This window comes from Calonectris borealis, chromosome 9, assembly GCF_964195595.1.
Source record: "Calonectris borealis chromosome 9, bCalBor7.hap1.2, whole genome shotgun sequence".
Taxonomy (NCBI): domain Eukaryota; kingdom Metazoa; phylum Chordata; class Aves; order Procellariiformes; family Procellariidae; genus Calonectris; species Calonectris borealis.
The window spans coordinates 25,447,541-25,519,629 of NC_134320.1; the positions used below are offsets into that span (position 1 = coordinate 25,447,541).

The 72,089-nt window shown below is 37.5% G+C and overlaps 1 protein-coding gene across 2 annotated transcripts; it reads left to right on the top strand.

Annotated features, from left to right (window-relative positions):
* Window positions 1–21,183: 21,183 nt before the first annotated feature.
* On the top strand, window positions 21,184–47,017 carry ZBBX (zinc finger B-box domain containing). 2 transcript variants are annotated; one of them, XM_075157439.1, is made up of 22 exons: window positions 21,184–21,280; window positions 21,799–21,872; window positions 22,573–22,716; window positions 24,312–24,381; window positions 25,128–25,215; window positions 25,799–25,912; window positions 27,454–27,547; window positions 29,664–29,712; window positions 29,863–29,960; window positions 35,421–35,588; window positions 36,061–36,235; window positions 37,121–37,241; window positions 37,776–37,912; window positions 38,148–38,251; window positions 38,585–38,691; window positions 39,651–39,682; window positions 40,988–41,232; window positions 42,104–42,263; window positions 42,808–42,963; window positions 43,929–44,153; window positions 45,710–45,845; window positions 46,808–47,013. In XM_075157439.1, the coding sequence occupies exons 5-22, from the start codon at window positions 25,148–25,150 to the stop codon at window positions 46,881–46,883; spliced, it is 2,265 nt and encodes a 754-aa protein (XP_075013540.1). In that variant the 5' UTR covers window positions 21,184–21,280; window positions 21,799–21,872; window positions 22,573–22,716; window positions 24,312–24,381; window positions 25,128–25,147; the 3' UTR covers window positions 46,884–47,013. The 2 variants fall into 2 exon arrangements, with proteins under 2 accessions (XP_075013540.1, XP_075013541.1); XM_075157440.1 differs by lacking the exon at window positions 35,421–35,588 and having other exon boundaries at window positions 21,186–21,280; window positions 46,808–47,017.
* Window positions 47,018–72,089: the final 25,072 nt, after the last annotated feature.

Genomic DNA, 72,089 nt, shown 5'->3' on the forward strand with positions numbered 1-72,089 from the left:
TTAAAACTGAGACTAATCAAATCCAGATCTCATTTACACCAAATAGTTTGGGTCCAGTCAAGCTATTTGTCAGTTATTTACCCTCTCCCAAATTTAAGGTTTTCTCTGAGTTTCATGTTCTAACCCTAAAAAGAGGAATGCAAGTGAGAGGCCAGAGAAGAATCTGATGTTTGCAGCAAGCATGTGCATCCCCAAGGTTTGATATTCATTAATTCCGATTAAGTAAGTACTGACCCCGAACTTGATCTCACATTTCTACCAGACATCCCTTTGTATCTGTGAAGCCATATGCAAATGACAATTAGCAGCTGAGCTGGATGCTTGGTTGGATTAGGTGGTGCCTAACCATTAATCATGGCAATCATGGCTCTTTTTCCCTTGGACTTAAAAATGAAAAAAATATTTCGTGTTTCTTTGGATATGAAAAAAACCCCAATATTCTGACATTGTTTTACTCTAATCTCCTTTTTGAATCTGAAGGGCAAGAAACCTCTATAGACAACCTAATTTCCTACATTTTCTAGCTTAACACCTGTTCTGGATAAATTTGGGGAAAGTAATTGACTATTCAATTGCTTGCCTAAACTGACGGAAATGTTTTAAGAGGTACTTTTTCTAAAAACTCAAGCCCTAATTCTTTCTCTGCCGGGAGCTTTGCTATTCATTAAGGAGCAAGGTCAGATTATAGGAAGAAAATCACGAGCTGGTTTCCAAACAGCATCTGCTCAGGAAATACGGCTCTGTGCAATATATGGTTGAGTGTTTGTCTTATAATTTCTATTGGAAAAATATTTTCTCACTATTAAGTGGACTTCATTCAAACCAATTTACATATCTTACTGAAATAATGTTAGTATTTTGGCTCATCCTCAAGTTTAAGTCAATCTGCAAAATATCCTGTTGTGGAATAATTTGCATGTGTAATTTGCCAGACCAAATCCTGCAAAGATTTGAGACGTTAGTCACGCTGAATTCAGTAGGACTATTCAGGTTTACATATGTGTTTAAAAAAAGAAGTCTCAAGTGCATAGTCACTTACAAGGTCAAAACTTGTTTTTTCCAGTATCATGTAAATTTTAAAGTAAATAAAATCTCCTCCTACAAGAATATAGTTGCATAGTAACACGATAATGGGTAATATCAAATATGTGTTAATTAATTCAGAGCCATTTTAGTACCTAGTGGCATGGATATAAGAATCAGTGGACAACGTCATGAAGTAAAGCAAGCTGAGGAGGGTTAAGTAATTAAGCCAAAGACTTGAAGAATAGAACTTTAAATTTTTGTTGTATTTTTTTTTGCCAGAACTGTATCTCATACCTTCTATCTGTGTTTTCTCTGACAATTTTTTACAGGTCTCCTGTATTATTGCCTTAATGACTTTAGGACCTCAATTACACGCATACTAGATGCTTGATGCTTTTTAAGCAGTGAAAAATTATCCTTGCTCTGAGAAACTCTAATCCTAAGTTAGAGAATTAAAATAATCAAATGGCATAGTGAAATGAAACCAGCAGTTCTTACACATGAGTGTGTAGGCAGGTTTGTACACGGTATGGCAAAGATCAACAGGAGGGTCTTAACTGCGGGGTAGAAGCAGATAAGCTTTGGCTGTGGTTAGAGGGTGTGAAAAGGCAGAGAGATGATTATTATGACAGAAAGATGTATCTGCCAGCGCAGCAGGAGCAGGGGCTACCTTCCCTTTTGACTGCTTGATGCTCACACGAAATGTTTTCTTCTTCATATCAGTTAAACTTAATTTCAAACCTGAGGAGTTTCAAGCAGAGGCCAATTTTTAGGAATTGATCTGCTGTAGCAATGCCCTTTCTTGCCTCCCCGAAACGGAAAGCAATTGTTGCACATCTGCCCCAGATCAGAGCTATGCAGGTCTGAGGTGCAGATGGGCGACAGCTTTGCTGTACCAGTGACTTAGGCTTGATTATTTCTTGAAATTAAATCTGTATGCTCTTGAACAAAGAAGATTCCTGCCCTCCCACAACACCGGCTTCTAGTCCTAGGAGATGGCAATATATTGGACTTTAAACTAGTGTCACCTTTATCTACAGAGAAGCTTTTTTGGTCAATCTCAGAAGTTTCTAAAGCATTATTTATGGCATTCTCTTCCTTTAAAGCTTGAGCTAGCTCGAATTTGAAATACACAGACTGACAATGAATGTTTGTAAAACGGCCACAAATAATGTTTTTGGTATAGATACAGCAGACACAGACTGGATAATACATTACTGAGTTGAAACGCGCTTGTGATGACTCCCATAAGTGACAATAGCCTTATCTCAGACTCATCCAGATTAAAAGCTTTCTAGATGTTCTATCATATATTTCCAGCGCTTTTAATGTCACAATATTTCTCTGGTTTAGACTAGATTGCTTTTAGGCTAAAGCCGTTTTGTTCACCTACGCCTGTTCAGCTGGTGATAGATTGAGGAATTTCTTGCATTTGCACAGTGTGCCCTGGGTAAAGGCTGGGCTGAGCTGCAGCCCCTGTGCTGACTAAGGAGGATCACAGAAGTTGCTTGTGATTTCCTTTCCTACGGGAATAAAGGAAAGGGACACGGGACAGAGCAATTCCTCGTGGAGCCACGCAGGACAAGATCATCACGAACCCTGTGTAATATATTGGTTTCAAATACAAAGCTCTGAACTCTCTTTCAGAAGTGGTTGCAAGGTAAACACAAATGTCGGGTAAATTGGGATAGAAGTGAGTATCTCCTAAGATCTCGTCATCCCATTAAACCGAAACGTTGCTGCCTCCATTAGTTTCTTACCGAAGGCAGAGCCGGCAGCCCAGCTCACGCCGCTGGGTTCAGGGCGGCAGCCTCTCGGTGCAAAGCTGGCGCATGCCTGTGGTTGGCCTCGGTGCATTAATCACATTGGTTTTCATGATAACCTTAGCTGTGTCCTTGTTTTGGTCTTATTTTTCAAGACAAACCTACTTTAAAATCGAACGGTAGGGAGGTGTGGTACTGTTTTCCAGGTAGTTGTACACGTTAATGCTTTAAATGGCTTTTGGGAACAGTTAATGTATTAGTGATGGTTATTCACATGAGGCAGTGTTGCAAGAGTAGTTAGTGACAGCTATTAACACAAGAAAGCTAAATATTTTAAATTGTATTTGGTATTACCACTGCCTAAGTCCAGGTTACTTTTGCTTAGGCTTTCAGCAGTACAGCAGAGCGGTAAGCGTGGCCATCATCTCTTCCCAGAAGACCAGTAAGTTCGCTATTGATGGCAACAGAAGCTGTTTTGGAAAACTTGACTGAATTAAATATATATTTATCTCTGAAACGTAACGTGTTTGGGCACTGATCCAAAGCCCATTAAAGTAAATGGGAAGACTCCTATTGGTTTTATTCCTTTTCAGATGATGCCTTTAGGACAGTGCAGGTGAGAAACAGAATTATGGGTTTGGTGCAGGATTCTCAAAAGAGCTGAACTGAGATGCTTTTAAAATCCCTGCCTTCAGCTCCTTAATGTGATTGAAGTTTATACTCTAAGTTAACACATTAGAGAGATCCTATTTCTTTGTATAGTGCCTGTCCAGTAATAAGTAAGATTCCCATAAAAGAAAATAAATATGCTGTGGAATGAATGGAGGAAAAGGGTGTGTGGGTGTTGGTGATCCTTTTGAAGTGTACTTCTGAGTCAACATCTGAAACTAGTGTTTCTAAAGGAAAGTTTGACTTGGGCTTCTAAGCTCCAGTGAAAAAATTCTTAGTATTAAAGTGTTACTTAAGGTCAGATTTATACCAGTACCTTCAGTCAACTTAATTGTGGATGAAGGCACTAAACAATTGAAATTCCAGGTTCATATTTGCCATGAGAACCACTCTCTACTTGCAAGAGAGTATTTCCACAATAATTAAAATAATGTACGGGCTTGGTATTGTGTGTAAGAGTGATACAACATTTGTTGTATATAGTATTTGCTGCTCAACTTGGGCAAACAAGTCCATCATTGAACTTGTTTCTCAGGAGGGAAGAAACCCTTTCTTATAAGTTGTGAAACAATTTTCATTGTGTCCGTGAGTGGGGCATTTAAAGAAATATGTTACCTTAAGCCAAGTGATACTTGTAAGAAAGCGTAAATAGGAATTGTAACTTTCACGTATATGGATTTTTGCATGATTAGATCTGACATCCGTTCAGATGCAGAAGTTTACTTTAGGGGCTGATATACACAAAGTCCTGTTACAGGTCAGAGAGAACGCTCCGGAAAGATGGAGACAAGTTCCTTACACCTGAGCTAAAGACACCGAGCAATAAAACGTCAGAAAAGTCAGTACTCTTTTATCTAATTTTCTCAGACAAGTGTAGTACTCTGAAGATAAGCCACTTTCCTGATTTCAGTAATTGAATTGGTTTCAATCATTTGGAGGGGAAAAAGTGCAATAAACTGTGCTATAATGACAAGTGCTTAATAGCAAAGCTCTGCTTTCACTGTTGTGATGTCCCTGGCTGGGAGACTAACGCCGTCCCTGCGATGCCGAGCGCTGTGCAGCTGGCGGTGGATCTCCATCAAGCTCTTCGCCCTTCTTGGTGCTGCGCTGGTTCCTGAAATGGGGCAGTGGGGCTTAGAGGGACAAGCACTTAGAACAAGCTATGAGATGATGGTGAGTATCTGATCTCCTGTTGTCTGTACTGTGGAACAAAGGTATGGATTTCCTGCTACTGGTGTAAATTGGAGTAAATTGGGTTTTTAAACTATTTTTCACATGGTAACAATCACAAATCAATGTAGCAAATAACTCTAAAAGAAATGGATTCATTTAAAAGTAGTCAAAACAATCATCCTTGACTTCAGAGACACTTCTGCTGAATGCACTGTTAAACAAACGACAAAGCACCTGGAATCAAATACACATCATCTAAAGCTTGATCCTACATCTTGGAAGTCAGAATTTTTGCCGTTGGCTTCAATACAGGCCAAATCAAACCCTTAGGTGAGGTTTTCCTGATGCATAGTATGAATGCGTTTGGTGCTCTGCAGGCACCCTTCAGCTACAGCCTTGCTGACGGTGGGACCGGGCAGGTGATGGCTGGAGACCTTAGTCCTTGACCGCTGTGCTGCATTTGTTCGGTTCCAGCTGGCACAGGGAAGCCCTAGCTACCCAGAACATCTCAAACGAAGGACTTGGTCCCGATGCGGTTACGAGCTGACATCCAGGGTTACGGTGTGTACAAACTTTACCCATGAGCTCCTCGCTAAAATTACTGGGGGAATGAAACATTCGGTACTATCTCAAGAGATATCTGGTGTCGAATTCTGGTCCTTTGTCAGAAATTGGCTGTAGCTCCATTCTCTTCTCAACGTTCCCTAATGAGCATTTTCAACTGTCTTGTTACAGAAAAGTAAGACAGACACTGAGAGATTAAAAAAATACTTCAAAAGGCAATTCTACAGTTTTTGATAATACTTTTAAAATGTGTGCAACCTGTATGGAAAAGATGAATTCCTGTTTTTAAAAGCAGGAGTATTTGCATCTCAAAACTTAGAAAGGCAATAAGTCTATTTTAATTACTTTTTATCATTCTAATACAATCTTAACAAGTACAGTGACTGATTTGCGCTTAGAATAAAAGTCTGCATGAAACGCAGTTTCCTACCAGAGCCTTTTCTAGACTCTCACGAATATTAACTTACCAAGGGATAACCTGGCTTTTATCACGTATTCATAGACCGAAGGTCTACGATGCAAGTCTATTCATTCAGGCAGGTGATTACTAGCTCTTACAATTTGTTTCCCCCACCATTAGAAATACTTAAACAGACAAGCTGCATTAAACACCACCGCTCTGACTGCTGCCAAGTGTCCTGCAGTCAGTCGCTGGCGGAAAGGTCTCTTTTCAGGCTGCCTATTGATACAACATGGCAGGAGCAGGGCACTGACAGTAGGTAGCCGCAACACTAAATGAATGTCATATCCTGCAAAGGTTGTAAAAACGACAACATCAGAAGAATAGAATAAGATGAGTATGGAACTTAAGAGGGGAAAAAATACGCTGTAATAAACTGAACTCCTGATTGACTGGCATAAAGCAGTTTAGCTGTAATGCTAGTGACATCAGTAGAGATGCTTTGGAACTGCCGTTGATGCAGGCTTCAAAAATAAAAATTAGAATCAAATATGTAATCAATAAGTTGAAGATTTCAAAATACGAGTATGCTCAATACCGACAGTCAAAGCGTACAAGTGACTTAAAAAAATCACCTGTATCTCTAACATGCTACCCACACCGAAAAGCAATCAAACCCTTTATATTTTCAGCTCCTGGCATCAATTTATTAGAGAACCAAAAGATCTCATTGGTACGCTATCTTTAAATTGCTTTTTTTCATGTTTTGGTTTTGAAATTAATTTTATTCAATATTACCCTTTGAAGAAACTCATGACAGATTTGCCATGTTAATGCTGAGCTGTGTTTTAATTTTTTTGAGTAGTCCCTGAGCCTGTTTGTGATGTTAAGTGCATTTTAGGGGCGGAATGAATTTGGTCGTAAATCACTGCACATGTCTGAGTTGCAGAAGGATAGATTAGGTCTTAATGCTGAAGGGGTGGCTTCATTTTATTTTCCACTCTCCACAAGCAGGGTCGATAGTGGCTTCAGTAGCCATCAGACTGTATTTATAGGAGGGCTCTGAGTCGGGGGCAGGATATGAAGTGTTACCATGTCTGTCTTTCTGTTGTGCTGCTCATCTTGAGCGTCAGATTTGGGGTACTTTTAGCTGGAGGTGTGTTGGTAGGCAGGCAGACAGTGCATAAAAAAGAAAAAAAAAAGGGGGGGGGAAGAGGGAGAGGAAAAAAAGAGGGAGGGGAAAAAAGAGGGTGTGGAAAAAAAGAGGGTGAAAAAAAGAGGGGGGGGGGAGAGAGAGAGAAAAAAAGAGAGAGGAAAAAAAAGAACTTTGCTATCACATTCTTTTCACAGACTCTTCAGCTTTCATTACTTTGCCTGTATCTGCGGGTAGCTTCCACCTGCTGTGGTTTGCCATAAAATGACAAGGCATCCTCTTTTGTGTGAACCTGACAAGGATGTTGCCAGTTTTTACAGACATCTAATTTCCTTACCTATCACCTTTACAAAGATCGCACTAATGGGCTGTTTGGAAGGGGAGATCGTTATTGATCTCTCTCAACGCTCTGTTTCATTAAAACAGACCTCCAGGCATAAAGGCAACATTGAGAATATTGCAACTCATTCACAAAGCGGCATCGGTGGTACCGTACCACGAGTTTCAGGGCGTTATGGATGTGTTTTGTGGAGGGCTAACAATGCTATTACACAGCTGCTTTATGTTGTTCAAATGAAGATGACATTAGGAACGTTTGTTTTGGGGGTGAGGAATTCTCCTGGTTCCAGCCACTTTTGTCTATCACACCATGAAAAAAAAAAAAAAAAAAGATTTACATTTAATCTTGCCAATGTCCTCTACCTTCAAGAAGGATTCATCGTGAAAGGATGGTATTGCCATAGCAACGAGGAATTTTTTCAGACGGCTATAAAACTGGTGAATTTCCAAGGCACAAAAGCTTGTTCAGAGCCCAGAAGTACCTGGATAGAAAACAAAACAGATGGTAAATTCTCTACAGCTTTTGCAGAATCATTTTTTGCCAGTTATTGCCCACTTTCCCCTATGTCCTAAATGTTTGTTTTACAATGAATTTGTGATCCGTGACAGATTCAAGACTTTGCTCAGTGGAACTGGAAGTCAGCACCACCGTAGCCTGTTCACATGAACGGCTAATCTTTAAAGGACAGGAAAGCTGCTAAGCTGCTCTTAAAACATCAGTGATCTTCTTTAGATTCTCGGCCGTCAGAAGCATTTCTTAATACTGTTCTACAGAATGATATTTTCTAAAGCTTAAAGAGTTGTGATATTGGGAACTCACCATGCAAAAAGTCCCTGTCTTGTAAATGACTTCTAAAGACAGACCTGGCCATTACTGCAACCTGAAATTTGACTCTTAGCAGGGAAAGTTTGACTCTAAAGGGTTTTAAACTCTGAAGGATGGTGCGCTACTAGCACAAAAACAATAATCTACTTCTCTAGAAGGATACGTACCGCCATGTATCACAAATTCTTGCCAGGAACACAAATTATATTCACATGTATCAATGCTTCTGCTCACAGAAGCAAAGAAATTTTTTCTTCTGGTAGGAGCGACAGGCTTCTGTAGACAGACTCCATGTGGTACCTGGTTTTAGATTTTAATTTTATTTAAAAGATAATGGCTGATACCGTTGTGATTTTTTCATAGGAAATGTTTGCAAATTTTGTTACAACTCTTCGTATGGGCAAATAATTAAAAAAAAAAAAAATCATTCTGAGTGCAGACTTTGGTCTGGTGAGGCTTGTTCTGGTGAGCTCCACTGCCCAGGAGAGTGAAACAGTGTCAGCACAGAGGCTGCTCATAAGCAGCTTGAGTAAGAAAGAGTTCTCCGTGACTGAGGTATCAATGTGGCATTTTTCCCAGAGAATGAGAACTGGTATTTTAATATAAGTGGCATTCTCCACATATATCAAATATTAATTCTTGCTTTAATCACTTACCAATTACTAGACATAACTTTTTGCCTTTACTCTAGCCACTTTTCTGACAATCATGAGAACTATCAGATTTTGCAACAGCCACAAAAGAGAAAGAGTTCATCTTACTCTTAACACTTCTGCATAATGTATAGCTGTAGAAATGGTAGAAAAAAAGGTATTACTGTTCAGCTGATTTGAGACTGGCTTACTGAAATTCAGGAGGAAGAGGTAGAAATAAGTCTTCAGTTAAGTAATATATTTTTGGTATTGTACTTCTTTCCATTATCTTTTGTTGTTTTTCACTATGTGAAAATGGAAGGCTTAACATAAAGAAATTATGAGAATGTCCATGGTATCAAGCTCTCATCTTGCTTCTCAGAATTTAATGGGAGTTTTTCCATGGGTTTTGGTAAGCAGAAGATCCAGTTCCTCCTGGACTCATTGCCACCCATGCCAGTGAAGACAAGAACCCCTGCCCTGTGCATACCGAGAACCCTGCTTGCTTGACTTCTGAATATTGCAGACTGGGAGCAAAGACTGTGTGACTGGTCCTTCACTGCACAGCACCAGTAAACCTGGGCTGCTGGGCCCTGGCAGTTGGCGCTGCTTTTGTGTTACACCTTGGGAATGTTAATTTTGCCTTTAAATTAATTTATGCTCCAGTTTTCTGGTCCTTAAGCTGCTTGTGAACTTGTTTTAACACAGAAAAAGTGATTTACTACATCTAGCAAGGATGCTAATAGGGAATTGGAGATAACTTGACTTTATTTTTATGATGGAGTTTGCCAGTATCACATTTTAATTCTTAACTAGCCATTTTCAGTTGTAAACCACTGTTCTTGAGCATATCCATCGTGGCTTAAATGGGCCATTTTAAGTCTTCCATTTACCAAATGCTTGCAGGGGAAGTAATAACTACAGTTAAAACAGAATATAGTTACAATATGCCCTGTGCATAAGTTTTAAAATGAAATGCCATGTCTTGAGTGGAAGAAGTTAAAACCGCCCGCTATTTCAAGCCAATCATTACTATCAATGATTATTTGTCCTAGGTCCTTAAAGAAAATGCATATTACACAGCGTCCGTATAAAGACTGAGGCAGATTTTCTTCCTTGTAATTGTTCAGTTGCCTTCAACTTGTGATTTAACAAAGTATTTTACTAAGCTGTGTCACTATTCTTTGCTGCACAATGAACTACACACCAAGAGCGATGGGACAGTGGCCTGTGGTGGCAGATTCTGGCTCGACCATACTTCCAACTCACAGGGGAGAAATGCAGCCTGATCTTCATGACCCAAAGATGTATCCTGGGTAGCTGATTTAAAAAAGGGAAAAATAAAAGTTCTTTCTTCATTCAGTGGAGAAATGACTTATTCTTATAAAGAACAAATCATAGGCTCCTGTATTAGAATATAGCAGAAGTCTGTTAGGTTATTTTCTTTATTATATCAGATTTAACTGATCTTCAGCTACTCTTCCTTCTCACAGCAGTCCTTCTGCTAAGATTTTTCACTGTCTCTGTATAAAATCAAGCATTAAAACAAACGAATACTTATATTGGAATATTTTTCAGAAAGAATCCTAATTCCTCATCCCAGCTTTCCTTGTTCTTCATCCAGAGTCAGTTCAAGTCCCTTAGTACTGCTGTAGAAGTGTTTGGCACTGCTGAACTGGGGAATAGTAACCACATTTCATTTCTTTATTTCACTACTATGAGGCAGCATTATTGGGACTTTATTACAGCACCATATGATGGCAATCAGCAAATGGGTGCTGCGGGGGAGACAGGAAACTCCCCACACCCTTTCACACTACCATTTTTGACAATATACCTTTAATGAAAAAAAAAATCTACGGTTTATGATCTGTGTTGGATTTAAAATGTGAAAACTAAGATACTTCTTAAATTATGGGTTTGAATCAAAGACAGATCATTTGTAGGAGATGCGAACGGATGCCGTGAAAAGAAGAGAAATTCCTGTTTTTAATGATTACACAATCGGTATTTTTATTGGAGCGTCTTCAGAAATGAATTATGGAGAGTCTCACATAATGATAGGCATTTAGAGAACTATGTGGGTCTCCATGAATGCAAGGAACTATATGAAGAATGTAGTTTCAGTAACTGTACCGTAAGTCGTTGTTCGCTACTGAACAAAAGCTGAATCAGCCCCAACACGTTGCAGAAAAGCAGTAAACTTTACATCAGCTTGGGAGATGTGCAATAGTAGTTTAACTATAATACACATTATATGTTTAGATCTTTCTTGTTGAAATAAATAATAAAGGCAGGTAAGGTCCGCTTAATTGGTAAGGAAAATGGAATTGTTAATGTTCTGTGACATTACATTTCACTGTGGTATTTTCTAATGCCAAGGACATTTCATAGTTGATGAAAACCCAAAGTTCACAGCAATGATTAGCATTAAGTAATTTTTCCTTTCCTTTGAATATGTAGGTTTCATGCTTTTTTTGGGAATGCTGAAAAAGCCTGTTAGATCACAAAGTAGAAGAGATATGGAATAATCATATAAAGATAGAAAGATGTAATTTTCTGAAATTACAATCTAATTATTAATAGTTAAGTACTGGTTTTATTCATTAAGTGTTAAAAAGATGAGAAAACTTGAATTTCAGAATAAAAATTCTGTTTCTCTAGCAGCTTATTCTTTGCCCATGCAATAATTGTCTGTTCATCTTAATACAACTATCACGGAGATGTATTTGAAATCCATATTGATTAATTCATGCACACTGTGACTTGATACCTAATTCTTTCTTTTGTCAGCTTGCTGGAATTGGAAGAAAATGTCTGATCTTACTCCTCTCCTAGAATCATTTTTACATGAATTTTCTAACAGCCAGATCTTCACTTGTATTTACTTCCAGGACTAATGTTTTAGTCCGTAAGTCTGGCATGTCAGCAGAGATGATTAATTTCTGTTGCTTTTGGGGACAAAAAAGGACTCCAGTGAAGCTCTTCTACAATGAAGCTTTTTTTTCCCCCCCTTTTTTTCTTCTTTTTTTCTTAATACAACAGCTGTTTTGTGCTTGCTTGTTTATTTGTTGAATTTTTTTAGACACAACTTGAATCTTTTTATTCTTTATTTGTCGAATTGTCAGCAATTTCCTGATAGATATTCTGTCTTGTCTTTTCTTGGTAATGATCCAATACTAGACTACAAAATTTACACTATAAAGACATCTTTGTTTATAGCCAAATATCTAACATATGCTAATTACTTCGTCTAAAATTCTGGTGGAGCCATGACCAAGGTTGTAATTTTAACACAGATGTAGCTAGCAGCCACCCCCTATATTATAGCATCCACCCCCTTATGCAGTTATGAAATAGTAAATACCTTTTTGTGGGCTTTACTAGGATTTTACTTGGAGAGAGGGCTCATTTGTAGGGTAACAGTGTTTACAATGATTGCATTCAATTATGGTATTTTGTAAATAGTTTTCTGTGAAAAACACAGCAAGAAATCTATCTAGTAAAGACCTTTGGCATCGCTAGCAGTATTCAGGCAGGACTGAGATACCCAAGTCCAAAATCATAATGTAAAAACACGGAAAATAGATCGCTGATATTGATACTAAAGTTCCCTAAGCATCACAGTTCAATTTCTGCTGAGAGGTGTCCCAGTCAGATTAGCTTGCTGTTCACAATTGCCTAACATAACTGGGATCCAAAACCCATCTCTTTTTGAAGTTCATAGGCTTAATCTCTTATTGATTATCAAAGCAGGCACAATTAGAAAAAAAATAAAGGTGGTCACTTAAAAAGAGGCCAACAATGACAGTTTGGAACAAAGCACAGAAAGAGAGCCTGAAGGAGATTGGGGAAGAACCACTCGCTAATAGGAAAGCCAAGGATGTTTTTACCTAAATTGCTAATTATGGAAAGGAGGGTCTGCTGGGAGGTCAAAAATGTTCATTTGAGACCTCTTTGATTGAGATGATCAAGGGACAAAGTTTCCCCCTTTTTTGGAGGGACATGGAGCAGAGTATTTTAGAGGTGGATATATTTACACTTGTAGTTCTTAAAATGAGAACAAGAAAAAAATTCTCGCATAGAATGAAAGAATTTGCACAATCATTGCTTTAGATCAGCTTCCTGAGATGCCTTCCTCTCCCATCCATGGTGCACTGCATGTAGACAGCTTATCCAGAGATACAGATACCGCCCGAGGAGCTATGTGCCTAAAGGGAGCTGTTATTAAATTGTTGGAGGAGAGAAATCTTTTCAAAGTTTACATCTTGCAAACTTGTACATTTCTCTCGACTTTCTGCATTCTGAAGGGCTGCTGCAAACAATTGAAGAATTTTAATTACAGAACTGGAAAAGTTGCAAAGATCTTTTATAACGGAAAGTTTCCCAGCAACTTAAACACAGGAATCAGGCAAGTTCTTTTTCTTAACATAACAAAGACTCTGACGATGTGCAAATCAGTTTTGCTCCATCACCTTTTCTGACTCACCTAGCACCGATTTCACTGTCAATGACTCCAGCAACATTTGTCTGTTGATCACAGTGCTTTCTGCACAGCTTGTTAAAAGTTATTCAGTGAGTTAGAAATGATAGCAATATGACATATGCTTCTAAGAGCTGATATCCCTACAAGCCCAGAAAAACAGGATCTGAGCTTTTGATTTTTCTTATGTCAATATGCCATTGCAGTGGTTTAGCAACAAAGGGATTTTAATACAAGCAGACCAAACCATCTTTATCACATTTGGCACATAGTCTACTAAATATATAGGAACTGGAACAAATGAACAGTAAAAGTCTAGCAAAAGTTGGCAGGACTGCAGTCTTGCAGAGCCTAGCAAAAGCAAAACTGCAAACTTTTGCTAGATGGAATTATTTTAATGATTACATTAAAAACCTTCTTCTCTAGAGAAGCATCTCTCTCTTTCCCCTACAGACATGCTAAATAAGCAATATTTCCTCATATTTGTAAGCAATTCCAGTGAAAGTTCTTTAAAAGATGATATGTTGGCATTCTGGCTGTAAAACTTGACTGTGATCTGCATTCCTTTTTGTGTCTTATTCTTTCAATTTTTTATATATGTGAAATAGTTGAACTATTTCTACTAGGGCTATGGGAAATAATTTGGTATTGCTGTTAAAGCCAATCATTATTCACGTATAAACTGCCCATTTACTGTTTCTCATATGCAATTTTTGAAGAAAATATTGATGATGACATAGAAATACCTTGGCAAGGCTTTGAAGAAGCTCCACAAAGCTATTACAGAAATAAATTGCAAAACTGAGGTGAAGTCACTTAACCATGTCAAGCAAATGTCAATATATAAAGTTCAGTTGAGGATTTCTTAGTTTCAGTCTTTCTAAGAAGTTTGTGCATGTTATTGTAAACAAAAATAATCTTAGACATACTATCTCCTAATTCCTGTTTTTTTCTCATTCCAGAATGGAGAGAAACTGAGATGCTGCAGTTGCGAAATTTGAAGGAAAAGTTATTAACCACTTCAAACACCCGAATTGCCAGTTCAGTTTAGGTAAATGCTGCGCTAAACCAGCTGAGACCTGTATGAGCCCTATATTAACGGCAAGTCGTGGAAAGGCAGCAACAGTCTTACAAACGGCTGTATGAAATGCAGCATTGAGGGAGCTGGGATATCAGGTAAGAAAAGTAGTGCTGTGAGTCTGAGGAAGAGAGGAATGGATGCAAGGTGAGTTTAGACTCACATCTGTATAACCTTGGGCATTTAAAAATGTGTTGTCATAGATCAGTAACCGGGGAGAAGGAGCAAAGCAAATTCAGCCTATCCTTCTGTAAAAACGCAACTGCCAATTCCCTGTCTACCCAGAAAAAAATTACTGTCCATCTGTTTGAATACAGTACTGACATGGTAATCTTCAGGCTTGAAGGCTACATCTCATGATGCACACACTTGGAAAAAGCCATTGTTGGTACTAAACGTGCTGGCAAACCCCTCTCAACAATGGATATCACTGCGCTTATCTTGCCATCCTGCTCTTCACACCAATTCTCTACTGAAAAGCCTTCAAGAAAAGGCCTTTCACATCCAAGCTCCTCAGAGTTTTGGGCGTAAAAGACCATTTTCACTTATGATGGTGAAGCTTTTGAGCAAAAGGGAAGGATGATCCTGGGCAGAGGTGGAAATTTCAGGGGGCTAAAATGTGGAATGTCTTCAAAGCAATGCTTGCCACCCGGCCTCGCCCTGTGATCAGCAAGTAACTCTCTTGCTTCTTCGCTGTAATATCCGCATATGAACAAGAAGTTATGTGTTCTCTTTCCTACAGATTGGGAAAAAGTGCCATTTCTATTTTTAATACTTGAATATGCCTGAATGCTTTAACACTCTTTTATATGAAAAGTGAAGACTGTCTAAACACCCAGACAAACAAATGATTAGACAAAGGAGAACGGTTGTGTTGTCTTTGGCTATGAAACAGCAACTAAACGGTTAAGTCTTTATAATTTCTTAAGCCATTTTAATACATCTATAACTTAATTTGCTTTGTACAGACCCTAGGAAAGGCTGCTGTTTTCCTTCGTCTGGTCTTTTACTGTCTTTTATTTTTTTAGGGCTTTGCCATGAAAGCTACTTTAATCTTCATAGATAAATCCTCAGGTTTTTGGGTTTTTTTTTTGTTGTTTTTTTTTTTCTCTAAAGACTTCACCTGTCTTAAGTCTTTCCATTTCATCATGTTTAAATATTTTAGACAATTTGAAGCCCTATTTATAAATGGATATGATTAAGATTAGGCTCTAATAAGTGCTAATCTTTTCCTCCAACCAGGGAGATAAAGCCTGTCTTAAACCTGAATGGCTTAAGACAAGTTCATTTTTTTTATCCTTACAAAGTGAACAAATAAAACACTATCCAGCAGCTGTATTCACTGGAAGCACTGAAGATAATCCCTTCCATTTATTACTGCAAAGTGCTTTTCTTTGTAGGTATCAGCCTGCTTTACCTTCAGATGTGTAGGCTGCAGATTATAGAGTTGCCTGAAACTTGGTAATGAAACCTGAAACTCACCTGGTCTCACAACAAACCTGAAACTTGGCCCCACTTTTTGATACTTTTGATTGAATTTTGGGTGGAGCAGGGCCAATAAAGGCACTAGTGGTTTTTCTTCAAGGCATTTGTAAGCACAAATTAACTACTCTTCACACCACTTCTCAAGGCGAACAATATCTCTTTTTGTCAGGTAAACTCCGATACTTCGATGTGTGTTCCTCCATGCAGTTTTGAGTTCATTTCTGCATGTGCTTAGCTGAGCCCAAGGTTGAGCCCAAGGTTTTTAATCAAACAAGGAGCTCTGGCTGAGCAAGGAAATTTCTATTCATGAAGAATGCTAAAAAATTATTGAACATGACAATGTAGCCCTGGAGTTCTGGGAAGTGTGAAGGACAGTTTTGACATGTAATAGAGACTTTGATCTCAGGGTTTTTACTGAATGACAGGCTGAAAAGCTGGAGTATTTTACAACATGGAGCATGAGCTTCAGCTCACTGACCACAAGGGTCAAGTAAGCTCCTTGGATAACTGGCGTGTTTCCACTATCGTCTTCCTTGAACGTGCACCCTGCTTGGGTTTCTCTTCCCAGCAGACTTAACCAGCCCTCTCCTGTCAAGCAAAGGGGATTATGCTGTTCAGGGGTTGGCCTGCATTTAAATAGCTTTAATACTCCAGACTATCTTAAACGGGGTCTGCTGTGACTAAAAGTATAACATGCTTCACGGCTGATTGATTGGTAGCTTTCATTCCATGTATGTATCTGCAACCAAAAATGGTGGAGGAAGAGGGAAAACAAGGTTCTTGCTGTATGACAAAATGGAGCAAATAGTTCACAACTAATAACTAATGCAATCTCCTCTTGAAGACTAAAAATACCCTGCTTTTATTGAAAGTGTATTAGCAGTGCATGGTCAGGTAAGTAAAATGATATTATTTCCATTTCTTGCCTGGTCATAAGAACAAGCTGTTCCAGAACAAATTTGAAGTTCATTTCCTGCAAATACTGGTTTATGAGATTTTAAAACTGGCTTCTGGTAAATGTTCATGAAAGTAGAATTTGAACTGCATGAATGTTTGTGGAAAGCGAATAAAGGGAGCTTGAGAAAAAACAGAATTATATTTTTCTGTTCCTTCTTCATTTTCAGTATTAACGTAGCTCACAGCTCTCCAACCTTGGGTCTGGGACCTCACCTTCACGGGAGGCGGTGTCTCCCTGTGGTGCTACAGCCCACCACAGACGCAGGAAGGACGGGGAGAGTGACTTTTCTGAAGAGAAGCCTTCTTTCCTGCGTTGGCAGCTTTCTCCTACAGCCCACCTCTCCGGGACTGGCATGCAGCTGCACTCAGCGACTCATCTCCTCTGGGAATGGCAGGAGGCTGGATGGAAATAAAATTGGCCAAATCAAGCTTGAGGGCCACAAACTGTATAATAGTCATCTATCTCAAGGGCTGAGCCTTACGGTATGGAAATGTGATCAGGGAACACGACGCAGGGAGTTGACTAGGAATGCCCAAATGCATCTATCTGTACACTGCCCAGTACTGAACCCAACAGACCTTCTTACTTTCCCATGCATCATTCAGCTCTGCATCTTTCATCTCCGCAATGAGCGGGCTAAGTATGCACCTATGCACCTTACCTAAAGTTAAAGAGGAAATCTGTTTAAAAACATCTTAAGAGTTTTGGAGTTCCTCAGTCCTGATGCAGTAAAAGCCACTTCCAATTATTCCACAACAGGAATAAACAGCCTTTTATTTTGTTTGAAACTGAAGCTTGAAACAAATTTAAGGGATTGCAAATCAAAGTAGGAATGTGGGTTGGTACGAAACCCTAAAAGTCGGTCTTGGTAAGGTTCTTGCCTCTGTGCTCAAGTGTTCTTTCTAACTGTAGCTTTAAATACAGAGTTTCAAAAACAGTTTAAAAATATTTTAATATGGACTGAATAGACAAAACCTACAAAGTTAACAAATCTGGTTTCCCTTGTTGTCAAGAGCAATATGAGAACAAAGGTAGATAATGGCAACAGGAATAGCCTTAAAAAACGCAGAAGGTTTATATCTTATAGCACAACTCCACCAGATGGATTTTAGTTGAATTTCAGTTGGTTTTTTCCTTATAAACTTTACATTTACTTTCAAGAAAAGTGACTCTGGGAGAAATTAGGCATGCATTCCTTTATTTTGTGTGATCTACATTTGTGAAAGTTGATCGCAAAAATACTAAATTACGTTTGATTATGAAAATCAGATCTAAGTAAACGAAACAAAAAATAGAACTGAACACCAGAGAAGACACACAAAATGGCTGAAATTTAAATAATCTAATTATAAATATGGTGATGTATAGAATGCCAGCATCAAATTCTGCATTACTTCATCTCCTATGTATGTAAATCTAATGGTCCAAACCTCATACAAAACAGGCTCTTGATACTTTTCCAGCTTAAGTACTTGATCCAAAGCTCATAAAGTCTGTATGAATCATTTAAGTTTTGGAAGTTGAATGCCAATTTTTCTGCAGAAAATTATCTTACGTATAAACTAAAAGGAAAGTCCTGCATTTTTCCTAGTGGAAACTTTGTAATTAAAGGTAGTCTTGAGTCTTGTGACAATGATTGGGACATTATCTAGAATAATGTATTACTTTTACATTCTTTAAAGATAACACGTAAGTATCCCATGTACAATGCCTTTCACTAATGCATAGAATATGTGATACGAAGAACCGTATTTACACGGCTACTAACAACATGGTTTTCCTACAGGAAAGAACATGTTTAAATGCTACAAAATGATGCTTCAAATAAGGTCCAGAATACACATTGACGATTGCTAATGGCACAGTTACACTGTGGACACTGCTCTGCTCCGTCACGACAAAGACAGGACAGAAGGATGCAGGCACCGGGGTTTAGGATGATACAGCCTCCTCCGTAGTAGCTGAATAGCTACTGGTTGTTTTTAAAGGTAAGGTTTGTGTAAACATCTTCTAAAAATAGTATTTTTTTCCTGATGCTGATGTCACTTTTTATTCTGAAGTGCTTGTTTACTGCCAGGTAAGAGAGCCTAAGCTGGCACCAGTTTGCATGGTCTTTGGAATTATTTTGTTAAAGCAGATAATAATTTATTTCTACTTTTTCACCAAAACATTTTTGGTCAAACAGAAAACAAATCCAAATTTGTTTCAAAGAAGAGAGTATTAGGACATATTTTTAGACTGATACACATTATGCAAACTATGGTTCCTTCTCAGGATCAAAAAAATCCATGTGTGTTTCCACAGGCTCTCAACACAAATTGCCTGTCAGGGTAAAATCTTGAAAACTGTACTGTAACCAGGATGATGAAGGAAAATTACTGCCAGACAGATTATATAGTCAAGAAAAAAACTGTGTAAGTTATTTTGTGCCTCCTAGCATGAATACATATGGGAAAAATGCAAATTTTCCAAACGAAATACAGCTTAGAGTACATAAATTTCAAACAGATAATAGTTTGCACTTATTAAAGCTTGGTTTGGATCATAAACAGAATGCTTTTTCCTGAAATGCCAGCTTTCTGTAAGGACTGTTTTTTCCCCTAAAGGAGCATCAATTATAAATAATGGTCTAGCCACCAAAATTGGAAGGGCTAGACTTGAAGCAAATATACTGAAAAAATATGATTGATTAAAAAATTATTATCTTGCCATGTACTCTAGGTATCCTTTGAGGGAATAGCATGGGAGTTATTGCTTATTGGCAGACACATAAATACCTGGTCTGGAATAGCCAAGAAGTGATGCACACATCTACAACTGCACATATCTACAGGGTGGGCATAGATAGAGCTTTTCTGAAAAATTAAATGTCACAAGGAAGTCCTGGAGCTCTCTGGGTCCTGAGCACTAACTAAAGGTTAGTGTTAGCAGTGGATAATGGGATAACTTGTATGAAGAGCAATTCGAAGCCTCCTTGCTCTCAGCTAGGTTGATTTAGATTTAGCTGCTTAAAGCATGGCACTAAATCAGCAGGAAGAGTATATTGGTTCCTCCAAAGACGATGTTCTGAATAAATAATAAGTTAGAATGAAAACATAGAAGAGCCCACATACAAAGATAAACAGAGGCATGTTTTGCAGTGGCTTTGGGAATAAAGGTTGAAATGAGAGGGGAAGACTTGCAGCAGAAGCAGTATGGGTGCTCGGGAGAGGACATGGCTTCCTTTTGCAGCACAGCCATGTACCAATTGGGTTTATCTACTGAAAGGCAGATCCAAGCCAGCTCTAACTCAGCTGGTATGGGAGGACAGTCAACACAATTTGAGGCAATTTCCCCATTGCCATGCTTTTCAGAGCATCCCCTACCACGGCTGCTGGGAGGAGTGCAGTTCATACAAGCGTTACCCCATGCAGTAGCGTGAAAACACGAGCCACGTGTAGAAAAAGCCTTTGCACTTATTGTGGGGAAAAAAAGGGGAAGAAAGTATATCCTGAAAACTTAGAAGTCAGGGGATAAAAGTGCTGTAAACACGTTATCATATCTCAGGATTTTTGAGGGCCTCGCTCTTGCCTTGTGGGCCCGATGGCTGTTGATGGCACGTGTGGCCGGCTCTACTCGATGCGAAGGGACTTGGAGGGCGTCCTGGTTTTGGCTGGGATAGAGTTAAATTTCTTCTTAGTGCTGTTTTGGATTTAGTATGAGAAGAATGTTGATAACACACTGATGTTTTTAGTTGTTGCTAAGTACCCTGCTAGTCAAGGACTTTTCAGCTTCCCATGCTCTGCCAGGTGCACAAGAAGCTGGGAGGGAGCATAGCCAGGACAGCTGACCCCAACTGCCCAACATATCCCATATGACATCATGTTCCGTATATAAATAAGAGGCGTGGTCCAGGAAATAGCGATTGCTGTTTGGGCGTTGCTCGGCGGTGGTGAGCAATTGCACTGTGCACCACTCATTTTGTATATTCTATCATTATTGTTATTATCATTTTCTCTTCTTTTTCTGTTCTATTAAACTGTCTTTATCTCAATCCACGAATTTTACTTTTTTTTTTTCCTTTTGCCCCCGGATTCTCTCCCCCATCCCACTGGGGGGGAGCGAGCGGCTGTGTGGTGCTTGGCTGCCTGCCGGGTTAAACCACGAGAGAGGGTCAGCTTTAAATCCAGTGAGTGAGAAGCTGAGAGGCTCGGCCAGCCGGAGGGAGCCGGGAGTGACGAGGGCCTGGCTTTGCTCCTCTTCAGCGATGGCTGGAGCGTGGAGCTCCCGGGCCACCCGTGGAGATGTCTGCTGGGCCGGAGCCCAGGGCAACTGAGAGACACAGCTCACAGGAGGCGGCGCTGGCCTGGGGTTTGAATTTAGCTAAATGTGAACATGGCCTCGCAGGCGCTTGCGGAAGACCCGGGCTCCAGCAGAGTGCCCGGGCCTGCTGAGCCCACCCAGGCCCCGGGCCCCAACCCCCGGCGGCGGGCGGAGGCCTCGCCCCGCAGCGCGGCCCCGCACGCCCCCCCCGCCGCACGGAGTAGTCCCTCCCCACATCCCACCCCCACGGCGTCAAATGGACTCTCCTGCTCCCCACGCGGCCCCTTGGCCGGCCCGGCCGCCTGCCGGTGACGCAGCGCGCCGCCGCTGCCATGGGAACGGCGCGCGGCGGCGGCGGTGCGCGTGGGGCGGGCAGCGGCGGCAGCGCTGAGGGGAACGGGACCGGGACCGGGCCGATCCCCCGCGGGGGTGAGCCGAGGGCGGGCCCGCGGCGGCGGCCGGGGGAACGTTTGGTCTGGCGGGAGCCCAAGCCTGTGTCGGGGCGGGAGTGGCGCGGCCTTGGCCCGGCGAGCGCGGCCGGGGGGGGCGGCCCCGCCGTGGGGGGGTTCCCCTCAAGCGCGAAGGCTCCCGCCCGAGAAAGCGCGTCCCTCCCCGGCAGTTGCCGCCCGCCTCGAGGCCGGTGCCGAAAGGGCTGAGGGAATATTTGGCGGCAGGTGCTGGTGCCCCCAGGTGCTGCCTGGGAACGCCCTCCCCCGTAGCCTTACAGTTTGAGTTTGTGCTCGTCCTCCACTCTTTTCTCTTAATCGCCCCCCCTTACGGCTTTCTGGTTTTAGGTTACAGTTCTGGGCAGTTTCCTTCTTCCCTGTCCTTCCTACCTTTCATCGGTAACGAAACAAACAAACAAACAAAAGCCCACTGCTTTGACAGCAGGGTTTTTTAATACCTTTTTTTTGTCTGCCCTTGTGCATTGTTCTGTGTTTTCCTAGAGCTGTTGTCTGGACTGACTGAAATCTGTAAGCCTTGCTTTAGCAGAGACTAGAGTTTTACAGAAGTATTAAAGGCAAGTACTGACTTTTCTCCATTTATTCACCTGTTCTTATCCCCACCTTTTTCTTCATTTGCTCTGCTTACTTCTGGGCAATGCTTCTGCAGGACCTCACAGGGCAATTGCTGTAGCTATATAATGTGGATGGTAAGGCATTTATCTCATATTGGTAACATACTTGGTAATCTATTTCTTTTTTTTTTTGAGTACATTGTATGGAGAGACAGACCGTTCTGGTAGTTTCTTTCGTGTTTGCAGTTAATGAAAATATAGTTGAAATCATAGTTTTTGGTTAAACAGTGAAGATGCACAACTGGTAGAAATAGGTGTTGACTTGTCAGAGTCACTGAGACAATACATCTTTCCAATGTGTGATGAAATTGCTAAGTATGGGAAAATAAGTTAAGGAAAGTATCATTTAGCTGTTTTAATCTGGTTTTCATGATCTTACTTTATGCACGTTGTACGACATTAAACATAGAAATGGATAATTTGTTTAAAAATCAAAAGTGAAGTTTGAAATGGTTGATGTTACAGATACTGGGGCATGGAGAATATGCGTTTATCCCGAGAGACTGAAACTGAGGTGTTAGCACACCTGACTGCTGGATTTAGACTAGCTGTTAGGAGCAGATTTACAAGGCAATCAAAGTTTGTGTGGGTTTTTTTTTTAATGTCACTTTTTTTTCCTTTTTTTTTTTTTTTTACCAATTAGTGAAACGTTAAAGGGCATTCTTTGGAAGGACCAGAAGGCTCAGTTGATATAATTAACAGCAAATGGATGGAGAGCAATGCTAGACAAATCCTTATTTACACTACGAATTCTTCTTCAAAGGAAATAGTTTGGTTTGAATTATTGGTAAGTGGATAGGACTCAGTCTAGCATGAAATCCGTGTTCATGGTTATGGTAATTGGATGTGAGCTATTACATGTATGGTAGCATCCCTTTGGATTATGCGGGTTTATTGATGTGAGAAAGCTGTTGGAATTTAGCCTGCTCTAGTTAAACTCTTGTAGGTTGAATTAAACTGCACCCATCTTCTGCTGTCTTTAAGTTATAAAGCTATCTTTAAATTGATTATGAAGAAATTTGAGATAAGCTGAGATAGAGGGTATATGGGATTTGTGTTCATTTAGCTATGCAGACTTTAAAATTAGATTGACTTAAATTTCATTTAGCAGAAACACCGTTTTTTGTTTTGTTCAGTTGCGCTGTATATCCAGTAACAGCACAGAGGAATCTGCTAGAATGATGAAATTTGAGTCCTAGTGTGTGTAGAAGAGCAGGCAGAAAGGATGTGGGTAATTAATGCTTGATTTATTTATGTTGATACGTTGCTTTACTCTTTGCCTCACTGGAAATTTGTCTTACATATTAGAAAGAGAAAAGGATTCATGGGTAAACAAAAAGCACACAGAAAAAGGGAACTCTAGTCTGTATTTAAATTACAAGTCTGTTTCCAAGTAGGAGTTTGTTTCTGAGGAGTTTGGGTTTGCCACATTAGAACTTGCCTTTGGTGGACTTCCCTGGCAGCCCTGACAGCCCTCTCATGGGTACTTAAGGATGTCTTGCAAGCTAAGGGTGCATATTTCCCCAAATGGTGTATGTTTAACTATGAGTGTTAAGTCTCAGTGTTTAACAGCTGTTCTTATAAGAAATAGAAATATGCTCTAACAGCTATTAAATGAATTTATGTGTTTTCTCCGAACAATTCAGGCTTTTGATCACCTTCTGTCTATCTATATCACCTGTTATCTATAACCTGATGCTTTTTTTTCCCCACCCAGTATTACTGTATTCCCGAAACTTTGTAGATGTTTTTATCTGTGATACTACCGCAACTTTTAAGTTACCTCTTTAAATATTTACTTCCAGTGGAACATGTTAAAGTTTATAAAAAAATATCATTTATATGAGTTAACTACTTTCCCTCCTTGAGCTTGGTAAGCTGGCTTCAGTCATTTACCTCTGTTTTTACTACTAGGTAGTCTTTGGGCTACATCAAAACCAGTGTGTTATCCCTGCCTGTCTAGGTGCGCTAGTCCTGCTAGCACACATTCACCAATGGAAGAACCTTCTTCTATTCAAAGTTAATAGAATCTTGTTTTATCTTAGAATGTGATAAAAGAATAATTGTTTTGAAATGATAAGAAAGAATGGAGCGCTTGGTTTTTCCGGCACAGTAAGAAACATGTTTTGTGCGCTCATCTGACATTTCTGTCAGCGCTAAAATGTCGTTGCTTTTAGGTTCTGTGGCACCAGATATTTTAACTGTTTCTAATGTGCCGTTGACACGCGTTTCTCCTCATGGACAGAGGCATTATTTGGACACATTTTAACTATTAATGGTAATTTTCAGGTTGATGTGCGAACAGGCAGCTGAGCTTTTGCTCTTGAGCTCAGTTATACTTTTGATGTATTTCAAATACTAAGCTTCTCCACATCATTTCAGTTAGGTCCTGCTTTCAGCTGGAATCTGATAGCCAACAGTTGAAGAACAGTTTCCAACCGTCCTGTCAGCTGTAAGTCTCTGGACTATAAGGTTTTTTTTCCTTTTCCGTATGCATCCCAGCAGCACAAGTAAATGTTCAGCTTTGGCACTGTGCTTGAAATTGAGTGTTGGCATGTTTCTTCCAGCAGCCTGCTTAGTCTGTACTGGTTACACTGCAAACATTCTTGCACAGGGAGGGTATGGATGTTAAGCTTCAATTTGGACTCCGTGCTGTATGAACTTGCTTGTTGGAAGAGTATTTTACAACCTGGGGAAAAAAAATTGTCTTTAAAATACCACTGTCTTGAAGTTTTGAGAGTAGGGAATAACTCTGCTCTGTGAGTTATCGTATTCTTTTGTATCAATTTGTATATCACAGAAGACATTTATCTTTTCAAATCGGTTGAGATGGTTTGACTTCATAGCCATTGATACAATTTTCTCCTTCTCAGTGCTTTCTATGGGTCTGGTTCAAGCAAGCTGTGTTTTATTTAATATTAAACTGCTTTCATTGAACTTGAGGGAATTGCCCAAATGAAACAGACAAGTGAATCTTTTTCCTGGTATCATAAATGTAATAAAAAGTTTTTCTTTCAGTTAAATTTAATTTAGAGTTGCTCTAGGATTTTATTGGCACTTCATATAAACAAGTTCTGTGCTCCATTTCTCTCCTTCTATATACTAATATTTTTGGATTTGTAACAAGTTTTTACTGTTTTAATTTCAATTGAATTCAACAGGTTGCTAACTGTAGATCATTGAAATTCTCTTTTTTAGAAGAGATTATACTGAGAATCATGAACATCAATGATTTTGTAATACTCCCAGGCTCAAAAACTGGAACGTCGGTGAGGTTAAAAGCAAAGTAAGTGCATTTTATCTGATTGTGATAGAGAGGTTTTTTCATAATTTTTAATAAGTTTTAATGCAACATTAAGTAGAAGAGCTTATTCGTGTAAGAGCAAGAAGAATCATGATGTGTTTCTTTTCTAGTATTTTCCCTACGCTTTTATCCTTAAGCCTTTCTTTTCTCAGGCTTTAATCTATTGTCTGAGTAAGTTACAGGTCTTATAACTGTATATCTAACATATATACTTTGTAAACAAATAATACTAAAGGATTCACTGGGGTAGTTTAATATAATTAGGCAATAAACCTGTCTGAATACAGACACAATTGTATCAGTTTTATGTTGGCCACTCTAAAGCTTATATTGGAGTAGACATATCACTGTCAGTGTACCCCTCTGTAATGAGAGATTCTTGGGTCCAAGGAGTTTGCACCTGACCTAAATTTTCCAGAACTGTTTTCAGTCTTGCTAGGAGATAGAAGGGTGATGTGTCTTTAATGACAAATTTTTCAACTTTTTTTTCTTGCTGCTTTAAACTTCTTCAGGTACCTTACTGTCTTTCATGTAATTTCTAATGAATATTTTACTACTTCTCCAGAACTGTCAGAGAATTGCAGTTGGAGAAAGTGCAGTTAGAAACAGAAAACAAAGAGATGGAGAAGAAATTACGACAACTACAGTCAGACATGAGCAGAGAAAAAGAAGAGAGAAAGTAAGTTAAATTTCTATTTCTAAAAAAGGAATCCAATGAGATGCTCCCTCCAAACCTCCCCCTGTCCCAGATGGGGTCTCTTGCAAAGTTTGGAATTCACAAGTGTTCAGTCTCCCCTCCCCAATCTTTCTTCCCAATGATAAACTTGCTATCCTATGACTTTCTTATTTTTAAACTCCCATGTGAAAATTTGTTGTTGTTGTTGTTGTTAGAAGTAAACAAACAAATCCTTCCTTCAGAGGCAGAGATCCCTTTTGCTCATTTATTTCTTCTGCTCCCTTTTCCCCTGTCTGACTGGATTTGTCACCTTCGTTTTAAAGCAGGAGACAGAAAGTAGTTTCTCTTGCACTATTTCAGTCTTATTTCTGATGAGGATACTGTTCTTCATACTGCTTTGATCCTGTTTTGCATGCATCTGTGTAGCTTCTCAGAAAGTCATTTTCTGTATGATGGAAAGATGGCTTGGAAAGTAAGCATAATGTAATGAAGCAAGTGCTAGGGTGGAAGTTTAAATCTTAGCTCTGTTACTGGCTCACTCTGAATGTTAGCAAATCTCTGCAACATCTGCTTCCATTTCTTTGTACTTCTGCCTGACATTTTTTGTCACTGGAGATACAAGTGCGTTGGATACCTTAGTGCCGTAGTCTTGGTAATGCCAAGGGCCTGCCGTTTGCTCTGTAAACTTTTGCTTGAGCTGCCAAGGCAGTGTTTTCCAGATACTGTGTGGCACTTTTTTCCCTATATTGTGCTCATGCAGTTGTTCTTGTATTGTTCTCATGGCCTTGTACCTGCAAACCCTGATAGTGTTGTTATGGTGAGTTCAAATGACAGGAATCATTGGCATTTGCACCACTGGTGGGAAGATCATCCCTCTTCCCTCCTACGTGTTTTCCTTACCCCTTGTTTTGTATGCTTTAGTCTGTTTTGCACTATGGTTTTCTGTAAAACAAAGTAGATCAGTCATTTGCATACTTGCTAAACACGATGCAGTAGTGTATTATGCAGTGTGCTAAAGCTGAAAATCACTGTTTAATCTCCCTTAGTCTTAAATTCTTCCCCACTATCTACCACGTCCGTCATACTAGTCAATATCTAAACTGATATTCACTGAAATCTCAATTTTAGGTATGTGTTCCTGGCTTACTAAAAGATGCTGCATTTTAGCTGTGCTGGCTGAATGCCCTAGAGTAAATTGGGACAATGAAGACTTATCTGAAGTGTACTTCTCTTACATTTTTATTCTTTTAAAACCAACCTTAGAGAATTGATGGGATTTTCTTACGTTTAAAAACTTAGACCAATTTGGTCTAAAAATAAGTACTTTCTTATACATTTGGTGTTTTTACTACTATTAAAGTAGATGTGAAGCAGGTTTCAATGGAAGGGAGGTGTTTGTGTTTCGGGGAATTGATGATCCTATAGACAAGCACTTTATTTTTGTGATGCTCTGTTCTTATTTAAAAACCTGAAGGAAAACCTTTATGCTGCTTTTGCTTACAGAAGATGTAATTTGTAAGTTCTTTCTTGCTCTTGGTTCATAGGAAATCAAGTGTTTATCACTGGAAATCTGGACAGGCAAGACCAATGACCATCCAAGCCCGAGTTTTGTCACAAAGCAAAGAAAACAATAATAAGGTAGTAAGCTATATTTGCAGGTAAAGCTATTTAAAACAAAACAAGATTTAGAACATTTATACCACAGAACATGGGAATTTTAAAGACTGTAAAAATAAAAAGTCAAGCACCTTCGTAGTAAAATTTCTGATTTTTTATTTTTGTATGCCAAGCTTATGTTTTCCTTTGAGCTGGACGAACATCAAGTTCTGTTTCGTGATGTGTGGTTTTTTAATTGCAGTAGATAGCAAAATATCATTCCTTCTACAGATTTAATATTGTAAGAGTCTAATTTGGTAGTGATGGAAGTCTTCAGGAGCCTGTCTTTCAAATTCATTAGGCCTTGTCTAATGTCCGTTATGAATCTGAAATACAAGGCTTCACGTGAAGTTTTGAATACAAGTTCTCTATCTTCATAGGTAAAAGCTATGAAAAAGGCACACCACATTAAAAAATACTACAGTTAAAGTTTTTTGTTTAGCTCAGTGACTGCATAATGGTATCTGCATTCATAGTAGAACTCCCATATGGCTCTGTGGTTCATTCTCTTTATTTTTTTTTTTTTCCCTCCACTTCTGTATTTCCTATAATCTTTCTTATGATGCTTCTGGATTTCTTCCAGCAAGTACAGAAGGAGACTGAGAACCCAACTTGCCACTTGGTCCACAGTAGCTGGGAAAGTCCTACGTTCATCCTCTGAGGACTAATGCAAGTTGGTCAAGTGTGGGTTAAACAGATCTTTGAAGCATTCTCTTGGACAAGGACTGGACTCAGTCCATTCTCTTGGACTGAGACTGAATGCTTCAGTGTTTTAAAATGTGGGTTAGGTTTATCAATTGACTCTTGTTCTATGACATCCTTGCTCAGACCTAAAAGGAGGGATGTAGAACTTTCCTGCTAAGTCATTGAAAAATTTGTTTTCTTTTTAATATGTACACAATGGGGTATTTTCCCCTTGTTTCTTTTTGGAAATGACTAGGGCAAATTTGCTCAAACTCTCAAAAAATATTAAGGATAAGGCAGACATACGGGAACGGTAAAAGTTGGTCAAATTTGTAAGTAGTTGAAGACTGGACCTTGTAGGGAGTGTTATCGCTTCCGACTGTAATAACCTAGTCTTAATATTTCATTCTCTGGTGAAATAAATTCATCATTTTAATAGCTTAGGCTCTTGTCCTTGAGGCTTTATACATCATGGAAACAAGCATTAGGTGTATCCATCATCAAATAATGTTCACGAGTGCTGTTAAAATACCAATTGCGATAATGGAGCTGATGTTCTTTACTTGTTCCATGAATTAGTATGAAAAAACTGTAGGGGATCCCCAAATCCAAACTATTTCAACTTAGAGATAGTTCCTCTTTCCTTTAGCAGACATTGATGTGTCTGGAGAGGCAAGCAAATTGGACATAAAAGAAGTTTTCTCATACGATTTTTTTTTCTGGAAGCCATGCTACGTATGCTGTGTTGAAATGAGAGCTGTTAATTAAGAGAGACCATTTAAAACTGGCTGAAATAAAGCTTATATCAGTCTGAAGAGAAAAACACACAATGACAACTTCAGACTAAGCTGTCGCAATTGCTATTTGAAGTCTTTTGAAGCAGCAGCAGTTTGGTGTGAAGGTCTTCTCAGCCAACACACTCAATTCCAATGAAATTGCCTACTTGCCTGGGAGTAGAAGAGAGAGTCAGAATGAAAAGATTTTCTTTAACCCACATCTTTCTCTTTCCCCTTCTCTGAGACAAGTAACTCAGAGCTGTTATTACTTCAAAGACTTCAGATTTAGGTTGTGATGGCTAAGGAGAAGATGCATGGGGCAGAAGTCACTATGGTTATGAAAGTTCTGCAGGTCCACGCTTGTGGAAGACACTTGCTATGTACCTGGCTGGGCAAACAAGGACAAATCATTTCATGAATGGGGAGGGAAATTGGTCACAGACTTAACAGCTGTCATGAACAGTACATGGAGTTTTCTCTTTAAATACGTGCTTAGCTGTTTTCCTAGTAACAGTAACATTTTAATTCTATAAAAGTTATGCTTTTATTCATTTTCATTCGCACCTTAGGTTTCTTTTTAATATTCATACTCCAGTACCTTAGTTTTTATATATATATGTAAATATTCTTCCATATAGGTTTCTTCTGGAAAAGTGAAGTTGCAAATACTCAAAGAACAAATTCAAGGTAAAGACATCTTTGTTAACTAAATAAAACCTCACAAACTTCTGCTAGAGTATCTGGTTCTTGGAGGTTGCTGCAATTAAGCAATAAAGAAATCAGAGACTGGAGTACCGGATTTGGGTTTTTGGTGTTTTTCTTTTTTTTTCCCCGCAGAGCCAGTGAAAGAACCACTTAAGCATGAAATGGCTCATGAAAAATCTGAAGTGAAGGGGATAGCATGTGGACTATATGAAATTAAGAGTGCACTGCTGGTAAGTAAATGGTTTAAAGATTACTCTATAGCAACAGAATATAATGTGTATATATAGTAGCTTTGTGGCAGTATCTAGACATATATTATATAGTATAATATGTTGTAAAATGAATTACCTTGGGTTTGTCCAGGCTATAAGCTGTGTGTGGTTTGCACAGACAAGCTATCTGACCTGGAATTCACTTCCAGGTTCCTTCATGAAGAGACCTATATATGGAAATACATATGTGCATGCCTAAAACACAGGTATCGGTCTAAATATTACATTAGTTTTCTGTATGTTAGCTTTTCTGTACAATGCAGTTGTATTATGGTAGTCTATGGATGTTGTCATACTAGCTGCCTCCGCTCCTTCCGTAAAAAGGAATCATTTTGATGGCAGCATTGCTACTTTGAAATGATGAAGTCAAGGAGCTCATTTGAACTTTTAGCCTTAGCTTTTCTGGTGAATTGAAGATTTTTAATACCTTATTTTTGCAGTTTGTTCTGCTCGGAAAAATATGACTTCCCTAAGATGGTCAGCTGGAGGTACCATATTGACTATTAAGTGTGCAGCAACTTAAAAAGAGGAAAAAATTACTCACATATTTGAGATTAATTTGATCCTACTTTATTTAAATATCTAATCTTGCTGGAATTGAAATTAAAGTAACAGGTTTTTTTCACCTGTTTCCCAAAATATATTGTTTATGTCCACTTTAATTCTAGGATTTCTTGCTGTGATAAGTACTTAGTGCACATAAGATGAAGGCAGGTTTTATATGCTGATCTCTCTGAATGGCAAGGAAACAGATTAAATGATTCTGTTATCAGAACTGTTATCAGTGCTTTAACAGGGAGTTTCTTTAGGCTGAATTTTATTAATTTGCCCAGGATGTGAATGTAACTGAAGAAGACTGAACACTACCATATGATGTATTGTTGCAGGCAAATAGGGCAAAATTGAGTGGGCCGGGAATATTTTGTCATTTTAAATACTTTGATAAGCACCAGGGCACATTCTTAATTCTGGCTGCTTTCTGAGATGGTACTTGCTGGCTGCGTTAGAGTGGAAATTAGTATGAGGTGATTTGTATTTACTATAGAGATTTTGCCTTTTAGCAAGTATAAATAGGAAACCTAGCCTCCAAAATATGATGTAGCCCCATACTATTCGATTTTTGAAGTAACTTGTGCAAACAGAGTAGTTCCATTGTTGAATAAGAAAATAACATTTTAATTCTAAGAAAGTAGCACCCTTTTTTTTTTAATTCTAAAAAAGTAGCATCTCTCTTAGAATTCCCCCCTCTGCCCCGTAATACATGCCACGACGTATTTGTACTGCTTTTACGGCAAATTAAAGCCATTGGAGCTGCTAACACTCAAAACAAAAGGAACAGATATTTTATTTGTGTGTGTGTTTTTAATGGTTTTCCTTAAGAAAAAAATACTTGTGGATTTTAAATTTCTGTTAAGATTACCTGGCATCAAAGCCACTGGGATTTTGCTTCCTTCAATTTTTTTTTTTTTAAATTTTATTTTCCCCTTCATGTCATTAATGCTCACCGAAGAACTAATACCCTGTCTGTGTAGTAAAGCTGAACATCCCCAGCAGCGCAAAGGGTGTGTTTTTCCTGCGAGCTTTCGATGTGCAAGCCCATCTGCGCTGCCAATCCCTATTCTTGTACGAGCCGGTACCTAGTTTTGCCGAAGCTGCTATGGCGAAGCTGTTGAGAACTCTCTGCAATCGGCTGAGCCGCAGAACGGCCTCGGCAGCGTTCGCTGCCTCTCCTCGGCGTCTGTTGGTGCGAGGCGAGGGGCGGCCTCTCCCCGGCTGTGCCCGGGCTGCGGGGCCGGGACGCGCCGCGCTGCCAGGCGGCGCTGCGCCCCACGGGACGGCCCCGCCCCCGGCCCCGGCCCTTTCTTGTGCCTGGATGGATTTTATGGTTATGCGCACCTCATGGAAAACCGAGTTAAATTGAACCAGTGGTAGTGTTACGTGGCTGGAAATATGTAACAAATTGCTGGGTTAGGAGATTTTTACATAGGCTCTTTGAAATATTGTTATTGGTATATTGTTTGAGACTTTTCCAAATTGTTGGATGTCAAGCATTTTAGAAAAAAAAAAAATTGTAAGTACTAAAAGTGGCCAAAGGTGTGATTGTTCATTCATCAAGGCAATTATATACCCTTACAAGATATTTAACAGGCTATGTTACTGGTAATTTAAATATAGTTATACATGAGCTTGAAACTCTGAATTCCTGCTTATAATTATTTCTGTTCTGTCAGATGCCACTTTCAGCATTCCTGATTCTTTCGTACTTGGATTCTGCTCACAAAGGAATAAGCTGATGAAAGTAAAATGTTATATAGTACAGTGGAGACTTAAGTTGTGTGTAGTTTTATTATTTAGCTCAGTAATATTCAGTTTCTAACATACAACTTTATGTCGCATATCTGTTACGAAACAATAAAAATTTTATAATTTTATAATTAGGGTAGTAGGGATTCCTCCTAGAATTATTGTGTAACACTTAATTGTAACAAACAAGTTTCTCATGTGTTATATTTGATTGCATTTCATAATTGAGTTGTAACAACTCTTTTTTTGGGCTAAATTGTACATGCATTTTGGATTTTATCTTTTGGACAAAACCACTGTTTTTGTTCTCCTAAGGTTATTCCAAATTTGATTTTGATAAGTGCCATGATTTGCTGTTTTTTTAATACCTTTTCAAATATATATTGTTATGCTTGTTTTCATTTTCTTTCATTCCTAAGTTAATGATAACTGTTTTATAGCTGGACTTAATGAATCAAAGAGAAGCCATGTCAGGAACTTTTAATGAAAAAAAATGTTTGGATTCATGTCATTGTTATGATTACAAAGAATCAAAGTTAGTTTATCATGAAACTGCAAGCTAACATAAATATAGAAAATGAAGATAGGGCCTTGATTAAGTGTAAGTTCATTTAACTATTTCAGTTCTACCTGAGTTGAGGTTTTCCTGAAGGCAAATTTTACTTTTTGATCATGTCACTGGATATGTCATTCTGTTATCCCACTAAAATTTATTTGATTATCTCATTCCTTCTTCCCAGAAATATAATCCTTTTAGTACTGTAGTAAATTGTCAAAGCTGTTGGTCTGATAAATACATCTTTGTCAAAATGATCCTTGCTTATAGTATGTTAGTAGAAAGATTACATCATTTGATGGAAAAACTTCAGGTGAGAATTTAAGGCAGTTACAGAAAGATAACACCATCCTGTGAGTAATGAAAAGCCAGCAATAAATTATCTTTTTGGGATGATGTGTTATCCTGAGTTACGCAGTCGATATAAAAGTTTTTCCATGAGCTGTTTTGCATCGATATAAAAATATTCCACTACACACATCTAAATGCAGACTGTTTAGGATTTTTTTTTTAATAGACTGTAGCAGATCTTTTAAACCTAGAACTGAAAACTGGGTGGTAACAATAGTAAGATAACAATGATAAATCTTGACATTTGTAATGCATTCTCTTTGAGAGAGAGAGAGAGATATTTTTAAAGGGATAAGCCACTTATCCCATTTTTCGTGGTAAACAAACCGGATTGAGATGTTGGAATTTATTGTGGGGATTAAAGGCCATACAGCAGTTCATTGGAAGAATACAAAGATTTAAACTGAGAATCATGGAGTGCTGTGATCACTTCATCTGCATCAGGAGAATTCCACCTTAAGTTGTCTTGATTCTCCCCCCCCCTTTTACTTGGCTTCTTCCTTATTCTACTCTGAAACTAATTAGAAACCTCCTCTATTAATAAAGGGAGCTAACAAAAGGGTGCAGAGAGAGATGCCTATGTTGGTTAGGCATCAAAGTAGGAGAAAATTAGCATCGGAGTTCAGCTACTGGGAAGTTTAATATGAGGCCAAAACAAATAAGCTTTGCAAGTATTCTCTAAAATCAGTTTTGCAATTCTTGCTTAAGTATCTTGAAGCAATTGAGCAAAATCTCAATGAAGATGTTGATGTTGTTTATACAAATAACACAGCAGGGTGAGCCTTTCAATTATCGATCTGCTATTATGTACCGTGTGTCAGAGTACCAGAAGGAACCATACATAATGCAACTATGCTTGCTCAAAGAGAGCAGATGTATGAAGCTACATCACTAAAATTATCTCCTTCAAAGGAATGTGACTTCTACTGAGTTCTACTGTAATGTTAAGGTTATTTTGTTCATGTGGTGAAAAAGAAATCAACACAATCTTCAGCTATGTACTTTGAATGCATGTGCCATAGGAAACAGAATGAGCCGAGGAGAAGGGCAATTATAGAAATTCCCGTCTTTCTCTTTAAGTATATGCTTCTGTGATCTCTGTGTGTGTTAGCAACATGTTGGCGATGTTGGAGAAAAAAGAATTGCTATCAATTATGGATGATTATGGACTATTAGGTTTGAGGAAAAAGACAAAGCACGCATGTTCATACAGTAAACTTTGAACCTTATTCATCCTGCATTGCAGTATAAGAATTGGAGGAAGACTGCAAAAGGAAAAAAAGTAACCATTGTTTGAAGTGGTTAGTCTGTGCATACTCACTGGCACGTCACAAGTACCATTTAATGTGCAACCAGCAACTGCAAAGTCGCTTGGTCGATTATAGTGTAGAGTAGGTGGAAAGGAGGAGATGTGAGTACATTCTAGTTTTGCAATGGCTGCTTGACATATTTGACTCTGATTAAATTTTCTGCCCGTACCTTTACTGCTCTTGTGTTTTCGTGGTAAGAATGTGTTCCTTGCTTGAGGATTTTGTAGACAAAGGATCTTTCCTTCTGGTCTCTGTGCATTGGGAGGGGACATAGGGAAAGGATGAACATAAAATATCTTTTGTTTTTGCTTGATAATCATTCAAGAGTTGACAATCAAAACCTTCATATTACATTTCCACAGTAATTTTCTTTATTCTAATGAAGGTTGCAAATCAGTGAAGTCCCAGCATGAGTAAAACTGTTATTCTCCTTCTGTAGCTATTTTCAGTCAAACTCATTGGGTTCTTTATAGTTTGGACTTTCCTGAACTATTTTTTGTGTGTGAATGGGTATTCCAGTTAGTTCCTTAAATGAACATTTTCCTCTTGTTGACCTCTACAGATGTGCTTCTGTGTACTGAAAAGCTTCAGTAAGCAGAACTTCATTAAAAAAGTACATAGGGTCATAAATTTATTTAAATTATATGTGCTGCATAAAATGCCTCACTTAGTCTGTCCTGTGTAGTACCTAATGGAATATTCAGATTATTGAATTTTTGCTCACACATTTGCACACTATTGATTATTGAAATTATTATGTGCTTATGTCACCATCACTCTTTAATGTCACCATCACTCTTCAATGTGTGGTTACCTACCTGCTTTTAATATGCTCTTTGGTGGAATGTTTGAGTATGTTTATAATAAATAAATGATTTCATAATATGTCATTAACAGACAGAAGCCGATATGCATGTTGGAAAATTGGAGGTCATTGATCACTTCATCAAGGAAGTAAATCTGAATGAATCGAAAATTAATCATGAGCAGAAGAAAGTAAATAGCAAGCATCAGGTCACATCAGACAAGTTTTCATCTCTCCTAGCATCAGTAGGCAGTGCTGAGGTAGTGTACAGTTTGGAAAAAAAAAATTCTTTTTGTTTAGGATATCTTAGGTAGAGTGGCCTTAGGTTTTTTGGCAGTGTGCCAAGTGAGGGATCAGGCTCTCAGACTTGCACAGCCCATTGATCCCTATTCATGTCTGTCAACATAATATCCATCCTATACATAGGAGGCGGGCTACTGCTTTCTGCCTACTAAAAGCATTTAAGTTAAATGGTTTTTTTTGTGTGCTTATAGAAACTTTTGTGGTTTTTTTTTTTTTTATTTTGCTTTTGATAGAACATTGCAATTTAGTTGTGAGCAAGACCACAAAAAAATTGAGTGATCTTGATTATCAGGGTAGCTAGACTAAGCCCAGAAAACAGGGTGCTGCGTTTCCATAGCTGATACTAAAAATGCTGTTCCTATTGTATGTAACTGGGGAGAAGACTATCATCAGAAGTGCTGTATTAATTATGTTGTGGCATTGGTTTAGGAACTGTCCTCAGAATCAACCTGTACAGGCCTTGAATATCAGGACAAAGGATTATTACTAAATGGTATATTTAATGAGGAGGAATCTGCAAAGTCTTTTCAGGAAGCTTTGTTTCAATGGAGAAAAGGTAATCATGATCACAGAGAACAACTGTGTGCCAGTGAGATCCTATCAGGTATGATTTTTTCTGTTTTAATTGCATTTTAAAAACATTAGGAGCCATTTTGCTGAGTTAGCAGATTTTCGATTATTGAAGGTAGATTTCTGTTAGAATAATAAATGTTTCTTCTTAAGTTTTCTCTCTATGTTCCTTTATAAATTAACAAAAACTCTGAAGTTTTTTTTTTTAATAACGTGCAGATTAGTGTTTACCCCAATTCTTGTAAAGAACTGTGGTATTGGCCAGATTATTTAGCTTGTGTCCCTGTACTTTTCTATGGCATTGTTTCTCATGTGAGACTTTAATATGAACTGTAATGCTCAAGCATAAAGTCGCAGAGAGCAGGAATTTACATGGCTCAGGATTTCGTATGGTGTATCAAAGTACATTTTCTGCTTGTCTTCCACAGGCTTTTAATATTTCTTTGTCCCAGTGAAAAGATGCAATCAGTTGAAGTATGCATGGAAAAATATGAAAAAAACCTCTAGTCTTATTGGATTTGAGCAAGCTAGTCTCTTTCCTCTAGTCCATGGATGGTGTTAGTTCTTTGTGTATTTTTGTACAAAAAATATTATACTGATTTCTTTTTTTTCTTTTCTTCTTTCCTGTGATATGGTGGGATTTTTATCTGTGGTGTCATGGATTTCTCCCCCCCGCCCCCAATGTGGTAATCTTCCTTTATGTGGAGAACTGTAATAAATGAGTTTTTACTGGCTACCCCCACTACTGACTGTGTTGTATAAATATGATACTACTGGCCATTTAGATTTTGGAATTATACAAAGACTTAGCTAGGCATAGACTACTAATGTGACATTCATTCAAAAGTAATGTAGTTAAATAGCAAGTTTATAAATCTGAATAGCTGTATACATTTTTTTTTTTAAATAATTCTAATAGAATCTGTGGGAATTTGTGAGGTACAGACCAATCTTACTGTTATGAAGGAACCTTTCCAAATTGAATTCAAGAAGGATGGCCTGAGCTACATGGAGAAACTCTTGCTTAAGAAATACAGAAGGTATTGTTGAAGTTGCTGGTACTAATGAAAGAAGTAGAAATACTTAATAACATTAATAAAAATCCCATTAGAACTTTTTAAATATTAGATATATTATCAAGAGTTAAGGTGACTGTGTACAGGGTACTTTATGTTAATAAAATAACCATTATAACCAGACTCGATGACTTAATATGTCAGAATTACTGCAGAGGTAGTATTTGGAGGGATTCTCTTTGCTATCAATTTATTGTAGAATTTGAAAACTCGTAATGATACTTGGTTGCTTGATTTTGGGGCATTTGCTACAAAAGTTTATTATAGAGAAAAGGAAGTACAATCTTCAGGATACTTTTATAAGCATTAGTGTGTTTTGTTAGTCCCTGAGGTGTAAGGTCATCTTAATGAAATTAGGAAGAGTTGCTGCTTGTCAGCAGCAGTTAATACTGCTGCAGTAAGTAGTGTGGTGTTTTGTTTTTTGTTTTTTTTTTTTAATGACTGTGATATTATAAAAAAATGATGACTTTTTGAGATTGATTTGTTTTCCTTTTTTAGAACTGCTGTTGATCAAATTTCTGGTAGTTGCATTAAAGATTTAAGGCCTGTGCAAACACTGAGTATACATCAGGCTGTGATTGGAGGAGGGGGAGAAGGAGATGATGATGATGGTGATGATGTCGATGACTTAACAGGTGTAATAGATTTCTGTTTATTGAATCTAACTATTAAATACCTTTTCTTGGGATTTTTTTTTTTTTTGCTGTGATTGCTGAACAGTTACTTTCTTTAAGCAGAAACTGCTTAAGTATGTAACAATAACGAAAGGAGAAATTTATGGTACTTCATAATAAATAAAAAGTTTACATTTTTATAAGTGTATCTTGAACAGGAAAAAATGAAATGCATCAAATTAATTATATTTCGTAGCTGAAGAGGTGAAGAGATATTGGACATCTGTTTTTAGAGAGGAAGTACCCGACACTATTTCTGAAAATGCAGAGTCCTCTTTGAAAATTGAGTTCCTTGATGATGTAAGTATGTAATAAAGGACTTAATGAATCTTCACAGTGATCTAAAATGATTTGTTTAAATGTTGATCTGTTAAATATTGAAAGTAGCAATAGTTAAATAATTTCTAACTAAAAAAAAAAATATTGGTGCATTGTTTATCTTTTCTATAGAAATGTGGAAAATTTATCTTTCCAAGGGTTCCCTGTAATTTTTTCCTATTGTATCCAGGGAGCCTCACTATATAGAAATTACACAAAAATAAAATCTGCAGGCTTTTAATCACTGGAGTTAATGTTTTTTGGAATTTTAATCTATTGCTGAATATGGTTTTTTTGGTTTTGTTTTTTAATTAGTCTTGTGGCAAGGACTTGGAAGAATCATCTAACTTTTTGGTGATGGAAGCTGGGCCTATGGGAATGAATAAGCAAGGAAAAACTGAACCACTCAAGCAGTGTGGAAGGTATTAGAAATGCAGAAATTATTTGGAAGAGAAAAGGGAATAATGCTGTGTTCTGATTTAGTTGCATTCTGAAGAAACAGGTGCTTTTATTTGCAGACAGTCGTAGTTCATATGAAAGGGGAGAATCCTTGATTGTAAATTGTTTTAAGGCATGGTTACGATATATGTCTTCTCATTCTTGGCGCAAGACATAGACTGTGCCAGTATCACGACACTTAGTTACTGCTTTCTTTTCCTTTCCATTTCTTCCAAGATCCTGTCTGTGATTGCTGTTTTTTGTCCTTAAAAATTTTCATTTGAATGACCTAATGATTTGATGACTGGTTTGTAAGGCAGTCTAAGAACAGTTTGGCAGTTAACGGGCATATGACACATTTACCATTAAAGTTAGTGAATAGTAAGTTTGTGTCTTCGACTTTGTCAGTGAGCCACCAAGGTATATTAATTGCCTGTAACTAGAGAGGCATCACTTTGAAATGTCTTTATTTTGTTTGTTTGATTACTCCAATATGTTAAACCATGTAAGATACATTTCTTTATATGTGATGTCCTGAATTACAGGCAGAATTTCTCTTTTGTATGCTCTTATCTCAGTAGGAGCAGGGACTAGCATACAGACAAGTCGGTAATTGGTCAGTGTTGTGTTCTTTTAAGATACCCTCACTCAACTAATCTTGTAATTCCAGGCGAAACTAAGAGTCCTAATAATTAATGATACATGTGCAATTCTTCTGATCTCCCAAAATGTATTTATGATGAGATGTGGTCTGGTTTTGTTATGTTGTATTCTTCTGGTCTTTCCTCCTTCCTCTGTTTCAAAGTGGTTCAGCAGTTGCAGATCAGAAGGACACAGTACCAGGCCTTTTGCCAAGAGAAACTGTAGGCATAATGAGAAAATCATCTTGTCATTTAACTTCCACAGTTGACACTCAATATTTTTTACCTTTTCCTCTTGACAGAAATCCCGTTTCTTCTAAAGAAATTTCTCAAGGTAAATTTTGAAAGTTATTTGTACAATATACATAAGTGTATACAGTTTTAGAATTCTCATATAGGATGTGGTAGTCAACTACAATGGTTGTCCGAAGAAAATAATTAAAGATCGTTAAATTATGTACCATCCCTTGTGCTATGCAGGTCCCTTGACCACAATTTGATGGGCAGTGCAAGCTATTTTGAAATGATTGGCATCCGCTGTGACAGTAATCTCACAGCTGTGAGTTCATGTTTGAGGAAGAGACTGCCCCAATATGAGTTGTATACTGAAAAGAAACCCATTATAAAGCAGATGAAGTGATCTTGCAAATCTCTTAGTTTATCTGTACTGTATTATATTTAATGTATGGCACGTGTCCTTTTTATGTAGAAAAACGCTTTTATATAGATAGGTTGAGAAACGGTATAAATGATTACCTGTTCTGCATGAAAGATCATAATTTGTGTATACGTATTCCAGTGCCTGTTGCATGTCAGTGAAATCACCATGAAAGTTTGGCAGCTTTATTTTTGGCACTCTTAAGGGGTCCCAAAGATCTTACTCTGTGTCCTAAAACTATGTAAAATATATACTGTCACTTTTTTGATATTAAGAAGTAAGTTGGAATGTAAGGGTACTTAATTTCTTATTCTTGCAAGTACCAAACAATTGCTCCAGCACTTCAGAACCTAGCACTTGTTCCCTTTGTGCTTAGTTCAAGAAACTGCTTATTTAAATCTTCAAATGTGAAAAAGCAAACAAGAGCTGACTAATGAGATGTAATTGATGTGCTTTGGGCACAGGATAAAAAATAAAATAGCTATGTCTGGTATAAACAAAGGAAAACAGCTTGCAGAATCATTCACAGCCCGATAGTATGCATTTCAAACCATTGTACTACTTTTAAGGAAATTTTATGAAGTTGCTACTATTGCAGGTCTTACGCTGGCACTAGTTAGATTATAACATTCTAAATGTAAAAAATTACATTAGCATGAAGAAGTAGTTGGAAATGTTTTAAGACCGTTATCAAGATCTAATGTTTTCATAGACAATGATGTACAGGAACATATGCATTAGATATGGAACTGGTAGTTCCATAGTCTAGTCCATGTATGTTGGCATCTCTGGATATCAGGCAGGAAGCTAATGAAAGTTAACTGTTCTTATTTGTAATTTTATGGCTTAGGGATAACTTCAATGGAGGTTTCGTATTTTAAGTTCATGAAGAAAATATCGTAGACTTGCAGGTTATAATTTGTAATAATTTCCATAAAAAAAAAAATCCTATTTTCATGATTTTTTTTTGTACTCTTGTAGAAAAAATGGTTGTCTGCAGTCTTGAAAGAAATGCATTGCAAATGGAGAGTGTTAAACTAAAGACTAAGAGAAGGTCACTTAGCTCCTGTAAACTACCCGAGAAGATTTCTAACCCTAGTGAACTAATGAGTGACAAATATCTCCTTGAGACACAACTGCAGAAAACCAATGAAGATTCACGAGAACTGGACAGTGTCTGCAATAGCCAGAGTTTGGCTTTGCCTGTAGTTACAAAGTCTTCAGTGGTAAAATATTTTATCTTTGATTGCTAAAATAGATGAACTATGTTGCTTAACCTACTTTCCCAGTTTAGCATGAGGCAACATACCATGTTGCTGAATTAGTTGAGATAGTGATAGTTGTATGTTTACCACGAAATATTCTACCACTTTTTCCCATTCTCCTCTGGACAATCTCCCCCTTTCTCCCCCAAGCAATCAAGAGTATAGTTTTAATCAGAGGATTGTCACTGCCTACCATATTTCATCTGTAGGGGATGAAGGCCTCTGTACTTTCCAGTTTGTATTGTCAGTCTTTTCTTCTTTTCTTAATGTTCAAAAAAAGCAAAGGAAAGAACAGACTGATCTCAGACAAAAAAAAAAAAAAGGTGTGTTGAGGGAGAAGGCAGCTTTTCCGTGTTGTTATCAAGGTCACTTCACCTCTTGGTTGAATGCCAAAAATTTTAGATACTCTTATCTAATCTCAATTATTCAAATGTTCTTTTGCTGAATATCAAATTGAAAGCCAAAAATCATGGAGGAGGTCAGGACATTAGATTTGGAGTCATTGTTATGACAATAACAATATTACAGTATTACTTTAGTTGATGTACACAAAGGTAAGTGAAAACAAACAAAGAAAAACTGCTTTTCATGTCCACATTCAATCAGTGGAAGAATAGACTCAAATTCTCACAACATTAGCAATGGAAGTTGATAGGATTTTAAAGCATATACCATGCGAAACCATCATCCTTATGAGTATCTGTTTCACCAGGCTATCAGAATCATTCCAAATTTTATGAAATAAGCATTTTATTAATATAAACTTGCAAGGGCAACTTATGAAGTTTCCTGTTTCTTTTTCTATCTCTAATAGCTTTGTGTTTTATTCAAGTTACAGGATGTAGCCAAAAGACAGAAATCTGTTTCTACACGGTATTGGGGACTTGAAGGTTTCTTCGTTGTAGGTGCAAACCCTAAACAAGTAATGCTTGAAGCACATTCTTCACCGTGTGCTGACTCTAGCCCTATGGACAGTAGTATCCCATTTCCAGGTAATGGCCTATGAATAAAATCCTCAAACAATATACATATTTATCACTGTTGCTGTAAGACATCCTTCTCTTCATGTAACTTGGATCTAGCTTACTTTTAGAAGTCACTTTGGGGTAACAGTCATGCCAACACACACAGCTGGTACTGTGGAAGGGTAAAATAAACTTACTACCTTGAAGTAAATTACATCAATATAGTGTCATAGATTTATATGCTTCTTTATATCCCCTGAGAATTTGGTTCCAGTAGGAATTTCTGCTTTTCTTTGTGCATAATATACATCACAAAAAAATGCTTTTAATGGTGTATATGAAACATGTGAAATGATTGATGAACATGAATATTAATTCCATCAAGTATATCACATGAATTTAAGCTTGTTAGTGTGTTATATATGATTTTCTTTTTTACATTTACATGTGTAGAAAATTTGTTGCATGACTTCTTTAAATCACACACATTAAATGCAGCAAAAATAGTAACAGTAAATGCATATTAACACAAAACCTGCAAATAATTTCCTCTAGTACTTTTTAATTTCAGGAGATGGAAAATGGGTTACTGAAAGGAGCTTGAGTGAATACGCTGATGACTCTGTAGTTCAAGGTGTCTTAGAAGGTCAATTGAATAGACTTTCAGGTGGTTTGGAGACTCAAAACAGAATTTCTCCCCTGATGGTAGTGTGGAGGTCATACCCAGGTAAGGATAGCAACAGCTTTGAGGTCCTACTTTAACAGGTTAATTTTCTTATGTAAAAAGTAGAAGTGCTGTCTGTGATGATTCTGTTGAATTTAGGTCATTTTTATATCTTCATCTATGTATTTGTATTTTGGGTATAATGGCTTATATACACGACATTGTTTTCATAAGATTGGGCTTTTGAGTTAAAAATTATCTCTTTCCAGCTGTCACTAATAGTTCTTTTTATTGTGCTTAGTTTCTGCTCCTGCCTCTACCCCATTACTCCCCTCTTAGCTTGAATATTTTTTTAATAAACTGTCTAGAACAAGATTATGTATTACTGTGTGTTTTGCAGCATGTAGTACAATATGGTTTTGATCTCGTAAGAGATTTCTTCATGCTACTGAAATAAGTCTTATTACATGCAGTTATGCATTACTTGTTTCATACAGTTCATCTGCACTTTTTAGTTACTTTTCTCAATTTCAACTGTCTCCATCTCAAGGAATGTAGCTTACATTATTTCTCTCATCTTAAGCAACCAGATTGGCATTTTAATTTTAAAAACACTGTGTGCGGAAATTGAAACTGTCAATTTTGAATCCCAGAAAAATATTTGAAAGTGTCTATATTTTATTCATATTGCCTTAAATTAAAAAAAGACAGAACAAAAGTTTTAAGCTTTCTACACACATTCTCAGTTTCTCCCCTCACCCCAAATTTGTGCCATTGTACGTAATATTTAAATCAAATATTTTTTTTTTTCTGAAAGATAGCCCTGAAGTATTAGGTGCTACTTCCTAATATAATTGTAAACTCTTTATTAACGTTTATTAATTCACAGTCTGAAGCAAAATTAATAATCTGTTCAGGTCAATTCATAATTTTAACTACAATCAATGTCATTAATGAGCTAAGATAAAATTCTCTTTATGTGTAAAATCTTGAATTATTAGAAGTTGTGACCTTTTCTGTTATTTCAGGGAATGATTCTAGAAGACCTTGGTCGACAAATATGCTACACTGTAAACTGACTGGAAATTGTCCAACAAACACACAGAGTTCACCTGTGCAGATGTTTAGAGCTGATACTGAGATATCAAAACACAAGTGCCTTGATGTAACCGAACAGGATGAGTATTTTTGGGAATATGTTGCTGACCAAGAAGCCCTACTTACTCTGGAAAGAGAATTACAAAGTTACACAGGTAAGTGGCAATACTGCTTTTTTTTCCTCATGCTTACAAGTAACGTAATGAAAACAATTAGCTATTTCATTTGCCTTCTCGGATCTGACTGATTTTGATGCAGAAATCTACTATACCATTTGATGATGCAAGAATCTTTTGTGCTTGAACAGTGATTTATTTCCATTTGATCATACTATATGCTACCCTTAATTTAGTAGAAGCAAACTGTTTCACACAACTTTAAGTTTTTTATCCCTTGCATTTTGTTGAAAAAAAACCTGCAGGATGCTAGGTATTATTTCAGATCATAAATTTCTTTTAAATAGGTATCCTTTCCTTGGATATTTAATAATGAACACCCCAGGTGTGGTTAGAAGCTAGAACTGGTGTGATGCAAGGGTAGCAAGAAGGGGAAGAGGTGGACAGGAAATTTTATAAATCTATCCTGACGAGAACTGCCATTATTAAGGCACAATAGACATGGTATTACCTCTCGTTTTGGGTTTGACTCAACACCCTTTCCTCTGCTTTTTTGAGGGTGGGGGAGGTGGCAGGTGAGTAAGATCAGTTGGTTATGGTTGAACGGAATGAGTGAGTTCTGGTTTTGTTCTTTGAATACAGGGAAAAAAAAAGATCGGCATGCTTCTGTTCCATCTCAGTGAGGAGATAGGTCAAGTGCCTAAGGCACTTTGTGCCATAAGCAGCCTTGATGGACTGCATCTCTTAGGCTGTAACATGGTCCCTTCCTTCTGAGTTGCTGTGGTGCTTTTATATTGGCAGGTCCTGGCTATGATGCAACTTCAGTAAACAAAAGTAGTCTGGATTCCAGAGTGTTGTACCTTTTAAAATGTTTTTACCTTAGGTTATGCTGTATTTTTTCACACAGCTCTTCTCTGAGGCTTCCAAATACCACATTCCAGGACGGCTGTCCTTCCGTTTTTGATATGTACTCATCAGAGCGCATGTATTTGGAAGAGTTGCCCTTGTTAATGCTTGAGGAATGAAGATCCGTGCTGAATATGCTCAGAGGAGAATAGGGAGGGAAGCTATTGCTAAACTGTCCCATTCTTTCTCTCCCTCTTTGTTCCTCTTTCTTGGAATACTTTTCATTATTTAGAAGTTCATAGCTGAGACTTACGGCTAGCTGGGAAAATAGTAACATACTTGCATGCGTGTTGTATAAGAAGCATCGACTGTGACCCCAGTTGATCATCTTTTTGTATTGGTGGATGTGGGATATATCCTGTTACTCCATTTTAAATATGTACTACCATTAGTGAGCTACCCGAGTTCTACACTTGCTACTGTTTTTTGAGGTCACATAGGTATTAGTGGGCCCTATATATAAGGTTTCATATTGTACTGGCATAAACATCTTAGAAGTAAACCCTCTCCATTACTTCTAATGATATAGGAACCATATAATAAAAAGTCATAATTTATTTGAGGGCTTGTAGTGACATCCTTCATCAGCTAGAGTTGTTTTGAGACTTTTAATGGCAAGTTTTTGTTGGTACTGTGAAATTCTTTAAAATTGATGGCTTAGATACTGGAAATGACCTAAAATATTTCAGGTCCTGAAAAACGTTACAGCTTAACTTCTGAGGATGTAACCTCCTCCAGCAGACACTCAGAAAAGATATGTGGAAATACTACAGATTTCCATAAAAACCCGGAGCTAAAAGACCACAGCAGAGTTGATACTCTCAGGTAAGTTAAACTTAGTGCGTATGTTTTTATGATATTGTAAAATGCTCAATATGCCAAACATCTTGCCAAAACCAAAATAAAAACAGTCTTGACTTTCCGATTGTTCTTTACATGCTGATTACAAATGTCAGCATGACCTATTTTGCATCTTGGTGTTCTAAACCAGTACTCTCAGACAGCTCAGATTAAGAATTAAGTGATGTATTTTGTTGTTGAGACTCCAAATTACAAATTTTGGGATTATTTTTTTTTTAATGCATTAGCTTTTGTTAGTACACAGCACTGAGATTTATAAAGTATGTCTATTACAAATCACCTAGATTCTTTGGTTGAAACGTATCTTCAAAAAGAGCAGTTTGAGCAGGTGAGCCAATAACATTTAACTCGCCATAGTCTATGATATATCTGTTATATTGCCTTGGAGACTAAGGAGATGACTGGAAACAAGGAAGCTCCCCAAATTTCTCTCTGTCATTGGTTTCTTATTATGATTGTGTAACTCGTAAGGGTAAGTGAGACACTGTGAGGTTAACTACATGCTATGTGAATAGAGCTGATACAGAGATTTGTGGTTGGTTGGGGTTTTTTTTTGAATGTTCATAATATTAAAATTGCAGGTCAGTAGAAAACGAAACAATGTTTGCAAATAGTGCAGATAATATAAATGAGACCCATTTTCCTAGCTTACCTGTTCTAGGATGTGGGATTTCTCTATTAAGGCACAATAGTGACAATGTTATTTATCTCCTACTTGTTTAAGAGGTGAAAATGTATGTGACAAAAACTGAGGGGAAAAAATGAATATAGTAGCTTGTAATGTATGTACACTTGCAAAATATACAGCAACAGCTATTTTCATGCCTTTTAGTTCCACATATGTGAACATATGTCACTAGGGCTTAAAGCAGAGTAGCTTGAGGAATTTGAGCTGCTGAAAATCACTGTGGTATGTTTCTTTTAAGGGGCTGGGATGAAAGCCAAATGGATGATGAGGAAGAAATTCTGGAGGATAAGCAACAGGTTCTTGCATTACAGTGAACATGCAATTTCTATCTTTGCCTGTCATATAAAACCAAGAAGCAGACGAAGAGGTGTCTTGAGTGCTGCTCAAGATACTATTTATTAAGGATTATTTTGTAAAACTGTCAATAAAAATTCTTTAAAATCCCTTGGTTTTGGCTTTTTTATTAATTTGAAGAAGTAACAGAATAAAAGAAAACTGGTCTTGTGCTATTATTTTTTAGGATTTTTTATTCCTTAATTTTTACTCAATTTACGGTTCCTTGCCCGCAGATTGAATTTTGTCTCCAAATGCAGTTTTACATTGCCAAGCTGAGAGGTAATGTGCAAGAGAGTATTAATGGAGTGTTCTTAAATTGGGGGTCTCAATATGGCCAAGTTTATATGGCGAGATGCATAGTAGAAAGTGCAGTAGGTCTAGTATACTTTACTACTCATCATATATTTTACCACTAAGGGACTTTCGCCTTGCAGAATAGAAATGAACAGTTTTAGATAGTATATTTTACTTTTTCTGCTATACTCCTTTCTTCGTAATTTCCGCAGGTAGCCTATACTAGCAGTAAACTTGGTGCTCTCTGCTCGGCAGCAATGGGAAGTCAGTTCTCTTTCTGCCCTGTACTACTTTCACTGTCCGGTATGCCAGTTCAGAGTGGTCTATGTTCAGCACACCAAATTCATCTGTACTGTAGATTGCTATCCTACAGGCCTTTTAAGATTAAGAGAACAAAGAGGAAATACAGTTAAAAGATGATCTTGGGTGGTTTTGATTTTAATTTCTCTATCTGATCATGACAAGGCCTCAGCTGTACTCTTGAACTTGCTGCATCTGTGTTGTATAAAAAGATTTCTTCTTCCTCCTCTTCTCCCCTTCCCAGTTAATGTAAGGTTAAATGTAATTAATATAACTTCAGTAAAAGGACACTTGGCTGTTACATGCCAACATGGTGCTTTAATGTAAAGAGGGTCTGGTGGCTTTCTGCTCTCTTTTTGAGGAGATGCTTAATTGTATGCAGTAGTTGAGTAGTTTTCTATGGATGTGGTAGGAAGTTATGGTTTTGAAATTATCTGACTGGTGTCTTTTGGTAACATCTTTAGGATTCTTAGGCACAGCAGCATGCTTCAGCTTTTTTTGAAGTTTTTTTCCTTCATTGTGTTCTGTTTGAATGTGGTGGACACTTTTTCCCTTCTTTTATTAGTTTCCTCCACTGTGGTTTTTAAGACGCTTTTCAAAGCATCTTAACTCCGCGCCCTCCCCCGCCCCGAGTTTTGATCAAAAAAAGTGTATCAATTTGCAGTCACAAAGATTTCAGTCTCATTGTGTTGGGAAATTTTGAAAGTGGGATTAATTACAAGCTTTTGTCTGACAATTATTCTTATCCGTTTACGGGTAAGTCACCTGACAGGACTCTAATGGTAATTGTTGTTCACAGAAACTTTCATATAGAAGGAGAAGCTTTATATCCTGCTTTACATCTTCCATCTATGTTTCACAGTTCTCTCACAACTGCTTTAAATGAGGAGTTTATAGAAGGTGAAATTCAGAGAGCAACACTGTACATACTTTTGACCATGTTGTTATCCATTTTATATTTAATGAAAGGATTATGTGTCTACTTCAGTCGTTTTTCACCACAGCAACAGTGATCAGTAAGTTGTGAAACTTCATGTCAGATGCCTTTTATTAAAGGTCATGATTTCCATCACTACATTGGTTAAATAGGAAATGTAGGTAGTTTTAAGAAATTAATTTTGTTTATAGCCCCAAATGTTTAAAGATGTCTTTGAGTGCCCATCTTGAAAACCTTGTTATTCTGTGTTCAGAGGTGGCAAGTGACCTTCATATCAGTGGAAACATTCCAATATATTATTTAGGTTCTGATAATAATTAAACACATACTTGTTTGTATTCTCCCCATGCCACAGAACTCTAATGTAGTATGCATTTGTTGTCTGACCCCCCCCATCAATTATGCACTAATATTAGACAACATAGACAGTAATCTTTCAACAATTTCTTTTACAGGAAAAAATACTTCAGTAACCCTAATTCATAAAAACTAGAGCCATCGGGCTGAACAGACCATTGATTTGATTTCCTGCCTCATTTTGTGTCTTTAAGGTGAGGGCATATTTTCCACTTCAGTTTTCTTTACAGAGTTTACCATATATTGATGTTTTATTACAGTAGTTCTTTGCCAGAAATTCTAATAAAATTAGAAAGCACGTGTTCTACTTTGTAGATTAAGGCCAGTGCTTTTCTCTCATGAATGTAACCTTTTCTTTCTTTTTGAGTTACTTTTCCAAATATTCCTATTACACTAATTTCCCTTGCACAGGTAGGCTGACTGCTTCCATGCTGTTCCCAGCCCTTTTTAACTAGAAAACTGATGAAGCAGGTGCTACTGTAATGTGTGCCTGGAGCCCTCAACAGTCAGGATAACCCTTTGTGTTTGTGCTTGTCAGAGATAACTAGAAAGTCACTGACTGTTTTCAACATCTGATTTTAACAGTTTTCCCTTCCCATCCCTTTTCGTTGAAAGAAAAAAATGCTTCTGAGAATACCTCTAACAAACTTTGGACTAAAAATAAGCTTACTTCAATGTATTAGTAATCTCTTTGGTTAGTCAGTGATGATTTAAATGCATCTCAGTTTTGTATTCCTAGGTTTAACACACTTGAAGATGTCTTTCTTGAGTGGAATTTTTTTTTTTCTCTCTTCAAGGCATAGTGGTGGAACTGATATCCTAACTAGAAGACCAAAAAGAGCATCTGAACTGATGCAGTTCTGTGACATTTGTTACTTGTTTTTCTGTTGCAAATAGAACAAATCTAGTGCTGAAAGCTTGCTGCTTATGAATATGGATGTGATTTAATGTACTTCTCTGCATTTCTGCCTTGATACAAGTATAGTGTGCAAATGGTTATGTTTTGGTTTGGGTTTTTTTTCTTTTTTCTTTTTTTTCTCCCCTCCTGTTCCTGTTGTAGGGATGGCTAGAGCTAAACCCTTGTCAAGGGATTTGCACAGAAAAATGATCTTTTCTGTCCAATTAGAGAAAGAGAAAAGGAGGGGGGGAAAAAGTGAAAGACCAGTTTATTGTTTTGAGCTTCTAGGGTGAGTCTACACGTCTTTTTGTGTACATTAACATTTGATAACCTGATTTTACAAAACACAACTCCTATGAATTAACAACAGGCAGTCAATTTGGATTTTGAAAGAGGATATCACATTCATTATGCATTAAAGTATTCTAGGATTCACCTGGACACAACTACTTTTCAGTAGTCTGGCAGACTCTGCAGGTCTGTCTCTCTTTTTTTAGCCTTTTTGAATGTGGCTGTTTTCTGCTTTCCAGCAACTCTCAGTATAATATACATCAGCGTAAAAGACCGGCTAGTGGGCAGGTGGGCTTACTATTTTTGGTGGTTATATAGTACAAGAACCAATGAACCTGGCAACGATTGAATTGGATTACTGGAGAGATTTTGAGGGCTCCATTGTTATCTTGTGAGCAAACGTTTCCTTTCTGTCCTTTCAACTAAGGAAAATACATGAGGCATGATTTTTGTGTATGATGTTTAAATATTAATATTCCAACACTGTCAGCTTTTTTTCCCCATGATTTTTTTGTTAAGAGCTTGGTGTGAGACCCAGGAAAAATTTGACTTCACCACTCTTCTGTTTAGAGACTTGTTACAAACATACTTAGTGCCAGAGAATGGAATGATTTGGGAAGGATGAAAACCTAGGAAATGTCTTCTGTCCATTGGCAAGCTTTATGACCTTGTCCTGGTTTTGGTACCAAGAGCAATGTACTTGTGCAGTTTACATATCAGAGTGCAGCAGCATTAGTATATGGCAATAATCAGATGTTTCTAGATGCTTGGAGGAACTCTTGTGCTTCACAGAGGTCATCTGCCCATCTCTGACGAGGAAACTCTACCCATGTATTAACATTTTGAACTTTACTAGCCCCAGGTCATTACAGAATTCTTTCCTACCCGCCAGCATTTCTTTTTTCGTGTACCCCAAACTAATGGTGCATCAACTGGAGCTACTATCAGAAAAGAGTCCATCAAGACTCCTGTCTCATACTGTTCTCTTGAAATCACTTTTCCCAGTAGACCCACCAGATTGCCTGGCACCAGTGGATGATTCCTACAGGCAAATCTAGCTGGTAGCAAGTTGCCAAATATTTTTTTGGTCAGTTTCTGTATCTTGGTGTTTTAAATATTGGTTCTTCCTCCAGCTTGCCAGAAGAGAAATATCTGGCATAGTGATAAAGGAATCATGTGAAATTTGTGTTATTCCCAAGCGCTATAATTCCAAGACTTCTATTCCCCTTGTCTTCCACTAGGTATCTTAGTGCATTTCAGGAAAGGTCACAGAATCGCTGGTGAAGTATCATCAGACTGGCACTATCCAGCCAGGGTGCTGTGCTGTTATGCCAGATTCTGATGTGTGTATATGTAATTGATTAATATGAAACAGCCATGTTTCCATGACCATTAATGAGCAAATTTACGGTGTAAAATGAATGTGCCTTTTTCTCAAAATACAGACAAACTTAACAGCTGTTAACTTCAGTTGAATGCTTATTTCTAAAGCACTTACCTGGGAGTCCCTGAAATATTTTAATTGGCTGCCATTTGGCCGCCTGCCTGATAATGTCTAACTTGGTACTTTTTTTTTATATAGAAGGGGCACTCATCCAAGTGGTCAAGTTACAGAAACCATGTGAAGTGCTATCTACTTCTGCTAATGTAGTTGGCTGTACACACGAGAATATGTTAAGATTGGAAGGTGAGAATTGAGATTTTCCTGTTCATGTTTCATTTCAACCAGCTCTGGCAATGAATGAATTACATTGAAAACACTGTTTGTGACTCTACTTGTGCCGGTACTGTAAAGGTCTCTGGTACATACTCTAGGACTCTTCCTTTTAACAGAGCAGAGCTGATTCTAACCTTTAATAGACTTTAAGATGCTGTCATTTGCTGCATCTCATTTATAAAAATTAAGGGTTGTTCTTTCCTCCATCATAATATGGCTTACGTGCATCTCATTCAATTATCAGAAACACATAAAACCAATTAGTTTTAATTTATCCAGACCCTTTAGATCAGGGAAAAATACATCTGTCTTTTTCATTTGAAAAATGGATTCTGCTAATTGCAAGCCATCAGCACAAGGGCATTTCTAAACTATTTTGGTCGAGAGAAGTGTTCTGTGACTTTCTATTTAATTAGGATTAATTAGGTTGCTGAATATGCTAATACTTTTTGTAAGGGAGGGAAACATGATAATCTACTTTATGTTAATATTACAGATCAGTTAATAAGCACAAGAAGTGGAAGCCTCAAAAAAATGCCACTAATTTTCCATATATTAAGGGATGTAAAGACCCTCAAAAAAAGCTATCTTTGATTTCAGTAAAGCAGAGGGATTTCAAATGCTGATTTCCAAAAGAAGTAGAACAAAGATGTTAAGGAACAAATATTCAGCAGAATATCTGTTCCAGTGGCTTTGTTTTACTTCACTCAAAAATGGCACTTGCACAGGCTTTTTGAGAAGCAGAGATCAGTTTTTGGAGTCTGTATCAGCAGGTCATTTCAGGTTCACTTCTGAGTAGTAGCTAATAAGGCAGGCAAAGTTTGCAGGGTGGCAAGTGTGAAACCTTGGTAGGTTAGAATTAGATTCTGTATACTAGTTCAACTATAAATTCTGAAAAAAACCCCACCAACCCTCAGCAAATCCTTCATGAATATCTACACCAAGTAGTACTTCAGGATTTGGCCCAATGTGTACATAAAACATTTCTCTGGACTCAATATCAAAATTTCAACAGAAATTATCTAGTATTAATATACTGAAGAATACAAACATCTTTTTTTTTTTTTTTTTGGTTTTAGTTATGGTATGTCTAGCTTTTTTTTTTTCAATTATTTTGGAAAAAGAAGTAGTAAAACTCTATAAATTTATTTTATTTTCCTTTGTCTGGTGTGAGTCTTCCATATGTTACATTTACTATAGATTTGTCTACACAAGGTTGAAAATTCCTGGCTAAAAGAGCTCTTTACTCCCTTTGGGAGAGACCTTCCATGATTAAGTAGTAAGTTTCTCTGTACTATAAAACAATGGCGGTGGATGCAGGAACTTTTAAATAAGCAGTTGCATAAAGATGTAGAGGTGATCCTTGTGAATTGGGAATTACACTTGGATCTACTTAAGATTGTGTTTATCACCATAAATGGCTGTAAAATGGGCAATCCATTCTGTAGGAGGAACTTGATGCAATAACGAAATGACTGAGACAGAGGAATGTAAAACTATCTATATTCCTCCAGTGAACCATGGAATACATGCCAGCATGGCTTTCCACTTTGCACAGATTTTCTTCCTAGAAAACTATTTTGAGAGGAGAACGAAGAGGGCGAAGCATTTCTTCAGTTTTGTTGCTGGGACAGCTTCAGTTTCTCAACTGACTAGAAGACTAACAATGACTATATCTTAAAGTAGGGTGCCTGTCTAGTTTGGAAATGCATTGAATGAGAAATAGGAGCTGGAAAAAGTGTAGGACAACCTTTCCTAAAGGAGTTGAACAAAATCAGTCCAAGTATCTGTTGAGGGAGATGTATTTGTAGTCCTTAAGTGGTTCTTTGCGTCTAAACCTCTTTGTTCTGTATACTGATGGATTTCCCTGCAGAAACTATATTTCCTTGCTTTGTGTCTGTGCTCCCTGTAGCTTTGTGCTCACGCTTCCCACAGCAAGGTGGAATTATAAGGGAACTCGTCTGAGCAGACGTGTCTCAGAAGCACGAGAGACTCCTTCCATTGTGAAGGAGGCCAAGACCACAGGGTCTGGAAGGAAATAGTCCCTGAGCCTGTGTCTACTTGAGTCACTGTGAGCTGGAGATGGTACAGATTCACTGTTCAGGCTCAGAGAACTCATCTGGGGTAGTCTCTTTTTACAAATATAGTGGCCCATGATGTGGTGCACACAAACTATTTCTACCAATGTTGTTTCTGCACCAGAGCCCTGACAAAGCATTTTATTTTTTTTTTTTATTGCAAGTTTGAATCATTTCTACAGGGAAACCTGAAGAAAAGTTAATTGAATGTGGCTCTGTTTGAAAAATGTGAACGCTTTTCTTAACGTACTACGAATATATAGTTCTGAAAAAGTAATGCTTAGTTTTATTGTTTCTGTCTGGCTACTGTAGCTTGCCAAATACATATACTTTCTCCAATACTATATTTCATTTTCCTATTTACTATATTACATTAGAATTACTATTAAATTATCAATTAGAGCCATCACGTGTTGCTTAAAACACAGCTACTGTTCTTGGCATTGTCTGCACTTAGCTGTTAAAGTCCTGTAAAAATAGCTTTTGTGATCACAGTTAGAACACCAGCTACGTAATAGAAAGAACAAAGAGCTTTTTTAAAAATCCCAGAAACTTTTGAGGCAAAGAGGTACCATATCATCTGTCCTCTTTAATTCCAATCATTAAGCTTTCACAGATTATTTCTCTCTTGGCTAAGCTGTTCTTACACCAGTTTTGTTTTTTTTTCTCCCCCCCCCCCCCCCAATTGTTAGTATATCTATGAGAACAGTATTAAAACATGCTAAGCGAGGTTAAAGCCTCATTCTGCTACACAATATTCTTTGTATGTGAGATGGCCTGTGCTTCAGAAAAGTTGGAGTTCAGGAGCAGGCCAGAAAGGAGTGAGGAAACAGAATTATGACAACAGCTCTTTCTAGAATAGAAAGAGCTACAGTTATAGATACAACCTTTCTGCTCCTGCCCACTCGCCCATTTTTTCTTACCTTCTAATTTTTGCATTTTTAAAGGTGTCTTTGAGAGCTTGTGTCCATTTAAAAGACGACAAGTTGGTTTTGTTGTGTATTTTTTTTTGAGAAGGTCAAAACAGGAGCAATGATAAGGACTCCGATTACTTTTCACTACCATTGGTAAAAAGAAGAGAATATCCTGGCCTCTCTTTCAGCACAGATTATGCAAATGGCTTGATTTTGAATGATGAAATCTTAAGAACATCCAGGGACAGCCTATCTGTTCTTAATAAAGTCTGTGGGAGTCTTGCCAGTGAAAAAGCACATAATGTTCTTAGTCACATTTTTCCTTTCACTATTTAAATGACTTTGGAATCCATTTTATAAAATGTACTACATAATGCAGTATCTTTCTCCATCACTGTAATGGACTCCACTGCCTGCATTAGCTACTGCATACTGGACTTCATCTATTTTCACCCTAGTCAGTCAGCCTAATGAGTGCTTGGAAAGAGGGGCTTGGAGTGTCAAGAGCAGTACCCCTAAGTAGCGTTTGTTAAAAGAAGAGCTCCTGGAAATAATTTCCGAAGTCTTTCAACTGCTATGAACTTTCTCAAGTGCAGGAGATAGGATTCAGAGTAATAAACTGCCTGAGAAATATAGAGCTAAGGAAATATTTTCCAAAAAATGTTCTAGTACAGAGAACATATTCTGTGCCCAGTGTGATCTGGTGACTGGCTTGACTTCTGCTGTAAGCTAAACATTAAAACCTTTTAAAATTACTCAATCTTTGCAAACCTGTATCCATCTTTGATTTAAAGCTATGACATGACTTCTAAAATAATTCCCCAGACATGCAAAATTTCATCACTAGCAGGTATTGTCATAGGAGGTGCTAAGAGCGACAGTCAAAAAGTTCTCACATTCTGCTGTCTAAGCTTCATGTGCTTATTTGCAGTGCTTGCAAGATTAATGTGGAATGAAATAAAATTTTCAGCTTGGTTGTAGGTAGACTAATATTTCCTATGCAGGAAGCTGTAGTATTTAATGAGAGCTTGGTTATAAGTTAGTCTTTCCTCCTTGTGATGTAGCTGAGAGTGGGAGAACTAGAACTGGACACAAGCAATTCTAAATGATGTTCATGTGGCTTTATTTCCCTTTTCAAAGTACTTGCTGTTGAATGCTTTGAAATTTCATGCCTTGTATGGGTTTGAGATGGGAATGGGGGGAAAAAAACATTTCCATTTTAATGGAGTACAGCACTAAACCAATTTCAATGTAGATATTGAGGAAGCTAATTAGATTTTTCAGTTTTCAAGCTGGAAAGCTTCATAGCCAATATGGAAAGACATTGCTAAATTAAATAGATTAGAATTTGCTCTGTTTGTGGGAAATGCAGTATGGCTAGAGACAGTAACCTGTTTTGTATGGAATATTTTTGCTGGTTTACATTTTTAACAGAGGTATTGAAGCAACCGCAGGTGTCTTCTGCTGTCTGTTTAAGAACTGGTTAGATCATGAAATTCTTAAGTAGGCTGAAGGTTTAAGAACTGGTTCGACCATGACATTATTAGCCAGGCCAAAGTTAAGGTAAAGTAACCAGCAGTAATGGTAAATAACGTTCATGGTTATGAATACTATTGTTGCTGAATCAGCTTTCATTTTACTGGGAACTTTGTAGGCCTTGTTGGCAAGAACCTATTTTCATGGAAAATTTTTGAAATTAACAATATATTTTGTATTTAAAGGGTACTGGAAATCATCCTGGTATTTTGCAAACCGCTTAAAAGAGTAAGACTACTGTTCTGAGGAGTTTACAGTTTAAAATGCTGCTCACTTCATCAAAAACTAATACAGAAATGTCATGATTACCCTTTATTTTTTTTCTATATTGCACTGGGAACATGAAGTATCTTTTCATAATTTAACAGACATTTATAACTTAAAACACTTCAAAAGACAGTGTTTTATAGTTATATGGAATTCCATCCTGCAGTACAAATTAAAACTTGCTTAACTGTCTTAGATTATCATCACCAAGTAACATTTCTTATGCTGTATGAGATGACTGTGTTCTGAAAGTCAAAATAACTTTCTAGAGAATATTTTGCATGTTAATTTTTCTACCTGAATATATTTGGCAATGTAATTCCGGGAAAGTTTATGAGTTTCCTTATATAACTTATGTATGTGACACTGGAATATACCAATAATCTTAAAGTAAACCATTTTCCTTCCACTTCCCTGCAGTATTTTATACTGAAATTTTTAAAGTTGGGATGTTCAACTTCTACATTAATGTCTCTTGTATTTACATTATTCCTACAGTGTAAAGCTGCAGAAGTGACAATTGTGTAGCAGTACTAGGACCATGGCTTATGGCATAGTGTGTAGGGAGTATCGTGTATGCTTAGAAAATCACACTATATAAACTATTTCACGACAGTGGGATTTGTTTTTTGCTTACAGGACTTTGATCTGTCTGCAGGGTGTTTATCATTACTGCTTTGTATGGCATCTACATTTAACAAGGCAGCTGAAGAATGATGAGGTTTCTTTCCTGACAATTTTTTAAACAAAATAGAATGCTCACTGCTCAACAAAAGCTTTTTTTCATTTAGTCAAATATCAGAAAAATAAATAACTGTAGAGTTTTATTAGTTGCAGATAACTTGCCCAGACAATTGTACCCTCAGCATGTTGTCAAAATAAAACTTGTCTCAGAAGCCAAAGCAGCCTAGGAAGCTAATCAATTTAAAACACATAGCAAAAGTTATGAGCCACTCCAAGGTATTAACAATGTTAAGTAGTCTGCCAAGGCATAGGAAAATCACTGTCAGAGTAATGCAGTATTTTTCCTGCTTGGTGTTAAGACTCTGTTACTGCTTTCTGCTGTGCATTCTGGAAAGCAAGAAAACAACTAAGTAAGTGCAGCAATGTTTAATAACAGTTCATCTAGTGAAGGAAGATGAATAAGGCCAGATGTCCTGTCTGGGAAAAATCTACTGGGACGAGGAAGAGCTCTACTGGAAATCCTCTGAAGCCCTAATGGCAACTCCTTTGCATTCTTCCTCCAAAAGACGTATCTTAAGGATCTTTGAAAAGCCAGAAGAGGTGAGTAGATTTGTTGCTCTTTTCTTGGGAGCCCCCAGTTCTATTACCGCCATCATTGCTTATGCTAGTTTGATGTGTGACTGTATCCTGGAAGTCTCTCAGTTTCCACAAAGGTTAACAGGCCTTAACAGGTTAACAACGCCTTTTAAAAATTTTTTATAATATCTTAAAATGTTTCTGTATGAATGTAAATAAGCAAAGGAAGGGAGCTAAACCTTGTGAGGCTAGGCATGAGCTTTGTTTCATGTGAAAATTTTTGATTTGTCAATTTTGAGTGACTTTCAAAAGCACAGTAAGATTTTCACATTTTTGGACAACAGGATTTGAATCAAAAGGAGAAGTTAAATATGAATATAGGCACAAACTTAAGAGATCAAGTGGAATGAACTGGAACACTTTTAGAAAATTTTCTGAAAGAAATAGCGTAACAGAGCAATATGCATATTACTGGCAGCATTTGTTTTCTGTATGGTGGGGCTAAATTGCACATGAGCGAATCCTCTACTGACAGAGCTTTCATGTTTTCCAGTTTTCTGCAGGCTCTCACTACAGCATTGTAGCTTACATTGCAGAGCACTGTGAGTTGTGTGGTTGGTGCCCGCCTCGCTCGTGGAGTGCTACATGTCAGTGACTGCGTCCAGGAGTTCAACAGGTGCTTGAAGAACAGCATGCTGAAAAGTGCTAAATATCCTGATGTGTGCTATCGCTATTTCTTCTTAATTAAAAAAAAAAGTTCTGAACAGCATAATGCCTCCTCCTTTTGGTGATATCTATTCTATATTTGACTTCATTTTGATTCAAATTCTGTTGTCTTATAATGTGAAAATCTGTCTGTGCTTTTACAAGTCACTCATAATTTACAAATCAGTTAAACATTTTTTCATGAATGACAACCAAAGATTTGTGCCTGCAAGAATCACTGCATGAAATGGGCTATTTAAAGCAAAATCTGTTTGCTTCAGAGAGAAGAAAAATGCTCTGAATTTGAATGATGTGTCAAAATGTCAACCAAATTGTCAGCCAAATGTGGTGGCAGCTGTTCCATTCTTAGGATCATGTTATATAAAAGATAATGGAGGAATGTTGTAGCTGCTTTTATTTGTTTTGTTTAGTGAAAGTATTTTTTTTATTAGAAATGACTTTTTCAGTAATCCTCTATGACTGTAAACAGTCAAACTTTTATCTAGGTTTCTGAATAAACTGCCTGTTTCCAAAATCCTCTATGCAAAGTATTGTGGGTGTTGAACACCGTTAGAGATCTAGCCCAGTTTCCTCTCACATTTTTCTGTGCTTTCTCTTCATGTTCTCCAACTGCCCTTGCCCCCTTTCATTCCAGTAGTGCTAATCAAGATGCAATATATTGCAAGGTAAAGCAAATAAAATGTTCTTGTGTAAACATTTGCAATTCCTTCTCCTTTTCCTTTGTCTCCTATTATAGGAGGCATCTACTGCTTGTTCCTCAAACTTTGCTTCTTGTCCTTAATCTCTGCTTTTCCTTCCCATTGTAGCTGGTAATGAACAAATGGAGGGGAGAGAAAAAGAGACAAGAAAAAGATGTGGCTGATTGCACAGCAGAGTTGGTCTTTAATGGTGAGTTTACCATCTGGGGCACTTGCTACAGAAATTTCTGGTCTCCAGGCCTCTTCCCGCACCCAACCACCCCCTCCATCCCAACCTTTGCTGCAGTCAAGGGAAGGTTCTCCTGATTTTCTCTTGATTCCCTACTGTTAGGCAGTGCCTTCACCTCTGTTCCTCAGCAAGCTCTCTGGCTCCCGCCTTTGTTTTGTTCATCAGTGTTCCTCTTTGGTAGGCAGCCCTCAGCAGGGATGTTGCTGGTACCTTCTAAACACTTTGTATGGATCTCGGGTCAGGAAGCTGAAAACAATCGATTGCTATTCTTTTGTGTGTATGTCAGTCAAGAACTAAAAGCTCCCACAAGATGCACACAACATGATTCTTCCATACCAACTCTAACTTCAGAAGATGTGTACATTTCCATCAAATGAGAATGATTTACTTATTTTTGGTTATTAGAAATGAAGCATCCAGTAGATAACACCCTATTAAAATCAGCTTGGGTTCCAGGTTATTTTTTAGAAGATAAGGGGAGTAGGGAAAGGAACGGTAGAGAGAAAGACAGAGTAAGTTTAATTGTATGGATGCATACAGTATGTGTGTATGACTATGAAACTAAGGAATTGTTTCATATTTTGTCATAGGGGAACTGGATTTAAAATGGAAAGATTACATATTGCAAGAGCAGCAATGTATTTATAGATGCTTAACTTTACATTCATATGTTTTCAGAGTGTGTGTGTATAAAAGCAGTGTAAATGCCCTAATAAAGGCAAGTTATTTGTAGCAAGATTGTGGAGTATATAGCAGCTTTAGTATTATGATTCAGTCAGATTCCCTTATGATACCTACCTCACTTAACCCAGCTGGAAAGATGGCAAACAAGCTATCTTGTAGAAAAACAGGTGCCACATCTGTAGTTGGGTTTTTCTAGGTAAATGATATGGCAAAATCTGAGTTTTCTGTAGGGTTTGTTGAACTGAATTGACCTTTGTAACACAGCTTTACTCTCTTTAGCAATCCTCAGGTCTTGAAACAAATCAATAAATTGAGCAGTAACACTTCACAAAGACCAGATGGTCTTCACCCAGTACTTCTAAGGGAATTAAAATGTGAAATTACCAGGCTGCTGCTGTGGTAAACCACTTAAATCTGCCTCAGTGCAGAAGGAATAGCAGGGAGTAACTATTACACCAGCCTTTTTAGTGTTTCAGTGTATAGCTGAATTCAAAGACAAGGAAGTCTGACTTATTAGCACAGCATAAGATAAAAGTAAGGTAGTCAGAAGAATGGATAAACATATGTTGGAGAGTTATCACTCTAACTTTTATGAAGATAAACAGGACCTGGAAGATCGTAGTCTCTTGGAGAAGTTAACAAGTATGTTCATGTGGGTGACATAATTTACATATTGTGCGTAGATTTTTCCAAAAAGCCTCTTAAAAGTTAAAAAAAGCTTTTAACAAATTGAACAAGCATTGGATTAAAGAGCAGGCCTATTATGTATTTGTGATTTATTTTGAAAAAAAGAGGAACTGAAGGACAGGATTGTATGCTTTCATGTGGAGGACAATTACAAGGCCTGAAATATGTAACAAATGTGGTCTGGCAAAGGAGGTAAATAGGTGACAATTTGCTGTTGGTACAAAATGACTTAAAATATTCTAATTAAAACTGACTGTGGAATCTTACAGAAATGATTGGATGACAGAGGAAATTGAATATTGATAAATGAATTACTGTCCGTGGGTGGGAAGGAACCTTAGTCAAAGTCACGGATGAGTTTTGAATTTGCTAGTTGGGAAATAATCATTGTCTATAGTTCCTTGAGAATGTTAGCTGAATGGCAATCAAGCTGCCACATATGTAATTCTTTATGTAGATGCTAGTTATGCTACTTTGTTCAGTATACAGTGGCACTGTTGATGTAATGTTAGAAGGAGGGTTCAAATTCCCTGCCTACTCTAGGAAAAAAATTCTCCATTAGAGGCCCTAGAAGAAGCATTTCCTGTATCATCAAGTCTAATCCTTATTTTGCAGGCAGCATGTGAATTTTTTTTTTTTGGTGTGGTTTGTTGTTTTTTGCTGTTGATACCATGTTTGGGAAATGCTTCCAGAACCTCGCTGCTCTAAGAGTCAGGTTGGAACCTTCATCTCACTTCCATTTAACTTTGATTTTATTTATTAATTTAGTTGGCCATCAGAAATGTATTCGTTTTCAAATAACATTTTTAGTTTAAATGGATCTTCTCTCTCCATTAGTGCTTTTCTTTCAATTAATTGTATCTAATGAGAGACAGCAATTAAAACCTAAACTGATCAAAGATAACACCCTCTTTCATGCAATCCCCCTTGGTCCTCATAATAGCATATGACTAATTCACCTTTTTATGAATACAGCTATGTTTGGTATAAAAGGTATGCTAGATACATTGTTTAGTAATGTAGTTAAATGGTTTAGAAGAGGTTTAATGCAGCCATCCACGTGATGAAGCGAATGACTTTTGAGATTCCATGAAGACTGACTATATAGTACTCATAAAATTCCTTATTTGTTGCATAGATGCGAAATCTGGCATTTGGCAGAGCTAGAGGAAAACATTTGGATGCTTTTGATCAAAGGTGCTTATGGGAAATTATACTGCAAATCACCAAGTGAGTGATAAGAATATATAATGACACAGTTTGAGAACGAATGAAGCCCTCATCAACAGAAGTTGGTAAATTTTGGAAGAAATTTGCTGTATAGTTTCTTAGCTTCCTATTCCTCCAATAAAGCTTGATGCTTACATATAACATTCAAATAAGATGCTTTATATCATGGGGTTTTAAGACAGGCACTAAAGCCCAAATTTATCTAAAATTAAGAAAACTAGCTACAGAAGAATGGTCTTCTGTAGCATGTGACAAGTTTGTAAGTTGCTAAGTGGAAGCTAAATAATTTTCTCACTATCCAATGTTCAACTTTATGCAAGGGTAAATAATTTCTTTTACCAGTAATTCAGTAACTGGAAACACTCTGTGTCCAAGCTAAAGGAGTGGTTTAACTTACATTGCTTTTTGAGAGCTGTATTATATTGCAAATCTGAGGCTATTCAATAAATAATAAAGAATTTGTGTATTTTTCAGGGATGTGATTTCTGTAATTTCCTAAGTAAACATAACAAAGGAGAGAACCTTCTTCTCCCATTGAATGGAGAACAGTTAATTTTGCATTTGACAATTCCGTAATCTGATTTATATCCAGTTTACTGCTGGCCACCTGCGAACAATTTTTTTTTAATCTTGAGAGCACTCATTTGTCTGTGAAGGATGATTCCCTTGGACTGGCTCAGGATCTTGGGCCTGCCACAACAGCTGGGTGCTTAATTCAGACATTTGGAATTACTGATTCTTGATTTTTGGTAGGGGTTTCAGTAGGCTGGTAGAATGACTGCTGCACTCTGGTTTAGAAGGAAAATTGCCTTTCATGCTGTGGTGTTTGCTGCCATCATCTCCTGTGAAGTTATGTCCCGTTGCAAGCACAATGAAAAGTAAAGTAACCTAACTGGCTGACTAGTCTTCTAGACACTAAAATGAAACAGTCCGTAGCTTTTGATAATAGTATTAATATTGTTTTCTTGATTTAGTCATTTAGACAAGATGTTTTTACCTGTTCCAGTTTTTTGGGAGGTGTCATGAGGGGCAGGGGGTTCTCTTCTGTAATGTGGTACAGGTCCTTCAGCTCAAATATTTACATTCTTTTTTTCTTTGTTCACTGACTATTCAAGTCCCTAGAGTAATAATACCATCAGTATGCCTGTGATGCACTGCTCTGTCTTGCTTTTCCATCAGATTCAAACTATTCAACTACTTTTGCTTGCTCAGTGCTTGGATAAGGTTGGCAGAAACTGTGTAATGGCAGTGGGTAGAGGGAGATTATCTGAGATACTACAGACATTTCTCCTTCCTCTCTTGGTAGGATGGCTTATTATTCATTTGAATAGCTTGATTTATCAGGTCCTTATTGGACTCAGAACTCTTCTGAACTTACCTGTTGCACTGGTGGCCAAAAATATTCTTCATTTGTGTGTACATTTTTGGACTTCTCCTTTTAGGACCAAAGACGTTTGTCTGTAGATGACTTTTAAGGTTTCTAGTTTGGCCTGTTGAGGCATATGGTGTGTGTGACATTTGCCTTCTAAAAGAAGAGAAGATTTATGTCCAATATATAATATTAAATTCTGTGCAATATGTTCTATGTGTCTAACATGATCATATGTCACAAATTCTGTTTTCACAATGTGACTATGTACTTACTTCTGTGTTTAATACAAATAGTGGATTTCAGAGGGCATTTAGAGTGAGATTTTCAGAGGTGTTTGCAACAGGTAGTTTTCTTCATCTAACACTTCTTGAGAGTGTCTCAATCCACATATTCAGATACGATAGCTGAAGTGATAGTGAGGTGTCAGAGCAAACAGAACTGTTGATAAAATTAAACTTTGAAGGTATTATTATAGCAGAAATCTAAATTCTACACTCTTGCCACATGCACTGTTGTCCTGTCTGTGATGTGATTGATGTTGTGTTTATATACAGGTAACATATGAAGCAGAGGTTAAAAGCTACATTTGGACTATCCTGGAATGAAATTACTGTTTAGGAGTGCTTAGTTGAATATAGAGGGGGGATTTGTATGTGCATTTTCTTTAGATCAGTTCTGCATATTTTTATAGTTTATTTTGAATATTGAGATGGGACTTGAGACTCTGATTTGTGAAAAGAAAATGAAGTAAAGGAAGGAAAGTGAGCTGAATTAAATAAGCCCATTCCTATCTTGAATGATAAAAAGGAATAGGAACTGGCTGAAATGCTGCTTTGACACAAAAACTCACCACAGCCAGAAAGTGAACCTGAAAGCCCTGTTACTGAACAAATCCACCAAGATGGTTTGCTTCGAGGGAAGATGAAATGATGCTGACGTCCAGACGTGCCAGTATTTTGGTTGCCATAAGTGTGATCAGTCTTCTCCAGGTATCCGCTGTCCAAAGCCTACAAAATGAAGAACAAAATCAAGTAAGTGTAAAGCTCATTTTACAATAGAGACAGAGGCTGAGAATGATGCTGTGTAAGTTCTCCTTTCCTGTTGCATAACATGCTAAACTGCCCATAAACAGACCCAGATGTGATCAGTTCAAAAGGTGCTAAAAAAGAGCTAGGTGAGACATCTAGGAACAGACTTTTCCCTCTTTTATTTTATCATTGCTGCAGGATGCTGCTTTAAAATACTACACAATCGCAAAAGCTGTTTCTCCTGGCTGCAGAGAAGGATTAGGAGAAGAGGAAACCTAATAACTGACTCTTCACCAGCATGAGATGTGTGGAACAAAATTAAAGCAGTCAGAAAAGATAATGGAAGCTAAAGCAGCAATACTTTTATGAGAACTGAGCCACAAAGTAGGGGCCTCAAGGCAGCCCTGCTATTTGACCCAAAATCAGTCACAGCTCTTCAGATGCTGCAGTAAATGAAAAATCCGCTGACAGTGACAATACTGTCTGATGCGTGATGGACACCTGGTGACATCAGTGCTTTAAAATCTTGAACACATCCACACCCATGCCTTTATACAAGCATCCACTCGGACGCTTGACTGCATTAACTACAGCGATACAGTTCTTCATGAATACCGTGATATAACTGCACTGAGACATACGGCCAGACGGATGACATAGGGCTTTCAAAAATGGGCAGCACGGGCAGATAGCTGTAGAAGGAGCAGCCATTTCATTCCTTGTGCTAGGGCAAACGCCTGCCATGTCACGTCACTGACTCCAAAAGATGCCTTTGCTGCCATAGGAAATGCAGAGGTAATCAAAACAAGGGGTCTAGATGAGAATTATCACTTTGGGTGAACTATGGATTTGGATTTCGCAAAAACACAAGTTTGACTGACTTGATATTTTTCATTTATTTTATTTTTGCTTTCTGTGTCTGAGAGAATTGTTAAAATGAATTATATCATACAACAAACTTTGGGATGCCTAGGGCAACACTCAGGTTTTTAATATTTTAGCTGCAGTGTATCTGTAATATGTAAAAGGACTCTTCCCTTTCTAAACTGCAAATGTTTTAAACACTTGCTGATATCAGAAATACCTCTGCTTCTGCTGTGCTACCTCCACTGATACTGATGTTATTTGGTTTTCACTCACCCTAGCTCCAGTCAGTTATTATTGCTTAAGGGCTTGAAGGAGATGATTACTTAAGTCAGGGAGCAATTTAATGTAGGTGGAATGTGAGGAGCTTTCTAAGGAAGGAGATAATGGAGTTGGTTTTAACTCTTGCTGTACACAGCAAAAAATTCTTGCCTGTCCTTCACAGGCGGTGTCTGTCTCTGTCAAAAATGTCTCTGTGCATCTTGCTGATTTATTCCAACTTTTCCATTTCAGTTTGGGTAGGGAGTGAGGTAGAAGTAATCCTTATCTCTTATAGGGGTAGCCACATCATTTCTTCCTTATTGTTTCTTTTCATTTGTCATTTGCTTTAGAACGAACCATCTGTGAGTTTGTATAAACATTCGAGTGCAGGGAGTAATAAAACAATGTTTTATGGATGGTAACTTTTTTGTGACTATTTATATTTATTCAGAGACTCACAGGGAGCTCTACAGAGGCCTGCCGCTGCCAGCCTGGAATGATCGCAGTCCTAAGACCAGTATCAAGCACCGCTTAGAGTCCTTATGGTCTGCTCAGATTAATGAGAGTGGCTGCTCTCTGCAAATAAATGTCATCTGTACAATTTAGCAAATACATATGTCTAGGACAGGCACAACTTGAGGTCAAATTAATTGAGAAAACTCAAAAAAACCCCATTTTATCCTAAAGGAATAGGAATAGGTTAAATGAATAGGAGTGAATAAAGGCAACCGCAAGAGCTGTTGTTGTGTTATATTTAGGTCCAAGTCCAGGTTGGTTCTGATTATATCCAGATGCTGAACATGGGGGAGAAGAAACCTTAGGCAGTCTTTCCCCTCTGGTTGTGGAACTGTTATCGACTAAAAAGCAAAGTGTCCTTCTTACACCCAGGATGCCTCTATTAACGGAGGATGCTGGAAAAAGTCAATGAAACAGTAGATTCCTTGATACCTCCAGAGTGTAGAGGTAATCCCCTGTCATGAGAATCCCTTGTCATGAGAATCTCTGAGCCCATGCAAGATTTCTGTCGTGCTGAGGTTGGATATCGCTAACATCTTTTCTATTTCTGCATAGTAGAATCTGTTTGTCTGATGGATATGCCAAAATGGTATTGTTTAACACATTGCATCTCTTTCTTATAATCTCACCCACGTAGGAAAGTGTGTGTTGTAGTTCTTAAAAAGCAGTATTATTCTGGATGTTGCATTTTTACCACAGAAAGCTTAGTACTAACCCTCAGTACTGAATTTCCTCTCCATGAAAATTTTACTGATTTTAAAATACACTGGTTGTAATTTTATTTTGGGAAATTTAATGAAGGCTTTTTTAAATTTAGTCAAAATTTTCTATCAAATCCTTTGAAGAAAGAGGCCTCTTCATAGAAGCCTTTGATGTCATACTGCTATTTAACTCTTCATTAACTGTAATACCTAAAAGTGTTAAGGCCCACCGGGAAGAGAACAGAAAGAAGAGGAGGTAGTACTGCCAGATTTTTGTTGAAAAGTAAAATAAAAATAGTCTTTAAAGTGTCAGGCTTTGTGTGTTCAAGAATGTGATATTAAATGAATGAGAGGACTGAAAATGGCTTCTGATGTTGAAGACGTCAACCTCAAAAGATGTGGCATAACTTCCTAGAGCATTTCATTTTGAGTTATTAAAGGAAAGGAGGCCTACAAAAAAGGAATATTTCTTCCTTCTGCAAAAGCAGAAGCAAAGTCTTGAATACATTTTCAAGAGAAAACACATTGTACAACATCAATGCAACAATACAAAATCAATACGACATTCTGAAGATGCTCCTTTTTGTAAATTTAGCAGCGCTACAGGGAAAAAAGGGATGATCCTTTGAAAACTGTAAAAATTACTGCCTCTGAAGAAGTGTTAGCAAAATGTATTTAGCAATTATAGTAACCAACTTTGCTTGGAAACTTGCTATTAGCATGATTTTCTGACACGAATACCATGAAAACATTTATAAATTGGGTCCTGAGAGATTGGCATATGGTATTCAAAATCTTCCTTGTTGGATTTTAAACAATGCATATTACATACATACACAAGTGTGGTTATGCAGCACTTAAAAATTATTTCTAATCCAATTCCTTTCCAGGTCGCCTATTTTAAATATCTTTTTTCTGTAGGTGTCACTATAGCATAGCAGATAGAAAACACTTCCCTTAATGAAAATGTAGAATACACACAGATCAGAAGCAAGCTGTAATCTGGTTTACTGTGCCATGGTTGTCATATCAACAATGAGGTTTCCCGGCAACTAACAGAATAAATTATTTTATAGATTTATTTACTTATCCTTTCTAATAATGAACCTGATGCAAGAGAATTTTTTCCCCTTTGTAATTATGTGGCAATTAAGAAAGGCTTCCCAAATCATTTACATTTTGTCATCATATTAATACTGACAGTTAAAATGAATCTTGTTAATATAATTGAAGCTGATAGAATTAATGAAGATTTTCCACTTGCACCAAAATGTAGCCATTTTATGTTGCAAAACTTTTCATATTTCTACTTAACTGATTGCCGAGAGAAGAATAAATTATTAGTATATATGGATTTGATGTGTTGCTTTTCATAGCTGTTCAAGATGTAAACTTTGCTTGGCTCCCCTTTGTGTGTATTACTTGCTTTCTCTGCTTAGAGAACACGCTTACATAATTTCTTAAAGAAGTGTTGAATAAGGCTTGCTGTTTTAAAGTATGGTTGGAGGTGCCTTGAACCTGCCTCTTACAGCCAGAAATAATACATACTTCAGCCTAAGTATAAATTCACATCTCCAAAGGAACGAATTGTTGGTAGTCTGGTGGTAAAGGCACAGCCGTGGAGAGTGTGTGGAGAGTTTTAGTCCCAGCTTTCAAAAAGAATTCAGTTATGACGTAAGTCAGTTATGTCCTCCTTAACCCAATGCTTGTACAGCATAAAATGTGTAAAACAGTAATGAGAGCAGACTTAGGGTCGCTTTTCCACCTTCTGACAGGGTGTCATAATCACAAGGCTTGCAGCATCATTGTAAATTTTACACTCTTTCCTTGTGGCACGTTAATTTGGCATGATTTCACAGAAAGATTTGCCTTCCTCTTCACTCTTCTATGCAGCCTAGTCTACAGGATGCTCACTTGGGTATCGTCATCAGCAGTGAACGATGTGGTCTTGAATCCTGTCTGGAGGAAGATTGTATTGACCTGTTTTTCACTTCCTTGGAGGGCTGCTCTAATTATTAAGCTATTATCTAATAATGTAGAAGTGATACTCTGGCAATCATTTAAAGCCAATACAGTTGCTCTTGTCTATTAGCTGTGTTTAGAACATGCTTAATAGATTGGGGTCTCAAGGGTGTTAAGAGGCCCTCTGCTTAATTAGAGACTTGGGATTTATGTATCTGGCTACTAAGGGTTGGATCCTTCAGATGCAACTTTAAAAGCCTTTTCAGACAAAAGGGGAGATTTTGTGAGTTTCTCGCCTGGGCAACAAGTAAGAATGTGGTTTTTTTGGATGGTAGTTTTGATTTAAGCTCTAAAAATCTGCACAAAGCCTTTGGGAGCTTGCCTTTGTCTCCATAGCTAATGGATCAAATTGCTAGAGATGCTGAGGTATCACACTGCCATGTCGTCTTAAATAAGAGCTGGAAACCAAGTTCTGGCCTTTAGCCTCTCAAGCAGTAGGTGTGTTAAAGAAAAATTTCTTGCACGCAAACTGTCTTGGATTTCCACTGTTCAAATTACTATGTAATTTATACCACACCTCCTAATAAAGTCTCCCTCGCTTCTTTGGAGAATACAGCACTTGAAGTTAATTAAATAGAGAAGCTATGTGAAGCTCAGAAGAAACTAGAACAGCTCTGATAGTCTGACTGTAGGAGATCATCTCAAGTAGGCATTTGGGCACTTACTAGCAAACTGGGAAATTACATGTTAAGAACCAAGGATTGTATATGCTGTGCAAAATCTAAGGAAAGATCTTTGTCCACTTCTGGGGAGAAAAAAAAAAGTGTTCAGTGAACAGAGAGGAAAAAAAAAACCTGTTCAGTGAACAATCAAAAAAAATTTAATCTGTTTAATAGACATAGATTTACTAGCTCAATTTAGGCATAAAAGTGGAGCTTTTATTTGCATAGGACAGGGTCTTCCAAATGCATTGGCATAGAGTCTACTGGTTTACATTAGTTTGAAATGGAATATTTCAGAAGATGATGTGACATAGTCACTCTTGGGAACAGAAGTCTCTCTACTTTCGGAGCAGCTGTCTCCCAGCCTTTCTGTAGCTTCGTGTTCTACTGTTATTGAAGGAAATGGGATTAGAATAATACTTCTGTAATCATTTGGCTAAGATGCACAGATAAAGGCAGGCTCATAAAACTATGGACAACTTTTCTGCAGTTTTATGTGTTCCTGTGTGGTAAGCTGAGAGTATGACATACATTTCAACTACTTCAAGCTGCACCAGGTAGTAACACTGTGATAAATCTGAACTTTTTATTTTAAGGGAACTTACATGGTGACTTGCTCCAGATACTGGTCTCTGTGGGTGCTGTATCTATGGTAGCCTAACACTAGATGAAACTACTCCTCATAGGATGTTGGTTTAATGTGCAGTTTGCTATCATTATATTCTGGTGGTTTTTTTGTTTGTCTTTTTTTACTCTTTGTACAAGTTTTATCACTCCATTGCCCTGTATGTATCTAATATATAGTGTGTACGCTCTTTCAAGCTTGAGCTGCTTGTTTCATTCCCATGCCCCATCCTTGAGCCTCAAGTACTATAATGATAAATTGATTTACAAGATTTGATGCTGTTATTGACTATCTCTTTTCCTCACTTCTGGAACCTGTCCAAGATTTATTCCCTGGTTTTTTTTTTTTTTCTATCTGACCTTTTGGCATTTGTGGATCTTAGTTGCCATGTAGTTTACTAGTGAAATTCTAAGACCCTTCTCAGTGTGTAGCCTCTACTCATTGTTCCTTCATGCTGGGGTTGTTTCTCTTAAGAGACGAGCCCTAGAATATAAATAAGTACAAATCCCCAGAAAGAACAGGACACAATAATCTTCATAGTGGGAGAGAGAGAGATGTTGAAGTCTAAGTACTAATTATTAGCTTTAGGCACCTTCTGATAATTTCAAGGAGCCAAGATAAGTTTCTGAGCAATTCAGCTCAGCATCTCCTTCTGGGAGTTGTGTGATCATTTTCCTGTAAAGTATAACCTTTACAATATATATTTGATAGATGTGAATGTTTTTGAAGGACTAATAAGTAGCATTAATATTTACCGAAATTGTTCAGCTGCTTATTTTGTGTTAAAGCTTCACTCTCTGCGATTGTCTTTATAATAAATAGTATATGAAGGAAACATTTTTTTGGGAGTCTGTTCTACTTAGCCAAAAGCAATGGAGTCATTTATTGTTGGCTAAGACTACTTTATCTCTGTTTGTCCCAATAAGACTCTAAATCACTGGTGGGGTAAATGCATTTATCATGAATATAAGAATAGAGTCTGCTGTTTTACTAGCTGGGGTAAAATTACCAGACTATTAGTTCTTATGCTTCAGGATATAAATAGATCATTAGATAGATTCAGTGATTTTTCTTCCTATACTAGCCAGATCCTTTATGTTTTTTGACAATATTAGATAATTTACTTGAAGCATGTGATATTAGCCAGTGCTGCAGACAAGTTAAAGCTACTAGGCATTTCTTGAACCTTCACACTCCCAGGGCTACTTCATCAATCTCAGATTTCTCCCTCCCTCATTCTTTTTACTCTATCCTCCCACCAGATAAAAAGAAAGAAATTAAAAAGGAGGACAGATGAAAAAGGATGAAATTGTATACAATGCATTGAAATTGCGGGCAGGATTCTGTACAGCACTTTATTATACTTTTTTGGTGGAAGAGTCAAATGTGGTGATTTTGAAGTAAGGATTTTGTTACAGAGGATATAGAATATTAATATAATGTAGCAAGAAGAGAAGAAACTAAAAAATAGGAGAGGGAAGAGATGAATAATTTATAAGAAAACACTTTCTTCAACTCATTAAAATGGCCTGACAGTCATGGAAACTTAAGATTTTTCTTGTTCAAGATGAAAGTAGAACACATGCAAATGAACTTTTAAAATACTAATCAAATGAAACTTTTTCCCCTCTTTAAGTCTTTAGAAAGAGAAAAATGTTAGTAAGATAGTTCAGATTAAAGTTTTTACTACAATGATATTTAAATTTCCATGAACAGATCACTGTGAGTAACTAAAACTGATGTTTAAAAAAGTGACTTCACTTCTTCAGTTTCCAGTTTCAGATAAGTGAGGGATTGCAAAGTAATGACAGATTTTTTTTTTCTTCTACTTCAAACAGATTCGAATATACAATCTGGGAAGGGTAGGGGAAGAAACATGGTTTTGTTATATGCTGCTCCTTTTTACGAGATCTTTCTGTATGATGGTATGAAGACGGTATGAAGACCTAAAAGGGAGTATTGGGGTAGTTGTTCTCCATAGCAGTTTCTTTCAAGGCCAAGAGATTGGCCTTCCATCGCAGTGGTGCTCT

Bases quoted from the DNA above. Each gene is read 5' to 3' on its own strand.
- ZBBX (XM_075157439.1), top strand. From the start codon at position 25,148: ATGAACATCAATGATTTTGTAATACTCCCAGGCTCAAAAACTGGAACG. The intron at 36,236-37,120 runs GTATGATTTTTT...TAATTCTAATAG, and splicing joins TGCCAGTGAGATCCTATCAG to AATCTGTGGGAATTTGTGAG. The intron at 38,252-38,584 runs GTAAGTATGTAA...TTTTTTAATTAG, and splicing joins AAATTGAGTTCCTTGATGAT to TCTTGTGGCAAGGACTTGGA.